The sequence below is a fragment of the Hippopotamus amphibius genome, chromosome 1 (genome assembly GCF_030028045.1).
Source record: "Hippopotamus amphibius kiboko isolate mHipAmp2 chromosome 1, mHipAmp2.hap2, whole genome shotgun sequence".
NCBI lineage: Eukaryota > Metazoa > Chordata > Mammalia > Artiodactyla > Hippopotamidae > Hippopotamus > Hippopotamus amphibius.
In genome coordinates, this window is record NC_080186.1 from 8573768 (window position 1) to 8644307 (window position 70540).

The 70540-nt window shown below is 51.9% G+C and overlaps 1 protein-coding gene across 1 annotated transcript; it reads left to right on the top strand.

The window, feature by feature from the left end:
• Positions 1-25094: 25094 nt before the first annotated feature.
• On the top strand, positions 25095-56781 carry DISP3 (dispatched RND transporter family member 3). Its single transcript, XM_057750810.1, has 20 exons — positions 25095-26193; positions 27125-27344; positions 36987-37123; positions 38020-38154; positions 38568-38728; positions 40186-40325; positions 42022-42173; positions 42382-42543; positions 43441-43602; positions 45705-45818; positions 46667-46803; positions 47970-48154; positions 50056-50186; positions 50263-50435; positions 51336-51462; positions 51985-52130; positions 54156-54315; positions 54862-54975; positions 55391-55557; positions 56419-56781. The coding sequence occupies exons 1-20, from the start codon at positions 25095-25097 to the stop codon at positions 56779-56781; spliced, it is 4185 nt and encodes a 1394-aa protein (XP_057606793.1).
• The last annotated feature ends 13759 nt before the right edge of the window (positions 56782-70540 follow it).

Below are 70540 nucleotides of genomic sequence, written 5' to 3' on the forward strand. Positions count from 1 at the left end.
AATAAGAATGTGGTAATGAACTTGAGCTATAGACTCTAACTGCCTAGGGTTGAATCCTCCATATTTACCTGCTGTGTGACCTAAAGGAGCTTACTCTCTGGGCCTCAATTTCCTCACCTGGAAATGAGGATGATAAGAGGACTCACCTCATGGGGTGAGTTTAAATGAAGTGATGCATGTATGGGGCCTGGTACTCAATAAATGGTAGCTATTCATTATTATTGGTGCTGATGTTGTTAGCAGAATCCCTTGGTGCCTAAAAGGTATTTTAACTGCCTGGGTACTGATGATCTGTCCACCAGCCCTTCATTCCAGCTCGAGGACCCTGGCCACAGAGTTCTCTGGCATGGGATGTTCCTCGTCCTGCCCACACTGGATGCGCTGGAACAGGAGCTGGAACTAGGGCAGCCCATCAGAGCTGAACAGATTCCTCACTGGGAAAATGCCAGAAGAGCTCTTTCTTGCTGTCACTGCAGAGGCCCAGATGGAGCCTGGTGGTCAGGATTGACGCTGGCCTGCCTCCTGGCGCCAGTAGGCCAGCCAGGCTGGGTGGGGGTGGGGGTGGGGGTGGGGAGAGGGAGTTGCTGGCCAACTTGTGCCAGGAAGTTGAGGCCAGGGGAACAAGGGGGCAGGGAAGGGTGGGAAGATGGGGCTGGCACTCCATGCTGAGTTAGGACAGAGCTCACACACAGGCAGGTGCATCAGGAGTCTTAGGTATTCCTGGTGCTGCCTGTACGTGACCCCACCCTCTAAGGCAGGGGCAGCCCCACTGAGCACTCAGAAACTCCCACCAGGTGTAACTGAGTTATTCTTGAGCCTCAGCATTGCCCCCACTGAGCCTCACACCACCTCCAAGTGGCCCAAATCTCCCTCATTCCTTTGCCCTTGCCTCGACGATGGCTCAGGTGTTTGGAAGATGGCATCAGCCACTGTCCGCGGTCCTGAAACATCCCCAAAGATGAGGACTGAGCTGGGGACTGAACTCTGAACCAGGCAATGACCTTCTGGTCTTGATCAAAGGTATGTGGTTTCTTTTACTGATGTAGAACCAGCAGAGTCTAGGCTTAACTACATAACTGTTTCATGTTCTTTTGGCAGTTCCATCACTTTTACCATTTCACCCTTCTGAAAAAGTGGGGATTCCATATTGCCCACAGCTTCCTACCCACTCTACACTCATTCCCTCTACCCACACTCTCCTGGAGATGACAGTTAGAGGGGCTCTGGAGCTCATCTAGCCTCATGACCTCATTCGTCAGCTTGGAACAAGAGGCCAGAGTGGAAAGGGTACCAAGACCACAGTGTAAGTTATAGCGAACCTGGGGTCAGGAGCCAGGTCTCCTAACTCCCCAACTACCTCCTTCCCCATTGCCCCACACTTCCACTCCCCTGCCAAGGGAAAGGGGACCACAAGAAGCATGGAATCTCTTTCTGGGGCTCTTTCCATATAGAACACAGTAGCTACCATTTATTTCCGGCTCACTCTGTGCCACTAGCTGTGCTACCATGTGCTTCTGCACAGCATCTCCCTACTTGGGGAGGTGTGGCCACTATCTCTAGTTTACAGGTAAGGAAATGAGCTCAGAGACATGAAAAGATTTCTCCAAAGCCACAATGCTAGTATGTGACTGAGCTGGGATTAAAACCAGAACTTTTGGGGGTATTTCTGACCTCTCCCTTTCAAGCCAGTTTTAACAATAAAACCACAGGGAATCTACTTAAAACCCTCAACCTGGAGGTTATACTTTCTCCCTCAAAATGAGAGAGTCTCTGGCTAATGCCACACTGCCCAGATCTTTGGCAGGGTCCTGCTCTTCCCTGCCAGTGCTTTAGCCCTGCTATGTGCAGTACCCCGCGGGGTCTAACCCCTCATTGACTTTCACTCTTGAAGGTCTCTACTTGGTCTTCTCCAGATGTTGAAGTCAAAGCAAAGGCCCCTAGAAACACAGATGGGGAATGAGGCGACCGTCGTGTTGGGAGAGGATTAGGGGCAGCATGAATACTGATGATTGCTGTAATTGGCTCCCTCTTCCAGAGCCGGGGTGTCTGCAGGCCCAGGCACTGGGGCTAATTGTTGCAAGCAATTAATAACTTGGATTGTATTCACTCTGGCACAGGCTGCCTGCTTCCTTGGAGGAGGCAGGCAAGGCTGGGAAAGGAGTGCTAAGCCCGCTGCTTGCAGAATTCTGGAGGAGGCAGGAGTTAAGGGCTGCCATCTGTCCAGCCTCCCCCAGGCCCGGTCTGCAGCGCCCCCCTCCCCCCACCCTAGTCGGGCCCTGTCACCTTTCCCCAGACCTCTTCTTCTCCTCTTGAGTTATTGGCCTCTCTACCCTCTTCCACCGTAAACTCACACTCACCTCCTGAACAGAACTTCAGGGAGAAGGAGACTGGGGAGAGGAAAGATGGTGTCTTGGGAGAAGCTTGAGACTGAAACCTGGGAGGCCTGGGTCCAACCTAAACTCTTCCACTGACTTGTAGTGGAATAATTGGAATGAATTTCTGACTCATGTAGAAATGACCTTGAGTCAGAAATTCATTCACCACGAACTTGGGCAAGGTTCCTAAGCACCTTCGTGCCCATTGCATCACATGGTGTGCAATCAACCTTGAAAGTCATGGAAATGGGGATTGTTCATTCTACTTAGCATATGGCATTCTAACTATATATAACTATATATATGACTAATTATCAAGTTGTTACCTATAAATCCGTGCTCCACCTCAGCTGAAAAAATAATTGCAGGCATATTATAGGCAGAGTTCATTATTACTCCCATTTTGCAGTTGAGGAAACTGAGTCTCAGAAAAATGAAGTGACCTGCCCAAGGTCATACAGTTAATAAAAGAGTGATAGAAAAGTCAAACTCAGTTTCCTAACTCTGGAACTCTTTACAGCACACCTCAGTTCGCTTGCCTCTACCCAGTAGCTTCCAGGAGAAGGTGAGATTAGAGGGAAATCTCTAATCTCTTTGGGTTGGGGCCATACTCTGTGTTAGCAGATTGAAGAGGGAAATACCTATAAATGTAGTTGCTCTATTCCCTGATGTGGGGACAATGGAGAAACTGCTTTAATCTACTGCATTTTAAAAAATAAACACCCCCATCCCTTCCCATACACTCTTCCCCTTAGCTGCTCAACCATCTAGTAGAAGGACTTAATCTGTACATGGTTCCCCTCACCAGGGGAGGGGTGAAGAAGTGAGAGGTATTATGGTCACCTTGAGGTCATCGGTTGCCCAACAGGGAAAGAGAAGAAGAAGAAGGAGAAGAAGAAAGAGAAGAAGAAGAAGGTGGAGGAGGAAGAGGAGGAGAAGGAGGAGAAGGAGAGGCAGCAGCTAATATTTATTGAGAGCTTGGTATGTGCTAGTTTTTCACTGAGGTTATCTCATTTAGTAAACTCTTTATGGCCACTGCTATGAGATAGGTACTTCTACTATCTCCATTTTATAGATGAGATGATTAAGGCTCAGCAAGGTGAAGTGACTTTCCCAATGTCACAAAGCTGGTAAGGGATGGAACAGAAATATGGCTTTATTGGGGGTAGTGGAATCAGAGGCTGAGTTCAGAGGCTCTGCTTCAGACACAGTTGGAGAGAAAAATAGAAATAAAAGGACAAGAGCTAAGGACAAAGCAGCCCTTTACAGCTCCAATTCCCTACAAAAGAAGGGTTTTCAATTAGTCGTGAAGACAGAGACTAGGAAGCAGCTTATCGGCACCAAGAGGCATTTAAATCAGATCCTGGAAGAACTTCCAACAGACAGCACTAGAGTAGGGGATCAGGGGAACGTAGAATCTCATTCTCTGCAGGCTTGCAGTTGGGTGGATCATTTGACTACCAGTCACCTTAATTAATACCTGGAGGGAAAGAAGGCTTCGGGGAGGTTCCCCAAGGTTGGGCAGGGATCTCTGAGCCCAGCATTCCCAGGTCCCTGTAAACAGGCATTCTCTCCTGCAGGCAAAACATGGAGTAGAGAGAAGGAAGTCTGAGGATGAGGCTCTAGGAGGGGGATTCTTGTGACTTTCCACACCTGCGCCAGCTCCCGCTGCCACCACCAGTTCCACTTTATGGCAGGCATATTTCAAAGGCCCGGTTCCATTTGCATTTTTAAAACCCCGCTGATGGCCTGAAAATACTGCATCCTTCCAGTGTTCCTGGGTACCACCCTCCCCACCTCCTCCTCCACTCCACTGGGCCTCTTCCTCTGTACCTTCTGTTCCCAGAAGATCCCCATCACAGGCTGAACAAACCCAGCCCCCACTGGAGATCGTCGGGAGGTCCAAGGAGGCCAGGGAGGACTCTGAAAAGAGTGTGGCTGAGGTGGCCACAATAATGACCTGCTAAACAGCATGAAGCTAGGACCCAAATCCACTAAAAATAGTTCCCAGGGAAGTGAGGGCTGTGTCCCCAGGCATGAGCTGCAGGTGGCACATGGGGTACATCAATGTCATTCCCTGTAGATTTGTCTGACTGGGAGGAACAGTGCAGGAGCCTTGGAGAACTCTGAGGAGGCCCCTGGAAGCAGCCCTCAAACCAACGGAAAAGAGTAAGCCGTTGGCCCCGCAAAGAAAATCCTATGCTCTCAGCTGGCCTTGGGAACATACTTTGTGTCTCCCCTATTGCTCCCTTAAAAACAAGTCTTTTCCTTGTTCTCCTTTCTCCCAGCCTCTCCCATGGTGCTACGTTCTCTGCCTTCCCTCTGGGATACGATGCGAGGGACTAGACATTTGCAGGGCCGTGCTGAGTCTGTTCCTCTGTGTGTATGTGCCCGACGTGCCTTCTCATCTGGGCGGTAGTCACACACACACACTCTCCACTTCTCGGGAGAGGTCTCCTGTCTCTCTCCCCACTCGCAGCTCAGGGTGGCACCCTTCACACAGGAGCTGTCCTAAACCCTAATGTCTTCGAGGCCAGACGGGATCACTGGGAGTTCCTTGATAGACTTGGCCAGCCTGGCAATGGCTCGCATGATGGTCCCGAGTACATAGGGAGTGAGTGTCGGGGTAGGGACACCAGCTCGGGCCATTTGCTTCTGCATAGATGAGCTCGCAGGGCATCCAGAATCATAAATACCAATGTGTCTGGTTGGCAGCCAGCCACTGGATACAGCTCCCAGAGGCTACTCACCAGAGAGACAGAGCAGAGGTGGCAGGTGAAGAACAAACAGAAGCTCCACTCAGGCTTTTAACAACAGAGGTGCTCCCAGCTCAATTTTCCTCTTTTAAAAAGAAGGGCTGGGGGAATGGCCATGGGTTGAGCATCAGTGTGTGGGTCTGGGGCCTGGTGTTTCATTTTAGAATTCAGCCTTCTTCCTGTCTGCCCCATAAGTGAGGAACTTCCCAGAAGCAGGGGTTGCATTTCGCCCACTTCTCCATTTCCTCTGTTCCACTCTCAGCATATACTCTGAGGATGTATGATAAACCCCTGGCTCACCCCTCACTCAACAGTAGCGATGGCCTCCCTTCTTCTGGCTTCTGTAAGTAAAACCTCTCCATCCTGCTGCTGTGGGCTGACAGCTGGTCCTCTTTTGAGGCATCTCCCTCGGCTCTCCCTGGGTGACACCAATGCCAATGTCCTATGAGTCTTTCTCTCCGGATGGAGAGAAATGAGCCAGGCAATAGCCTTGGCTCCCTGGCCCCTCCTCCCTGTGGCCCGCGAGCCAGAGGTATAGGCGGAGCGTGTACTAAAGCTGGAGGGATGCCCGGTCCCAGGAGCTGGCATGGCTCTGGGCTCCGGTGCCAGAGAGGTGAAGGGAGGAGGGAGGAAGGGACGACGCCAGGAGCCTGGGCTTGGCAGCACCTGGGGATGCCCTCGAGTGTCCAGGAGGCTGGAGACCTGCCAAGGCTGGGTGGGCGGGGAGAGGAGTGCAGGCGCGGAGAGAGAGGTGGGAATCTAGGAAAGGGGGCTGAGGGGCAGGGGGCCCTGTCGGGGCCTTGGCAGAGGCGAGGACTGACCCACAGGGGTCGCTGCGCCGCTCGCAGCCCCCGCCCGCCGGCTTGGCGAGCCCGGCTGTACCACCGCGCGGCCCTCGCGGGGGGAGCGGCGGCCGCGGCGGCGCCCGGCGGCGGACTTGGGAGACAGCGGCGCGCGGCGGAGCGCCCGCCCTCGCCCGCGACTGACGCAAAGGCCGGCGGCGCGGAGGCCGGCGGCGCCGGAGTCCGGGGGACGGTGCGGCGCCAGAGGCGGCCCTGCACACCCCCACGCCCCGTGGTAGGAGCCCGGACCCAAACAAAGGCGGGCGGCGAATAAAAGGCGGCGGCGGCGGAGCCGAGAGCTCGGGGTTGCGCGCTGGGGAGCGAGACGCACGCCGGGCGGTGCGCGGTCTGCGCGCTCTGGAGCGGAGCGGGGAACCCCGGCCTCCCGCGGCTCCGAAGAGCTTCTCCCTGCGACTCCCTCGAGGGGAGAAGTCCACACGGCGAGGTGGCCGCGGCCCTCGGCCCCTCCGGCGCGCCTCCCTCCTGCGCCCGCGGCTCAGCCAGCTCAGCTTGGCCAGCCGAGGTGAGTGCGACGGCCGCTGGGCGCCATCCGGGTCGGGGCTGGGGGATGCATTGCTCGGAGGAGGGGGCAAGTCCTCCGCGCCGCCCCCACCCCGGCCTACGCGGGTCTGTCTGTGAAGTTCTCCCGCTGTCCAGCCAGCCCGGGGTGCGGGCCTCAGACCCTCCCGGGAAGCCGGCTGGTGGGGGACAGAGCCCAGAGCTAGCCCCTCCGCGGCCGAGCTCCAGCTCCGCACCAACTCCCCGCGGGGCCCCAGCAGCCTGGGTCTGCACCATCCTGTTTGATGTCCACAAGCGGCGAGGCTTCGACCTCTAGTCCCTGCGGATGTATGACTGATTCCGTAAAAGTTGAGCATCAGTCTGAAGCCGCCCGGGATCAGGCTCTCACCCCAGCTGGAGCTCAGGGAGGGGACTGGAAAAGGTCAATGACCTCCTCTCCATCCACTTTCTACCTTAGCGTACGCATGCTTTCGGCGGGACATTCCCAGAGTCCTGGGACCCAATTAACCTGGCAACGGGTCCAACTGGGCGCGCGGGAGCTCTGGGGAAGGCCGGGCAGGCTTTGGAAGCTGACGCGAGAGGGTCTCCCGACGAGAACGCTAGTGAGGGTGGAGGTGGGGCGGGCAGCCGAGCCGTGGTGGCGCTGAGGGTCTGGGGAAGATTCTCGGCGCGAGAGGCGCCGACTCCTGTGAGCCAACCCCGCCGCTGGCAGAACTTTTCCCAACTCCCTGGGGGGCCCGCGGCTGGGCTGGGAGGGCGCCTCCTAGGAGGCATCCTTTCCTCGGCCCCTCCTAGCTCCACAGTTGGCCCCGGGTTCCTCTTGAGACTGGGCGCAGGTCCCTGCCCGTCCACGCCCGGGGTCAGTACCGCGGACAGAGCCTGGAGGCGGCCTTGGAGACCCCCGCGTGTGCGCGCGCCCACGGACCCAAGCACACACAGACCCACAATCCGGGCGCGCCCTCATGCAGATCTACCCGCAAACCACAGACCCGCGAACAATCCCCACACAGATTCATAGTCCACTCACGCAACATCGTCCACCCACACTCCGTACAATCCGCACAGAGGGAAGATCCACGCGCACGTGGGCAAACACAGATCTTCCCGCAAGCACCAGCAAGCCGAGCAATAGCCTCACTCAGGTCCTGCTGTCTCCGGACACCTGACTGAGCCTCAGACTCCAAAGCTCCCCTCCGGGTGCTCACAGGGATGCCCAGTGACTCACGGAGCCGCTCAGGCACAGCCCTCCCTCCCCCCTTCCCCACCTGCACACACACACCCTTTGGGGGAAGCAGCTGGTCACAAAGCAAACCCTCCCCCCACCCCAATGCAGACCTGGCCAGGAACCAGGGCATCTGCCGAATGGAGGCAGTAGCCTGGCCCAGGGGAAGCTGTGGGCAGAAGCCCAGGCTTACAGAATCTTGGTATTGGTCTCAGGATCCATTTTTCTCAGCTCACCACCCTCATGCCTGCTCCCCTTTCTTACTCCAGACAAAGCTCCTACAACCGAGGTCCACACCCCGAGGTTCACACCCCTTGCCTATGCATGATTCTTTGCTTGCACTTTCTGTCTCTTTGTTTCCCTGCTCGGTTCCCCTCCCCCATGTTTATCTTTCACACCCCCTCCTTTTGTCTTTCCCAGCTGCCTTCACTCTCCCCAACTTTCCTGCAGTCTGGGTCTGATCCAGTTAGTCTTTGCTCCAGTGCGGCCACAGCTGACCCTTAGGGGGAGCTGACTCCATTCTCCCAGCAGACCGCGTGCCTCCATACCTCTCCCTTTGGAAGTCTGACCTTCCTCCCCATGGGAAGCGTCTGCCCCCTCCCCGGGAAAATCTCCAGGGCCAGATGCCACAGATCCCTCACAGTCTCTCCAAGGGGCCAGCATTCCTCAGTTCTGGATTCTCAGCAAGCCCCTTAAAAGCCAGAAACTGAGCTGAGAGAGGAAGAGTCACAGAGTGATGTGGTGGAAGGAACATTGGAGGAGGGGTGGGAGGGCAGGTCCTAAACTCAGCTTGGCCATGGGCTCCCGGTGTGTCCATGAGCAAATTCCCTGTTCTGAGCCTTAGGCTTCCCCATCTGTACAAGGATAGGGCTGGTTGAGGTGACCTTCAAGTGTCCCTGTTTGGCCCTAATAATGTGGGATGCTGGCTTTCTCCTGAGTCTCTTGTGTGTGGGTGGGGTTGAAAATTGTGATTCTAACCCCAGAGTTTATGGTAACTGTCACCTTCCTCAGAGCACCCACCACTGGTGAAAGCATCCTGTCCCCTGAGCAACAGATATTCAGATGATTTCCTTTATAGGTCCAGAGATGTCAAGTAATTTTCTTGAGGTCACACCATTGAAGTGCCATCTCCATTGGGGCAGGCATTGATTCTACTGTCAGTATGTTCCCTTCATGGCTTGGTGAATGAGTTAAAGAATGAATAAATGAGTAGAAGAGTCAGGACTAAAACCTGGATCTCCTGACCCTCGGAATCTTGGATTTATGGTTTAAGCCCTTTTCTCTGGTAGTTTAGACATGCTTCCCTTGTCTCTTCGGTTCCCCGTCCACTCGCCTGGTCATTCAAAGGCAGATGGAATTGTCTGAGTCCCTTCCTACCTTCCAGCACACTCTGGGCTGGTTGCAGATAACCACAGAAAAGGGACTAGCTGTGAGCAGCTTTAGAGGTCAAGCCTGGTGGGGGAGAGTCTTGGCAACCAACTCTAAGTCCCGAAGAATCCACCAAGTAGGCTGTCCGTGGGCAATTGGCCAGGATCTGCAGTTTGGGAGGGAAGACAGTAATCGCTAATCTTTGAGCACCACTTCTCACAGCCCCATGAGCTGGGTGCCGCAGAAATCACCTTTACAGAGGAGCACAGCGAGATGCTGAAAGATGAGGTGGTTTCTCGAAGGGCAATCAGCCAGCCCACTCTCAGTCATAAAAATAGGCCCCCAAACAGTGGTGGTGGTGTTAGCAGCAGTGGTTGAAAATGATGTTATTTGTATTGATAGTGACATTAGCATCATGATGATTGGAGATGCAATGATTTGCCTCTTTGGTTCCCTTCCCCCTCTTTGAAATTGCTCCCCACCTGAACCTCTTATACTCCTCCCCCACCCACATTTGGAGAAACTGAGGACTCGGACAGTGAGGCAGGGGTGTCTGATGGTCTGTCACTCTTCGCCAAGGAAGAGGTCTTCTCATTTGAAATCTTCCTCCTCTTACCCACCCTCCCCCCACCTGAGCATGTCTCCTGCCAGAGAAGCCTGGAGCAGCATCAATGTCTGTCAAAACACCCTTCCAAGCTGGGTTCCAAACGCAAAGCCCAGGGAAAATAAATAAAGAGGGCAGTGTCGGCCCGAAATAGAAACACGCACCAACTCACAAATATGCATGTTTTCCAAAAGTCGCATTTCACGGGCAAGACAGTATGGCTCATGCTCCAGCTGCTCGGCTAAGGCTGGAGGCAGGGATGCTGCCAGGACTGGTCCAGGGAAGGTGGCAGAGCCTCCCCCAGTGAGCTCACTCCCTGCCTGGCCGTGGGGAGACCAGACGGCTGCTCCTGCTTCTCACTAGCTGGAAGGTACATGGGTGGGAGGACTGCGATTACTGTGTCTGCGGTAGTCAGAGCTCTTTGGAAATGGGCACCAGACAAGGCTGATGGCCTTGGTTCCCCTGCCTTACAATGAGAGCAGCAGGCTTGTAACTACAATCCTGATAATAACAGCTGCCATTTGTTGAGCACCTACTGTATGCCATGTACCAAAGATTTACACATGTTATCTCACTGAACCTCGCAACCGTCTTGTGGCACGTGGGTGGTATCCCCATTTAATAAGTGGGGAAACCAAGGTTCAGAGAAGTGAAGACGTTTGCCCAAGGCCACACAGCTAGAAAGGGCCAAGCTGGGGTCAGATTTTCATCTGAATGAAGCAAGAACCCCTATTTTGCCCAGTAATCCCCATTGTTTCTGCTATTCATTCATTCAACACATATTTTTTTTGTCAAGAAATCCACTTTTGTGATGGTTTTCAAAAGACTGTAAATTCCTCAGCCAGCTGGACCAGGGGTATTGGGCAAAGTTTAGCTCTGGCCATCCCAAGATTGGTACTTGAGGCTTCCACGTGGGGCTGGAACTGGGTGTCTTACCTCTGAATCTTAGGCTCTGTCCCCAACCATGAGAGCCCAGACCTGTCTGCCTAGGGGGATGGGCTCAGGTGGGAGTCCCACTGTGAAGCCTGGACTATGAAAAACAATTTAACTCCCATAAGAGGTTAGGGCTGCGAGAGGCCTCTGCAGATGGGGAAGTTACTTCAGAGAGGGCAAGTGAGTAGCCCAGCATCACACAGCATGTTGGTGGCAGAGCGTGAATCTCAGAATCCCATTCTGGCATGCCATGTGGCCAGGCTGGCCTCCTTGAATGTGTGGGAAGCGTCCAAATGGCCCCAGTGAAGGGGGTTGAACAGGTGCAGGCAGTAAACCTAACACTACCCTTCCAAGCACAGAGGTGAGATGCAGCTGGTTTTCACTGCCAAGTCCTCTCTTCCGCATCCCCCCTGATATCAACGGACCCTGCTGACCTGCCCCAGGTCCCCCTATTCATCACTGTGAAAACAGCACTAGCAGATACAGAACATCTGCCACGTGCCAGGCACTGTGCTAAAAGCTTGACGTGCACTAACTGATGTAATCCCCACAGCAACCCTGGAAGGTAGGTGTACTTACTCCACTTTGCAATGGAAGGACCCAGGCTTGAGAGGTTGAGTCACTTGCCCAAGGCCACACAACTAGGAAGGAGGCAGGTGGAGCCCTGCAGAGCTTCCGCCAGCAGGTTTACTCTGAGGTTGAGGAGGGAGAAGGTTTGGAACCAAAGCCAAGAGAAAGGAGGAGTTGATGGGCGGCAGCAGGTTCTGTATATTACACCTCCAGGCGTCGTCACGCTTGCTGGCATTGGTGCCGGCAGAAGCTGAGCCTCTGCCAAAACCTGGAAGGAAGAAGCTCAGCGCAGGGTCCTGGGACCAGCCCCCGGGGGGAGTTCTCAAAGCATAGGGTCTGAGTGTGTTTCTCCCTGACTCGGGAAAGAACCCACTAGGTGCGTTGTGGAACTCCTGTAGACAGCCTTAGTCCTGGCATCTTGCTTTCTCTCTTTGCTCCTCCCTCTGAGGGAACTAGACTGGGGACCTGGGCAATTTGGAAAGGGCCGTTGGGTGGATGATTAGGGTCTTGCTGTATCAGTGAGCTTGACCATTGGGAATGAGGAAGTGGTGGGGACAATGGGAAGGACTGACTTGGATTCAGATGCCAGCAGCTGCCATCCGGGCGTCTTACAGGGGGTGCTCCCTGGAACTAGGAAATGGTGTCCTGGGAGACAGTGTCCAGAGGCTTAAATCTCCTCTACCAGAAAAAGCCTTCTCCTAATCCCCCATCCCACAAGTGTCTGCTTCAGCACCCCACTGTGTGCCAGGCATGCAGAAGTGGAAAAGCCTCGGTCTCTGTCCTTGTAGAGCTCACCAGGGTCTCCCATCCCTGCCCCAGCACCCCCTGCCTGGACCAGAGGTGGTGGATGATAAGTGATAGCACACCCAGGTCCCTCACCAGAAGAAGAAGAGGGACCCAGGTGTCCTCTAGGGCTCAGAGAACATGATCCAGGCAAGTGGTAATTTCCCAGTGAGAAGGAAATTTCTATGGGCGGTGCCTGCAGTACACTTGGGTACCCTTCCCAGCTTCATGTCTTGGTGGGAGAGGGGGTGTGGTAGGGAAGGCTCATCCCCGCCTAGCCATCTGCTCGAGGCATTCAACACACGTACTGGCACCTGGACCCTGTGTCCTTTGCCAACCTTGTTAATAGAGGAGACATGACTGCCAACTGGAAGCCACTCCTATCATGAAGCAGAATGTGGTGATCTCGTCTCAGGGGAAGGCAGCTTAAATAGGGCTCGGAGTTGAAACGGTTGTGGCAAACTGGTGTTCCCGGGATGTTTGGGGAGGAGTATGTGTTTCACGCCCCCCCCTCCCCCACTGTATTGGCCTTTGCACGTCCTGGAGGAGTTCTCATGCTCTTAGTTGGGAGAGTTCTGCAGGGTGATCACCCCGATGATGGAGATGACTGTGGTAATGGCCAACATATTTTGACTGTTTACTACCTGCTGGGCACTGGGCTTAGGGCTTTAGAGGTATTATCGCATCCTCATACCTGCTCTGTGAAAGAGCTACCATTATTATTCCGTTTTAAGGATGAGAAATGTGAAACACAGGCTAAACCGCTTGCCAGTAAGCCACGAAGACAGGACTGAAACCCAGGCAAGCTGGCCTCAGTGCTACAGTCATGACCACCGTAGGATGATTGCGGCCCATGCTTTGGCCTTTGTGTTAACTCGATTTGGGTCCTTACTGATGAGTATGATGGAAATCAAACTACCTTTCGGATCCTTCAGTCACCTGGGTAATTTGTATACACAGGCTCGGGCTGCATCCTGGTTGACAGGGTGAGGTGAATTGACCATTTGCTTCTTGATGGCCAAGCCACTGAACAGATCACTTTTCAGATATCCAGATGTGGGCCACATCTGGCAGATTGGCAGGGCTTTTCGGGCTTTCATCCAGAAGTTTCCCCTTTTTATTCCATGTAGATACAGCTGGGACTTGCATCCCTCTGGACATAATCATATGTGTGAACTTTCCGTTTGAAATATTATTTGCTGGTTTTCAAACATCATCTTGTGACTTCACAAAGGCAGGATGTTGGTTTTGGTTCCTCTCTGCAGTCCAGGCCTGGGAGACCTTCAGCTAAGCTAGAGAGAAATGAGGCTTTGATTTCCCAGCAGCCAGAGGAAAAATAACCCCCTTCCCTTCTCCAACCAGAGAAGCTGGGAAGAGGCTGGCTGGCGAAGAGCATTGCAGGTTAGTAGCTGCTGCACTTTCTCTGCAAGGATTCCTGACTTGGTGACTTCGTCTTCCAGAGGCTTTGAGCGGATGATCCCAGAGTAACAGAGCCAGGAATTTGTGATGAACAGGGACGTGTCAGCCAAGAGGCACTCTTGGGCATTAATGAGCATGAGAACAGATCCGGGATGGGAAGGTTCACGCAGCCTTCAAGAGGAAAGGAGTTCAAGACATCACAAAGTTACGATAACGAGAATTTAACAGAAAGTCCTTATTTTATATGGTAAGCACCGACAAGTGAATGAATGAAGACAATGAATGAATGGATGAGTAAACGTAGAATTGGTGAATGGGGCTGATGGACTTTGACAGCCAGGGCCTGGATTTGGCAGGACCTGACCCCAAGTACTGGCAAGGCAAAGAATTCTGCTCTTGTCTACTGGGACAGCCTTCAGCTCAGGGTCAGGGAGAGAGAGTCGGAATCCTTGAAGCTTGCCCTCTCACTGCATATCCCACCCTGCCCCATTGTGCAGAACCCTCTGGTCACCGGGTTCCTCTGTCTCCCAGCCATAGCAGGGACTGGAACACAGGAGACTACAAAGCTGAGGGAGAGTACAGCCCCAGCATCCTGAAAAATGTGCAGCCCTCTTCACCTTCCCAGCTACTCCCCTGGCCCTAAGCCACCTCATCTTCTCTGTTATCACACTTCTGTGTCTTGGCTTTCTGAGGACTCCAAGTGACAGAACTGGGAAGTACCTAAAAGCTCGTTGAATCCAGCCCTCCCATTTTACGGAAGGGCAAACTAAGGCCCAGGAAGGAAGGAAGACTAGCCCAAGGTCACGAGCAAATAGGAGACCGAGCCCTATTATTGTGGGAGGATTTGAGGGAAGTTCCTAGGAAACCTCAGATAACACTGCATCACAGAGCAGGGTGGGGATGGGAAGGAAGGGGCCTGAAATTCTGGAGCCCAGGTGGCTTCATTGGGTCTTTCCTGGCCTCTGGAGCAGGGCCAAGGGAAGCAGTTCTGAGTTCCTGGGGCCCTCAATCTCCCAAGCATTTCATGGGAAAGGCAGCAGAGTTGGGGAGGGGTGTACTTGGGGGTCTGTTCAGCATCTTGGACCCACTGCTCCAGCAGCTGAGCTCTGACCCTCCATTCCTCTCTCTGTAGGCCGCTACATCATCATGGAGGGTGGGCTGCGGGCCAGCGTCAGACTGCCCGCCCTGCCAGGGGCCAGGGACCTCCGTGCTGGCCCGAGGCGTAGACAGGTTCTGAGGGCACCTCTTGGACTGACTCCCGCTCCCCGCTATATGCACCTGAGCTGTCAATCAGCAGAGTAACCAGGAAGCCCCTCCCCTGTGCAGGCACAGAAGGTGCATTTCCACCCAGATGCCCAAGATAATAAAGTTGGATGTCAACCCCTGGTGCTTTTTCTCTCCTCTCTTCCCTGGAGCCAGGGTTGTGCCTGTGGCCAGAATGACTCCTGGGGGCAGACACTGGGGTGGGGGGGACATATGTATGTACCAGTGGGGATTAGGAAGGCTGACTCTAGAACGCTGAGAGTTTCCAACGTGCGAAACTCAAACAAAACCTAATATAGCGAGCCGGGTACTGAGCTTATCAGAAATCAGTTTCAGATAAATCCCTTTACTTCTTTTAGCCTCAGTTTTCTTGTTTGCAAATTGGAAATAATTCCTAAGACTAGAAAACCTGTATGAAAATCATCTACGAGCTGTTAAGTTGCTAAAGAGATGCAGCGTCATTCAATCCCTCAGAATGAGAGGATCAAGGACAGGATCAAGGCTACGGCTTGGGGATGCGAGAGACCCAGCAGCTGCCAGCATCTCCTTGCTGTGCTGTTTTCATCTGGTGCTGGCCTCCTTGGCCTTCCATGAGCCCAGGCGTCAGGACCTGGGGAGCCCCAAGTTCTCAGAAGGGGAGATTTGTCTCAAGGTTTCTCACTTTCTTTCCAGGCAGCGAGGCTGGGGGTACAGCCTCTTCCTAGAGCTCCATCCCAAAACAGTCATGGTGGCCTCTTGGTGGGTTTGAGCACTTTGCATTGTCTGCTTTCTATCTTTCAGCTTCCAATTTGCCCTCAGGCTTCTCTTTTGTGGTATGGGGCCCAGAAGAGTTTTGCAATGTCCTGACCCACAGATGTGGTCTGGGTATGCAGAGGGAGAGAAGGGGTAGTGGTCTCTGAAACTTTCCTGAGAGCTAAGAACTGGCAGGTTACCACCTGCTATGCCCCAGCTAAGTTGATGGATCCGGCCAGCACACTTTATTTGGCTGTTCCTGCTTCTTGGCTTGAAGATACATCAGGACCCAGCCCAGGTGCCCCCACCCACCCAGTTATACAATAGCTTCTGAATAGGGATGAAGGGGAGCACCCTCCCCTTCCTCTGCCTCCCCCTCTTGGGCAGCAGCTAAGAATCAGAGGTGGAGAGTTTAGAGAGCATCTCTCCCTACCCACCATCTGACAGATGGGGGACCTCCCATCCAGAGATGTTAAGTGACTTGTTCTAGGTAACACAGCAGGCTGGTGACAGGGCAGGTCCCTACTCCCAGCCTCTGAGGACATAGCCCCAGGATCCATCCCCTGCTGACACCTCCTCCCTTGCCCCTGAGCTTGAGCTCACAGGAAGAGCTGGCTGGAGCCAGAGAGGAGATGCAAGGGGAATTGTTTACATGTTTGTTAATCAGGTCTCAGAGAGAGAAGGGCCCTGAGCTCATCAGCCAGGAAGGAATCCAATTTGGCTTTTATGGCCATGGTTACTGGTTGTATTTTGTGAGGATCTTTTTATTTTTTATTAATCCAGCAGTCTGGGGGCTAGGGAGCCGACTGGCTGCTGGGCCCCGTGGGCCCTCCTGCTTTGATGGAATTCCGGGCAGCAGCCAGGACTTGGGACTGAGGGTGGGGGAGAGGTAGTGGGACAGGGCAGCCTGGACAGGTTGACCAAGGCATGCAGTGAGGGTTTTCAGGAACCTTCTGATCCTTCGGGCGAGGGGTGTCTGGGGGCCTGGCTGTATTTCACAGTCTCTGTAAGTATTGCTGGGTTTATTAAGCTTTTATCGCTTTTTTCTCAGAGAGGCAAGACTGCTTGGCAGGCAGGCCTGATGGGTCTGGGCTTTGAGGCCTGAGGTGTGCAGGCAGAACGGGGTGGGGAGGGAGGGACAAGAGTGTGTCAGTGGGTGGAATTCCCTTGGGCAGTGGAGCACAGTGGCTAAAAGGATGGGCTCTGACTCAGTCCTACAGAGGTTCAGATCCCAGTCCCACTCCTGCGAACTGCCTTGTAGAGCTGAGGCTGCATCAGACAAGGTGGAAACAAGTAAAGCACCAGTGCCGGGCGCACAGCAGTGCTCGGTGGATGGGAAGCTCCCCACCCAAGCCCCTTGCATGGGGCCTTCTATTTTCTTTCACTGCCTAGCCCCACCAGGAAGAGCTGGATGGTAGATCTGGGCAGCCTGTGTGTGTCCTTTCTCTGGACATAAAGTAGGATTCCTGGCTCAAATGCCATTATTTCTTCCCTCCCCATGGCTGGAGGAAGGGGTGCTTGGAGGAGTGAGCCCTGGCCAGAGATCTAGGAGCCTGAGTCCACCTCCAGAGCCAGGGGATAGGACCAGCCTGAGGAGAGGCTCGTATGAGCCCCAACAGGGGGAAGGCCAGAGGCAAGGTCACCTGCTGGAGGAAGCCACTGGGAGCAGGGGAGGGTGGACAAGGCAGCAGGGTCTTTCACAGAATAGTCCTGGACCACCTGCAAAAGAATCACCTGGGGAGGTGGTGTAAGTACAGATTCCTGGGCCCCATTCCTGGAGCAAATGATTGATGGGATCTAGGGCCTGGCTCAGGAGTTTGCATTTTAACAAGTGCACCTGGTGACTGATTCATATTAAAGTCTGAGGGCTGATGTAGAGAGAATAATAGAGTCAGCTCCAGCCAATGTGTAGACCTGCCCACGAGCAGGGCCAGGTCTGGGACTCTTCCCATCTTTGAAGCTCATGAAGCAGTACTAGCTGCTGTGACTTAGCCACCAGGGTGTCATCATCCCATTTTACAGACCAGGAAACAGAGGCTTACCCAAAGTACCCAGCTAGTGGCAGAGCCAGGGTTTCAACCCAGGGCTGTCACTCCCCGTTCCCCCCAAAATCAGGCCCTGGTTTTCATAGTACCTGACATTCCTCTTAGTGTTAGGCGACCAGTTCTGTTCCACTGAGCTCACCAGAGAGAGAACACACAGAATGGGGGAAGCTGAGGCCGTTGTGACCATTAATGTCGGGTTCCTCTGGTGCCAGCTGGGACGTTTCCCCGGGTGATATATTGACGAGATCAAAGCTTGTTTGCCTGATATATATTGAGCTGTTGGGCTTACGAGTCAGTGCCCACAGTTTCCTCACCAGCTGTCAGCCTGGGGACGCCAGCCGTCCTTCATGTGCTGCGTCTCTGCAACCTGCCCTTCTCTGAGAAATGAGGGGCCTGGACAGGCTCACTGCGGAGCCCCCTCCCAACTCCCTCCCTCTCCCACCCTACCTGGGCTTCCAGTAAATAAGCCCAGACTTCCTTTGCGGGGAGAAGTGGTCGTGTACATCCCTCTGAATTTCCTGCGCTCTGCTGGCAAACTTAGCCACTGAGGATGGAATTTCTTGTTGGGGGTGGGGGTGGGGGTGGCAGGACGTCTGATGGGGAGTAGGTGCAGGTGTTTGCGTCAGCTGCAGCCGCAAAGCAGATGTCCTCAGGGCTGGGGCAGGGAGAATGGGGGTGATAGTTTAGGATCTTCTTGTCGGGGGAAGGGCTCAGACAAGTGCTGAAAGTCACACCACTGCACCCCTTCCTCTGTGGATTTCAAGGGCATTCCCTGGATGTGTTGCTTTTTCATTTGTAATTCTGGATAGGACTTGAGGTTTCCTGAGATAAGTCTCTGGGAAGGTCCTGAGATCCAGCTGCCAGGATGGGGCTCCCTGCTTCCTCCCCCTCCCCCCCCAAACTTCCCCCTTGGGAAATTGTGTTATTGAGGGCTCTTCAGAAGAACAGAAGCAACAGGATGTATGTTAAGTAGGTAGGTAGGTAGGTAGATAGACAGACAGACAGACAGACAGAAGGAGAGAGAAGCTGAGGCATCCCAACTTCTGCATTTGGCAAGCTGGGACCCAGGAGAGCTGATGGTGTAGTTCCAGTCGTGTCCAAAGGCCTGAGATCTGGGAGAGATGATGATGTAAGTTCCCATCTGAAAGCCAGCAGACTCGAGACCCAGGAAGAGCCAATGTCTCAGTCCGAGTCTGAAGGCTGGAAAAGTCCAACGTCCCAGCTTAGGCAGTCAGCAGACGGCCTTCCCTCTTACTCAGCCTTTTTATTCCATTCAGGTCTTCAACTGATTGGATAAGCCCTCCCCCCACTGCCCCCCACACACATTAGGGAGGCCCATCTGCTTTACTCAGTCTGCACATCCAGAATCATGTTTGGTCCAATGTCTGGCATCCCGTGGCCCAGTCAAGCTGACATATAAAATTAACTGTCACACCCATGCTTTCCTTGAAGGGAAGGCCAGGCTTCCAAGACTGGTGGAGACTTCCTTTGCATCATGCCCTGAGCTGCCTGTCACCTACTAAAAGTAGAATTGCTGAGATGAACATGCATGATTTCAGGTCTTATGGGGATGCTGCAGGCTTGATAAAGGGCAATGTATTTCTTCAGCGAATATTGATACCTCAGTTCTCAAGGAACTCAAATGTTGCTTGGAATGGATTGGTAGACCTGAGGTTCAAGTGCTAGTTCCACCCCTTATTAGCTGTGTGACCACAAGAGAGTCAGTTAACCTAGCTGACGATTCCTCTGTAAGATGGAGATGCTTGTAGAGACCCCCTTGCAGGGCTGATATATGAGAGAGGGCGCTTGCACATGGTAGATGCACAGCTCGTTGTTACGTTATGATTCTCTTCCTGGGTGTCCGTTTCTGCACTGAGCTAGTCAGGCTTTTGGCTTCACCCCATCTGTATGATTTTGACCCAGTTTTACCACCATGTCTCCAATATTTCTGCAGCCTTCTGGCATGAGAGGGAGTACCCAGGTCTCTGAGAAAACATTGGAATTCTGAATGGCAGGCACATAGCTGGGGCTCATGGAGGCTGGCAGACTCTCAGAAGATGGGGTATTAGGATGCAGGACAGTGACGCCTAGTAGGGACCAAGCCCTCCTCTTTCCTGTCCTCTCTTCTCCACCTCTGATGAGCTGAATTCACCAAAGGGGCAGATCCACAACCAGAGAGTGGAGAAGGGCACCATGTCCCCGCTTCAGCACATCAAGAGGACATGGAGCTGTTCGACTCAACATATCTCATTTTGAATTTCTGCCCAAATCTCTCAGCCTAAGAGTAGGAGAATCAAAGACCCCAAGATGTTTCCAAGCACCAGAGCTGAACTAGGGAGGCAAAACACCCCGAGACAGGAAGAAAAAGCTGATTAGCTCCTAATTGCCATTAAATTATATATACATATACGTGTTTTAAGCTGAATCTGCAAGGCTAATGTGATTTTCTGATTACATTTTAATAGTCTGTCTGGGATGGGGGAATGAAGAAGGAAGGGTTCTGTCACCCTTCGCCAGAAGGAGGGGAGCTGTAAACAGGGATACAGGCAGGCGCAGGGGTGGGGCCACATCCCTGGGAGCCTTTCTGGGAAACAGCAGGGCCCAGTGGGGGGCTGAGGGTGTCTTTGAGGCAACATCACCTCCCACCAAAGCCTCATTCTGTCCGGATGGGGAAGTCCATCTGGCTTGTGACTTGAAGAATGCCTCTTTGCTAGACCTTAAAAATAGCTTCCCTATGTTGGCTCTTTGGGTTCCCATGTCATCTTCCTCAGGCCTGGTTGTTCCCTGGGACTGTCAGAAACTCCACCCAGAATCCGGTGATGGAGCAGACAGAGCACTCCTTTGAGCCAAGGGTCCTGGCTCTGCCATTGAAACATGACCTTGGGTAAGACCCTTTGCTGGACTTGGTTTCTAAGCTGTGAAAAGAAGGAGTGGGACCACATGTGCTCTGATGCCCCTTCTGGGTCTGACGAGCCAGGACCTACTTCCTGGTCATTTTAAAGACCCCTCCGTCCATCTCAGGGGAATAGAAGATTCCACACTCACTCACTTGTTGGGCATTTGCCAGCTCCCACTCTCCCCAGGTCCTTCTGCTTTCTAACCAGGATCTCTCTTGCTGCAACTCTCCTTATTTCCTCTCCTTGAAGGACAGAACCCTCCATCCTCCCACACCTATTATAGTAACTCCTCAAAGAGTTGAAGGCTGTTAGCAAAATCCCTTCTACACACATACACACATGTTCTATTTTTAAATAACGTTTATTTCTGATTCTAAAAGTCAGGCTGTACCTGATCATTGTAGAAAAATTGGAAATAGACAAGTATAAAGAAGAACATAAAAATCACCCATACTCCTCCCACAGATAATCACTATTAATGGGTTTTTTAAATGCACATATATGTAGGTTTTTTCTATTATGAAATTGGGGTAATGCTGCAAGTGTGGCCTTGGGTTGCCCCAAGCCTGGCTCTTGAAACTGGGCCAGGTTCTTTCTTCCAAGCCTCCCCAGGGTCTGCTGTTCCCTTTTAGGCGGTTGCCTCACTTGCTTTTCCCAAGAGGAGGGAGACCGTGTTTCTACCTTGGTTCATGGGCTCCCAGGAGGCTCAGAGTTGGACTATCTCTGAGTGTGTGTGTGTGTGTGTGTGTGTGTGTGTGTGTGTGTGTGTGTGAGACAGAGGGAGAGAGACAAAGACAGATGGAGAGGGAGGGAGAGAGCACACACGTTGGTCACTGAGCAGGAGCGCCCGAATGGGAGATCATAAAGGCAGGATCACAGTCTCCCGTGATCACAGCCTACTCCGGGCTCTCTGTCTGAGCCAATGACAGGTATTGAAGGAACCATCCTTATCTCCTTTCCACGGAGCAGCTGGAGCTGTTCACTAAGCTAATTGGTTCTCATCATTTGAGAAAGGAAAACAAATTTGCGATTTGCTGCCCATCCTGGGAGGGGCCTCTGAGGACAGAGTTGCCGGCTGAGGCATTGGTGTCAGACTCCAGCTGCCAGCCAGGCCTCCCTTGGTGTGGTGGAATCTCTCAGATTGCACCCCCCCCCCCACCTTAGCCTGCAGACTAGGGCTTCTCAGAGAGTCTGGAGGTGTCACAGCTGGGGGGCACCTGGGCTTTTTCCATCCCACTGATGGATGGGAGAGACAGGGCACCAAGAGGGGACAGGACATGCCCCGGGCCACACAGAAAGTTGGAGGCTGAGCCAGGTCTGGAGCTGTGTGTGATTTTCCACCTGGCAGCTTTTCTTTTCAGGGGTAGACTGAGAAGGCGGGCGTGAGGTGGGGGCGGGGAGTGGGGTGATAGACAAAGACCTCATCAGGTCCACTTCCTGCTCATCCATCTCATCCTCTCCACGATACTTCCCATCCCAGGCAGGAGGAACTGGACTCTCTGCCCTATGCTTATATTGTTTGGTGTCTGACTGTCCTCTGTCCAGAGGGAAGGTCTATCAAACCCAGCTTCTTCAGAGATTCCCTCTCCTTCTTTCATTTAACAAATATCTGCTAAGTACTGACACACACACACACACACACACACACACACACACACACACACACACACACCACACACACACACACACACACACACACACACACACACACAGCCTGGAGTATTTTAGACCACGGGAACCCAGCAGGGAACATGACAGTCAAATCCCTGCTACCTTGGCGTTCTTGTCCATCAGGCTCTGGGGCTCTCACCAGGAGGCAGAATGTCTGTGGTCAGTTTTCTGGTCACTGAAATCTAGCAAGTGCAGTCTGCAGGACACAGAGTCACACATATGGGACAGGGATCCCTTGCAATTGTTCAGTTACTGTTGCTACGGAACAAACTATCCCAACACTTAGTGATGTATGACAGCCGATAGATTGTGTTCATGGATCCTGTGGGTCAGAACAGGGCACAGGAGAGGGTGGCTTAGCTCAACTCCACAGTACCTGGGCCTCCACTGGGATGACTAGAAGGCTGGGGGTTACTTGATGACCGGGGGCCCAGAATCACTGGCGGCATTTTCACTCATATGTCTCGTGGTTGATGCTGGCTGTCAGCCAGGTTGTCCGCAGGAGCGCCTACATGTGGTCTCTCTCCATGGGCTAGTTTGGGCTTCCTCACTGCATGGCGGCTGGGTTCCAAGGATGGGTGTCCCAAGAGAGCCAGGTGGAAGTGCATGTCCCTTTTTACCTAGCCTCAGAAGTCACAGAGCACCACTCTGCCGTGGTCACAGCCCACCCAGATTCAAGCGAAGGAAAACAGATGTTACTTCTCGATGGGAGAAGTCTTAAAGTCACATCATGAGAAGAACATGTGCGGTGGGAGGTATTGCTGTGGTCATCTTTGGCACATACAATGGGCCACACGGGTGTTTTAGAAGTTTATGGCCTTTGGGGAGAAGCAGAGTGTAAAAGAATAGTAGCTGTCATTTCCCAAGCACTTATACCTACCAGGCACTGTGGTCAGCCTGCTCTGCGTATCATCCAGCAGCCTCTGTGGTGAGTATTGTTAGCTCCGTTTTGCAGATGGAAAAACTGAGGCTCAGAAATGTTACACTGTCTGTCCTAAGTCATACAGCTGGGATTTGCATCCAAGTCCGTCTGCCTCCAAAACCATGGTTCTTAACACTCAGCTACACTGACCCTCCCTGTCCCTAAGTGGTTTTTACCCCCAAAGTGTGGTGAGAAGCTTAGACGAGTATCTTGGCATGGGGGCTGGGGGGTGTTCAGATCTGGGAAGGCTTCTTGGAAGAGGCGACACTCAAGCAAGGCCTTGAAAGATGTGTTAAACTTGGACACCCAGGGAAGGGAGCAGCATTCCTGGTGGAGTAGCAATGGGATAGAGGGATCACCCAGGGAGTGCTGACATGACTCAGAATCCTGGCCTTAGACCCACTCACACAACAACACGTTGTAAACTGTACACTGGGCGAGGCAGGCTGAGGCTGGGGGCCAGTGGATGGACTTAGTGCCCAGAAAAAAAAATGCAAAAGTGGCCCCTGTCCCTCTCCACCATATTACCATCAGCTTCCTCCTTCAGCAGCTGAGAATGGGGTGAAGGTTCCCCCATACCCCCACCTCCACATGCAGACTTGGGTTTGCCCTTTGGAGATGGGGTGAGTCTGAGCTGCTTCTGGTTTCTGCTAGTGCAAATTGGGCCTCAGAGCAGGTGGCATCCCCTCAGCAGCCTTGTGTTAGGGCATCAGAAATGGGAAGTTTAATGCATCCATAGGAGGCTTGCATATTACAGACGCAGCTCCTGCCCCTTTGAGGCCTCTCTCCCTTTCAAGTCTTCCTCTCCCATTCACCCCCGGCACCCCCTCCCTCACTCTTCTGTTTCTCTCTTCCTTTGTTTCCCTATTTGCGTCTGTCTCCAATCCCCGCCCCCTAACTCCACTCTCCTGTCTCCAGTTTTCATCAGTTCTCTGTCTCTCATCTCTCCCACGTCCTGTCTCTCTGTCCCTGTTTCCCTCCTTCCCCTCACCCTCTCTTCCTCACTTTCTTTGGGCTGACGGCAGCCCCCTCTCTTCCCGGACAGACCATCTAATTGAAATGGAGCATTCTAGAGAATGTTAATAGGAAAGGCAGCATTAATTAGCCAGCGCTGGCATAATTAGCTTCCTCTCTCACTGCCTGGCGTCTAACTGGATAATGAGTCTCTCTCCGTCCAAACAGAGGGCAGGCAGGACAAGGGGACAGGCCATGCCGGAAGGCCTCTTGCCTTTGGACCACCCTGCTGGAGTCCTCAGACTGCCCTCTCCTGCCAGGCCCTCCTGCTGCTTGTGCCCACGTCTTGGGGAGACAGATGCCCGGCCCCTGTCTGTACCCAAAGGTTTGCCGTCCCTGGAGCTGCATATTAAGTGGTCTGAGCCTGACAAACAGTGGCTGCAGCTGCAGCGTCCCAAAGAGGGGGTGGGGAGCTATTGAGAGTTCTCGAGGAGACCGGTGACAGGCATCTGGCCCTGGCAGAACTGCACGGGCAACGTCTGAGCACATTACAGTCCCCAGAGAGGAGCAAAGAAATCTGCTCATGTGACAGCTAATATACTACAGAGACTGCGGAGTGCGTCCACCCTTGACCCTCCCACAATCACATGAGCGAGGAATGGCCACCTCTGTTTTATAGACGAAGACCCTGTGGTGCAGAGAGGTTCACTGCCTTGCCAATGTTCATGCTACCAGGACCCAAACCAGGGTCTGACTTCAAAGAGCATGTTCTTTCCCTTCTACCCTGATACTTCTGGATGACTTTATAGTTGCTCGTTAAATAAAAGTGATTGTGGTGAAGTCACACCTCACGTTGGCTGTCAGTTCTAAAATCAGAGAATGCAGCAACAATTGGGAAATCAGTCAAAATTTTCCTCAAATATCCCTTACACCGGGAGGAATCTCTCTTCTGTTTGCAACTCGGCTGTGATTCTCCTTTTAATGTGGCCTTGAAAGCCCTGATCTACTTGGGAGATGCGATGGGCAAATAACTGGATTTTTCTTTCTGTTTTGTACATGTGGTTGAATTCAGTTAAGTGCCTGCTTGAAGCAATTCCATCGTAGCACTTGTCTTGGTTATGAGCGGGCAGGGCTAACACTCAGGGTGGGCGAGTGCTGCTACAGGGCACCATCCTCTCCTTCTCTGCAGCCTGCTGACCCTCTCCCTCTCCTGTAGGCTATGGACTCGGAAGATGACCCCTTGCTGCAGGATGTATGGCTAGAGGAGGAGCAGGAAGAGGAGGAGGAAGCAACGGGTGAGGCCTTTAGGAGGGCCCAGAAGCCGGGGCCCCAAGCCGGGGCAAGGGGGCAGTGTTGCTGGCGGCGCTGGACCCTGCCCTCCCGGCCCCCAGCCTCGGGCTTCTGGAGTACCCTGGGCTGGGCCTTCACCAATCCGTGCTGTGCGGGGCTGGTGCTCTTCCTGGGCTGCAGCATCCCCATGGCTCTGTCAGCCTTCATGTTCCTCTACTACCCGCCGCTGGACATTGACATCTCCTACAATGCCTTTGAGATCCGCAACCATGAGGCCTCCCAGCGTTTCGATGCCCTGGCGCTGGCTCTCAAATCCCAGTTTGGGTCCTGGGGGCGCAACCGACGCGACCTGGCCGACTTCACTTCTGAGACGCTCCAACGCCTCATCACAGAGCAGCTGCAGCAGCTACACTTAGGCAATCGCTCGCGGCCGGCCGCCCGGGGCCCGCACACGGTCCCCGCCGCCCCGCAGCTTGGCCCAGGCTTGTCTTGGGACGACTCCGCCGCTCAGAAGCCAGCAGCCAATCGGAGCAGGCGTTTTCGGCGCGAGACTCCACCCCTGGGGAGCCTGGCAGCCAACCAGAGTGAAGCCCGGGTGAACCGGAGGCGGGACAAGAATGGGCGGCGCCAACCTAGCGCCCCGCCACCCATGGTGGCCTCGGCCAATCAGAGCCGGGCCCGCCGCGGAGCCTCGCGTTGGGACTACTCGCGCTCCTACGTGAGCGCCAACACCCAGACGCACGCGCACTGGCGCATCGAGCTCATCTTCTTGGCGCGTGGCGATGCAGAGCGCAACATTTTCACGAGTGAGCGGCTGGTCACGATCCACGAGATTGAGCGCAAGATCATGGACCACCCGGGCTTCCGGGAGTTCTGCTGGAAGCCCCATGAAGTGCTCAAGGACCTGCCGCTCGGCTCCTACTCTTACTGCTCCCCGCCCAGCTCGCTCATGACCTACTTCTTCCCCACTGAGAGGGGTGGCAAGATTTACTATGATGGAATGGGCCAGGACCTGGCCGACATCCGGGGTGAGCAGCCCTGGGGGTGGTTGGGGCGGGGCCTGCGGGGACAGGGTCTGGAGGAGGCTGGAGGCGGGGCTTGTAAAGGGTGGAGACTGAGGGTAGGTGGGGCTTGTAGGGGAAGGAGGGTGGTTAATAAGGCCGGAAGCGGGGCTTGGAGCTTAAGGGAAGGCTTGATTCTTGATTCAGTACTTTACAGGCTGGTAGGAGGATGGGCTTGGGCTGTGAGGTGGAGTCAGGCTGCAGGTGAGTGCTGGGCAGGCCTGGGGGCCATCATGGAGGAAGGGCAGGGAGCCAGGTTGCGTGTGAGATGGGATCAGAGGGAGGCAAAGAAGGAGGTCTGTGCGCACACCTGGATTGAGGGAGATTGGGAGTTACTGCTATGGCCAGAGTTAGGCTTGTGGTGGGGCTTGAGCCCAAGGTTGATTAGAAGGAAGCTGGGGTGTAGTTACAGAGAACTGGGCATCTGGAGAGAGGCTGGGGTTGAAGGAAGATCAAGGTGTGTTAGTTTGAGGTACATTAAGGATGGGACTTGAGAAAGGATGGGTCGGGGCCAGAGGCTGGATGTGGAGGCGGGGCTTGGATGTGCCTTTTAAGGTGGACATGGACGGGGTTCTAAGCAGATGGAGGCGGGACTGGGATGGGAAGGAGGTACAGGACTACAGCCTTGGAATTAGGTGAGGTTCAAACTGAAATGAAGGTGAAAACTTAGTGGAAGCCACCTGAGCGGATCTGGGGGCTGCTTCTCTTGGGCAGCTGTGATTTGTCTAAACCATCCCTCTGTCCTATTAGAGACAGTTGGAGGCAGCCCAAGCTGGAACAGTTTTCCATTTCCTTAGAAAGGGGGTGAGGTGTTGAGGAGGGCAGGATGATCCTGACAGAGGGTTGCTGGGAGCTGACTCACTGAGCTCCTCGGACCCCTTGACCCCTGCCCCTGCAGGCTCCCTAGAGCTGGCCATGACTCACCCGGAGTTCTACTGGTACGTGGACGAGGGCCTCTCCGCAGAAAACCTCAAGAGCTCCCTCTTGCGCAGTGAGATCCTCTTTGGAGCACCCCTGCCCAACTACTACTCGGTGGATGATCGCTGGGAGGAGCAGCGGGCTAAGTTTCAGAGCTTTGTGGTCACCTACGTGGCCATGCTGGCCAAGCAATCCACTAGGTAGGCGGTCCAACTGCATCCGATGTGTGCCTGTCCCTGTTTGTACCAGGAAAGGGCTGTATTAGGGTAGGGAATTGGTTTCCAGGTGGTTTCCACATCCCCTTCCCTGCAACCTTTTCTCTAGGAAGTCTTTCTTTTCATATCAGGGGCAGAGCCAGATACATCCTCATCATCTCTATGACAGATGAAAGGACGCTTTTCCTGATCAGTGCTAATGGTTAGTGAACATGACAGCTTTGGAGGAACTTCTGCCCTGGAGGTCTTGGGTATTGATTTTCTCCTGAGGTGGTGCTAGAAGGCTTTCTGGAAAGAATATTGACCAGGGTGTAAGGAGTTCCTCTCTGCCTCTACTCTCCAGAGAGATAGTAGGCAAGTCACTTCACTTCTCTGGGCCTCTGCTACTGGTAAAATGGGGATGATGAGTCCTCCTACCCTTCTGCAGTCATTAGGAGGAGATGAACTAAGAGATGTGAAAGAGCTTTCGGCAGTGGGTGCTTTGATTGTCCTCCAATCCTTGTGATGTGTGTCTGAGAATACAACTGGGCCTCTCCCCACCAGGAAAGAGCATTGGATAGTTCATCTGTCAGTCCTGTGAGACAATAACTGCAGTGCCTCTCGGTCTTCTGCCCTGACAAGTCAGCCCCTGGCACAAGAGGAATCATTCTGTCTGAAATACCCTCGTTCCTTTATTAAGCAACTACTGTAATAATCAGAGCTAATATTTATTGAATGCTGACCCTGTGCTACACTCTGTTCTAAGCCCTTTATACACACCATCTAACTTAATTCTTACACCAATCCAGTGAGGGAGGTGCTGTTATGATTATCTCCATCCTACAGTTGAGGAAACTGAGGCACAGTACAATTAAGTAAGCTGTTCAGAATTTTAAGGCAAGTGGTGGAATGGGATTAAAATCCAGGCTTTCTAATGGAGAACCCTTGCCTTATGTGTTTTTACAGCAGTTTACAGCAGTTGCTGTGCCAAGAGTCTTCTCCCAGCCCTGTTTCATTACCAGACGAACCCCTGTTCACCTGCTAAGATCCATCCTGGACATCTTTTTCTTGAGGCTTCGTTAAATGACCACCCTACCTATTTCCACAGTCTCTTTCCTTCTCTATAGGGAGGCAGGAAAAGGCATACACAGGCTTTGAGTCAGATAGATCTGGGGTCGGATCCCAGTTACTCCACCTAATTGTGGGCATTTCAGTGAGCTATTTCATGTCTCCGAGCCACAATTTCATCATAGCATTTGTCACTCTGTATTTTAGTTGTTTAATTCCTTGTCACTCAAAGTGCAACTCTTGAATCAGCATCAGCATCACCTGGGGACTGGTTAGAAATTCAGAATATCAGGGTCTTTCCAAGATCTACAGGCTTTGCAGGTGACTGTTTGGATATTAAAGTCTGAGAAAGTTCTGGTTTAGTTGTTTCTCAGTAGAGTGTGAGTTTGTTGAGGACTGGGATTGCTCCTGCTTCCTTTCTGTAGACCTGACCCCTAGCACAGAACCAGGAATATCTTACTAGGGATTTGTCAGGGTAATGGATGGATGGATGGGTGGATGGATGGCCGGGTGGATGGATGGATGGATTTGAAGTATCTCAGGGAAGGGTACTTGGCTGGGTTGGTAATTGGGAGGGGTTGGGTGTAGAAGGATCTTCAAAGTTTTAGATACGAACAATCACCTCTGCTTATTATGTTCAGCTGCTGAGACAAAACCCCTATCCTGGGTGAAAAGAAAACTCTCCTCCCCTTACCATCGCCCCAGAGCTTCATAGGAGTGGTGACAACTCCCCTGTAGACTTGACTTTAGTGCCTTCTTTTGGATCAATAAAATCTTTTTTATTGGTCTGTTATTGGTTACCGAATAGATGGCAACATGCACCTTAACTTATTACAAAGATAATACAAATTATCACTTCCCCGATAATACCAGAATCTTAGAACTCATTCATTGCATTTATACCTCTTCAGCCTTCTGCATTTTTGTTGCATACATTTTAATTCTGTATATGTTTTAAACCTCAAGACATTACATTCTTATTTTACTGAGTCAGAATCTATTTATATTTATACACATATTTACATTTTCTGTTGCTGTTCATTGCTTTCTATAATTTCATGTTTCCTTCTGGGATCATTTTCCTTGTATCTAAAGAACTCTTTAGTATTTTTTTTTAGTGCAGGTTTGCTGGTGATAAATTCTCTATTTTGTTTGCCTAGAAGGCATCTTTATTTTACTTTCATTTTTGAAGTGTATTTCTGCTGGTATAGAGTTAGAAATTTGCAGTTGTTTTCTTTTAATACTTTAAAGATGTCAATCCATTGTGTTCTGACTTCCATCAGTTTTTGGAAAAAGTCAGCCGTAAATATTTTTGTTGTCCCTTTGAATGATTGTCTTCCTGCTCCCCTCTGGCTACTTTTAAGATTTCTCTTTGTTTTTGGTTTCAACAATGTTACTGTAATGTATGTCAACATGGTTTTTCTTTGTATTTGTTCTGCTTGAATGCACAGAGCTGCTTAAATCTGTGGGTTGATAACTTTCATCAGTTTTAGGAATTTCCTGGCCATTATGTCTTCAAATATTGCTTCTTCCTCATTCTCTGTTCCCTCTCCTTTAAGGATTCTAATTACACAAATGTTAGACATTTTCAGAGTCCCATTTTTTTTTAATGAATATGATAATAAGAGGTGGGAGCTGGAAAGGTAAGCTGAAGAGTCTGGGTAGTTGGCATGCTGCTTTCTTCATTTTTTAAGTTTAATTAAAAAAATTTTAATACAGTTTTAAAGGTTACACTCCATTTACAGTTATTGCAAAATATTGGCTATATTCCCTTTCTGGTACAGTATATCCCTATAGCCTATCTTACACAAGTCCCTTGTGTTTTCAAGGCTCTTTACCAGGTTTGTTTCTTTTCATATCTTTTCTTTCCATGTTTTGGTTTAGATATTCCAATTCACTGATCCTGTCTTCTGCTGTATCTAATCTGCCATTTAGTATCTAATGAGACTTCAATGTTAATGTTATGTTTTTCTGTTGAGAATTTCCAGTGATTCTTTATTATAGATTTAAATCTCTAGTGAAATTTTTCATTCTTTTATTTATTTTGTCCATATTCTCCTCTGTGTTCTTAAGCATATTAAGTTATTAGGTTATTATGGATAACTTGCGGATTTGTTTCTGTGGTCTGTTCTTTCACTTGGTTTTTGGTCATGTGGTCCTGACTGTGAGTATGCCTGGTAATTTTTACTGAGTGATGAATACTGTATATAAAAACATAGAGGTCCAAATGATGTTATTTCTTCCAGAGAAAGGTTATCCTTCCCTCCACTAGGCAGTTGGAGTTGTAGCTGATCACCTTAAACAGTCAGCAGTTACACAGAGTCGAGGCTGGTTTGCACTCCTGAAAAGTCTCAGCCTACCTCTAGTTTGCCCTTGGTTCTCTAGGATTTTCAACTGAGAGCCTCGTGTGTTCTGCAGAGCCCCTTCCCCTGACAGGTTCCAGACCCGAATCTTTGTCTCTCAAAACTGCTAAAAATATCTCTACTCTGCCTTTTCCAGAGGCTTTCTGCTTAGGTTTTTTAGCCTCCTACCCCATACAGCCCCAGAGTTTGGCAGAAGGGCTGAGGAAGAAACTGCAAGTCTCTACCCAAAGCTCTGCTCATTTTTCTGACTCCCTGCCTAGATTTTCAGCCTCCTGCCTGTGTTCAGAATCAGCAAATACCTCCAGGGTAAACACAGTTGTAGAAAGAAAACTTACCTTTTTTAGGTTCTTCCCTTTCTGGAGTCTTAGTCCTCTAGTTCTCATTGCTTCTCTAATGTCATCAAACAGATGATTTCTCAATTTTATCTGATTTTTTGTAGTTCTAGGCAAGAATATTAGTCTTGTGTGAGCTATTCCTTTCTGCTTGAGAGTAAAAATTTGGGCCTGTGTCTTTTTTATAGCCAGTAACTAAGACAGGATCTGGAACCTAGAAGGCATTCTATAACAGCTATATGAATGAATGAATGAATGAACAATTGATTGAACTTTCAGTTTTCAACTCTAATGAAAGATCAATTAGCCCATTTAATTCAACAAAGTAGATAATCCAAAGATCTTTTTTACTTGGTTTTTAAATGTCTTGTTTGGTTTTTTAAACAGCTTTATTGAGGTATAATTGGCATACAACCAACTGGATATACTTAAAAGTTTACAATTTGATTAGTTTTGACCTATGTATACACCATGAAAGTTCACCACAATCAACATAGTGAACAGACCCATCACCTCAGAATTTTATTCATGGTCCCTTGATAATCACTCCATGCTGACTCACCTTGCCTTCTCACTACCACCCAGGACCACTTTCTATTTTCTATCACTCTATATTGCTTTTCATTTTCTAGACTTTTATATACATGGCATCATATAGTATGCACAATTTTGATTGACCTCTTTCATTCAGCTCAAATTATTTTGAATTGTATTCATGTTGTTGCATGTGTTGATAGTTTACTCTTTCTAAATGCTGAGTAGTATCCATTGTGTGGAGATGCCACCTTTTGTTCATTCACTCACTTGTTTATGGATATTTGGGTTGTTTCTAGGTTTGGTTCTTACAGACAGAGATGCTATGAAGCCTTTGTGTGAACAAATGCTTTCATTTATCTTAAATAAATACCTGGGAGTGAAATAACTGGATCATATGATAGGTGTGTGTTTAACTTTATAAGAAACTGCCAAGCTGTTTTCCAAATTGGTTGTACCATTTTACATTCCCACCCAGTGTATAAGAATTCCAGTTCCTCCACAACCTCTCTAACACTTGGTATGGTCAATGTAAAATATTTTAGCCTTTCTACTAGGTGTGTAGTGATATCTCATTGTGATTTGAATTTGAATTTCCCTAATTCCTAGTGACATTCACAGGCTTATTTGACATCCATTTATCCTCATTGGTGAACGATCTATTAAGATCTTTTGACCATATTAAAACTGGTTTTACATTTACTTCTGTGATATTCCATTTTTAATTAATCTTTGTATATGGTGCAAGGCATACACTATATGTACTTTGTATATAGCATAAGGTGCTGATATTTATTTATTATTTTTATATGGATATCCAGTTATTCCAGCATCGTTTGTTGAAAAGATCATTATTTCTCCACTGAATTGCTTTTGCATCTTGGGCAAAAATCTTTTGTCCATATATATGTGGGTCTCTTTCTGGACTCTCTGTTCTGTTCCACTGATCTATTTTTTTATTTGCATACCAGTACTACACTGTGTTGATTATGGTAGCTTTATACCGTGTCTTGTCCAAGTGTTAGTCCTCCAACTTTGTTGTTCTTTTTCAAATTTGTTTTAGTTATTCTAGGTCCTTTGCATTTCCCTATGAATTTTAGAATCAGCTTGTCCATGTCTCCAAATAAAAGCCTGCTAGGATCGTGATTATGGTTGTATCAAATACATGAATCAGTTTGAGGAGAACTGACATCTTAACAATATTGAGTCTTATGACCAATAAACATAGTGGATCTGATGTCTTTTGTCAGATTTATCCCTATTTCATATTCTTATGCTATTGTAAGTGGTATTTTTTTTAAAAAGTTCTCTGCCAATTGTTAGTTGCTAGTATATAGAAACATAATTGACTTTGGGTCCTGCAACCTTTCTAAGCTCCCATATAAGTCTAGAAGTTTTTTGGTAGATTTTATTTGATTTTCTACATAGTTAATTATGTCTTTTGCTAATAAAGACAGTTTTACTTCTTCCTTTCCAATTTGGATACCCTTTACTTCTTTCTCTTGCCTGAATGCACTGACTAGAACCTCCAGTACAGTGTTGAATTAAGTGATGAGAATGGACAACCTTGTATTATCCCTGACCAAAGTATGTACAAGGGTAAGTCAAAAATTATCCACACTCCAATTATATTAAAACTTCTGTAAATTCTACAGCCAGAGTGTGGATAATTTTTGACACACCCTTGTAAGTTTTTTGTAGATGTCCTTTATCAGATTAAGGAGGTTCCTGTCTGTACCTAATTTGTTGATGGTTTTTTTTAAATCAGTAATGAATATTGGATTTTCTCAAATGTTTTTCCTGCATGTAGAGAGAGATCATACAGTTTCTTTTTTAGTTTAATATAGTGAATTATACTGACCGAATTTTTAATTTTGAACTATTCTTGCATTCCTAGGGTAAATCCCCCTTGGTCATGATATATCATCCTTTTTATATAGTGTTAGATTTTATTGTTATTCTTTGTTCATTGGTATATGCTCATGTTGGATACTGGGCTGTAGTTTTCTTGTAATATCTTTGATTTTGGTGTCAAAGTGTCTTACAGAATGAAGTGGGAAGTATTCTCTCAGAGAGTTTGTATAGAACTGATATTCTTCCTTAAATGTTTGATATAATTCACCAGTGAAACTGCCTAGGACGGTTTTAACTACAAATTCAATTTTTTAAATACAAATTCAATTTTTTAAATATACATATAGGGCTATTAAAGTTATTTCTATATTCTCACGCAAGCTTTGGTAATGTATTTCATGAAATTTGTCCATTTCATTTATTTTGTTTTTATTGGAGTATTATTGCTTTACATTGCTTTACCAATTTCTGCTGTACAACAAAGTGAATCAGCTGTATTTATACATATGTCCCCATATCCCCTCCCTCTTGAGTCTCCCTCCCACCCTCCCTATCCCACTCCATTTCATTTAAATTGTCAAATCTGTTGGTACAAAGTGATTCATGATATTCCCATATTTGAATATTTATTAAAAACTATAGTGTTGTCACCTCTTTCATATGTGTCTTACCTCCTTTATTCCTGATCAGTCGGGCTAGAAGTTTATCAATCTTATTGATCTTTTTAAGGAACTAGCTTTTGCTTTCATTGATTTTTCTTTATTGTCCTTCTGTTTATTTATGCTCTGATCTTCGTTATTTCCTTTCTTCCATTTACTTTATATGTAATTTTTTCTTGTTCTACTTCTTGCAGTAGAACCGAGGTCATTGATTCGAAAGCTTTCTTCTTTTCTAATATAGGTGTTTATTGCTATAAAATTCCCCTTAAGCATTATTTTAGCACATCTCACACATTTTGGCATGCTGTGCTTTCATTTTCATTCAATCCAAAATACTTTCAATTTTCTCTTTTGATCTCTTCTAGAACCCTTGTGTTATTTTAAAGTGTGTTAGTCTACAAATATTTAGGAATTTCCCAGATGGTGTTTTGTTGCTAATTTTTAATTTAATTCTGTTGTGGTCAGAGAACATACTTTATATGATTTAAGTTATTCTAAATTTATTGAGTCTTGTTTTATGGTCCAGAGTGTAGTCTGTCTTGCTAAATGTTCCCTGTGCACCTGAAAAGAATGTGTATTCTGCTATTTTTGGGTGGGGTATTCTATAAATGTCAATTAAGTCGTTAGTTGATTGTGTTGTTCAAGTCTTCTGTATCCTTACTGATCTTCTGTCATATTGTTCTGGCAGTTATGGAGAAAGGGGTTTTGAATGCCCACTTATAATTCCAGGTCTGTCTGTTTCTTTTTTCATTTCTATCAGTTTTTGCTTCATGTATTTTACTTTTTTTTTTTTCTTTTTTTTTTCTTTTGGCACATGGGCTTAGTTGCTCCGCGGCATGTGGGATCTTCCTGGAGCTGGGATCGAACCCATGACCTCTACATTGGCAGGCGGATTCTTAACCACTGCGCCACCTAGGAAGCCCTGCTTCATGTATTTTAAAGCTCTGTTATGAGGTCCAAAGCATTTAGTATTGTATTCTTTTAGTGAACTGAGCCCTTTGTCATTTTTAAATTACTGTCTTTATCCCTAGTAATATTCTTTGCTCTGAAATTTGCTTCATTTGTTATTGTTACCACTCCAGCTTTCTTTTGATTCATGTCAGCATGGTATATCATTTTCTGTACTTTTGTTTTTAACCTATTTGTGTCTATATTTAAAGTGAATTTCTTGTAGGCAGCTGGATCTTGATGTTTTTCAATCTAATCTGACTTTCTTTGCCATTTAATTGTGGTGTTTAGACCATTTACAGTTAATGCATTGTTAATACGGTTATACTTAAGACTACTTTGTTTAATTGTATTTGTTGTGTATATTCTTAGTTACCTTTTTCCTCTCTTTGCCTTCTTTTGGACTGAAAATTTTTTGTTATTCCACTTTATTTCCTTTGTTAGTTTTTTAGCTATAACTATTTAGTTTAGTGGTTGCTTTGGGGTTTATAGTATATATCCTTAAATTGTGTATACTACTGTACCTTCAAATGATGTTAAATCACTTCATGTATAGTGTATACTATATATGAATAGTATACCACCTTTATGCTGGCCTTTATGCTGTTGTTGTCACATATTTTATTTTCATATATGTTATAAACCCCACACTACATTATTATTATTTCTGTTTAAATGGTCAGTTGTCTTTTTTAAAGATTTATATAAGTAATAAGAAAATTTTATACATTTACTCATGTTATTACCATTTCCAGTACTTTTTATTCCTTTGTGTAGATGTATGTTTCCACCTGTTACCATTTTCCTTCTGCCTAAAGGACTTCCTTTAACATCTCTTGTAGTGAAGGTAACCTTGAGATAAATTCTTTCAGCTTTTGTATACTGAGAATTCTTTATTTTGCCTTTGTTTTTGAAATATATTTTTTCTGGGTATGGAATTCTGGGTTGACTTTTTTCCCAGTAGGTAAAGGATCATGCCCCATTGTCCTCTCACTTGCATTGTTTCTGAAGAGAAATCTACTGTCATCCTTATTGTTGTTCCTCTGTGTGTAGTGCATCTTTTGCCTCAGGCTGCTTTTAAGATTTTGTCTTGGCCACTGATTTTGAGCAAGTTGATTATGATATGCATTGTTGTAGTTTTATTCATGGTTTTTTTTTTTGTGCTTGGGGTCCATTGCTCGAACCTTTCAATGAATGGGTTTATAGTTTTCATCAAATTTGGAAAATTTTTAACCTCTTTTAAGAAGTCCACTAATCCATATATTAGGCTGCACTGAAGCCTGGCAACTCTTTCAAGCCAGTAAGTCAGAGTAAGTTTAGAGCCCATTCTGTTTTTCGTCTCTCAGAGATCATCGTTCTTTGTTTTCTCATGTCCAGGGGCTTGTTTCATATATTTTCTCATTTTTTTGTTAGTTTCACTGGTAGGGTAAATCTCTCATCTTGTTACTCCATCTTGGCCAGAAGAAGATCTCACTCCTGTTTGTATTTAAAACTCAATTTGACCAGCTTGGTTAAGTTTTTCTTATTAAGAATAACTTCTGTTAAATGCACACTGACTAGCAGTGTAAAACTGAGTATCTGGAAGCTGGTTTGAATTTAGAATTTTGCTGTGCATAATTGAGAATTGGAAGATGACATAGAATTTGGCTATAATTGATTATTATCTGTGTAGAACACTGGTCTCAACGTCACTGATAATTCAGTCCCACCCCAGACATTCTGATTTCATTTGTCTAGAGTATGGCCTGGACATCAGGATTTTTGGAAATCCCACAAGTAATCATAATGTACAGCCAAGGTAAAGAGCCACTGGTGATGTGGATGTCCCCTGGTCTTCCTCCATCTCTGATCCATTCTGTTTTTCCTCTCTCTGCATCCTCCCTCCTTCAGCAAAGTCCAGGTTCTGTATGGGGGCACGGACCTCTTTGATTATGAGGTTCGCAGAACCTTCAACAACGACATGCTGCTGGCCTTCATCAGTAGCAGCTGCATCGCCGCCCTCGTCTACATTCTCACCTCCTGCTCAGGTAAGGCTTCGCCAGAGGCCCTACGTGGAGTCAGCCCCTTCTCTCCTCCCACTGTGCTTCTCTTTGGACAAAGCCTTCCTGCTCAGGAGTGCCAGAAGTGATCTTGAATCTGCTGTGTTAGAGCTGGCAGGGGGAGGGTGCTCAGACATCACTTTCTAACCCTAGGCAGGTAGACTGAGGTACAGAGGCAGTTTGGGCCATGCCCGAGGGCCCCCACCCCTAGAACCTCCCAGAGTTGAACCTTTTGCCCTTTGGCCATCTTTTTCTTGCCAGTAGCCTTGCTGATAAGTTTTGGGGAGTCTAGAGTATTGGACACTTTATGGATTATGCCATACCCCGTTTTATAGTCCCTGCCCTTAGTCCCCCAGTTCACTTTTCCACCACCACCTTCCCGCGTACCCTGGCTGCTTCTTTCTGCATATACAGTAGGTACTCTCTGTTGTTCAAGTAAGTGAGAGATTGGTCATAGCTTCAAAAATGGAAAAGACACTCATGTATCCACGTAACAAATACTAATTGGACACCAACTATATGCTAGATGCTTGAAGCTGCCAGGGATCCAGACACGAGGTGAACGTCACAGACACACTTCCTACCCCCATGGAGCCTCTAGGCTACTGGGGCGACAGATGCAAATATATAATAATTCCCTACTAGCACTTGAGACAAGTTCTGCAAAGATGAGGGCCCATGAACAGCTTGACTTACTCAGAAAGGGCTTCATCTGCCACTCAGGCCTCCTGCCTGGCCCCTTCTCTGGGTAGAAAACCACGCTGGGCTGCTGGAGGTGCTCCCTGGGGTGGGGGTGTGTGAGGCAGGGCCCGGCAGGGGCCAGGGACACAGAACGGGTGTGTTCTGCTGGGCACCCACTCTGTCCATCCTCTTGCCCTGCCCAGTGTTCCTGTCCTTCTTCGGGATTGCCAGCATTGGCCTCAGCTGCCTGGTGGCACTCTTCCTGTACCACGTGGTCTTTGGGATCCAGTACTTGGGCATCCTGAATGGCGTGGCTGCCTTCGTGATAGTGGGCATTGGTGAGTTGCCTCTGTTGCCGTGGTAATGGGCCTCCCACTTGAGACCTCTGTCCCCAAAAGGGCCTTCTCCCAGGATGCAAAGCCTGGCTTTCATGGGGGCTCCAAAAAGTCCCCTCTCAGACCTCAAAGCCTTGGAGATGGGGTGGTTAGAATATGAGTGGGGTGATCCTTGGCATATGGTGGGTGGAGCCCCCAAGGGAGTAGAAGGAGCAGGTGGGTATGCTGGGTGGAGGTGAAGAATGGTGGGGAAGTGGGACAGGGACTACGGTTTGGAGGACGGGGCCTCGTTCTGGGGAGGGGGTGGGGCCAAGGATCATGGAGGGTGGCGCTTGGGTTCTGGGCCCAGGCTGGCTCTGAGCCTGGAGCCAGCAGAGAGATCCTGAGCCCTGCTGGCCCGGGACTCCCTCCCGCAGGCGTGGACGACGTCTTCGTGTTCATCAACACCTACCGCCAGGCCACCCACCTGGAAGACCCGCAGCTGCGGATGACCCACACCATCCAGACGGCGGGCAAGGCCACCTTCTTCACCTCCCTGACCACGGCCGCCGCCTACGCAGCTAACGTCTTCTCGCAGGTGCGAGCCCGCGCTGCGCCCCGCCCTGACCTCCCCGTGCCTCCCGTGCACACGGGCCCCCGCCTCTGCCCTTCCCACACGCCTTTTCTCTTGGGGCCACGCAGCCTCTGCCTCAAGGTTCTTGCCATGTCCCTAGGGTCCATTTTTTTCTTTTTTTAAAAAAATTTTTTATTGGAATATAGTTGATTTACCGTGTTGTGTTAGTTTCAGGTGTACAGCAAAGTGAATCAGTTATACATTTACATACGTCTGCTGTTTTTTAGATTCTTTTCCCATACAGGCCATTACAGAGTATTAATTAGAGTTCCCTGTGCTGTGCAGTAGGTCCTTGTTAGTTATCTGCTTTATATGTAGTGGTGTGTATATGCCAAGCCCAATCTTCCAACTTATCTCCCCCACCACCTTAGAGTCCATTTTTGTTACTAATCCTCATTACCAGAATTCAACAAATGGGAAGATTATAATAATACAGCTAGTGTTTCTTATTGATGCTCGTGAATGATAATCCAGCCTCTGCCCTGAAGGGCATTTGGCAGTTTCCCAAAGTTCCCCAGCTGGTAAGGGGGGAACCTGCCCACATCTTCTGACCCGGGTCCAGGGTCCTCTCCACCCACGGGCTTCACGCAGCATCATCACCCTCGCTCACTTTCCTCCCGCTGGCCCCACGCTCCTTCACGTCAGAGTTGGGCTCAGGCTCAGGCTCTTAGGCCAGGTACTTGGTGCCGACAGAGCCTGTCAGGCAGTGAGCCTACCTGAGTCTAGAGGTTTTATGACCTGGGCCGAGGATCCTGTCTAGAAACCACTAGATGCTTTGAGATTCTCCAGGCCTTCCTAGAGAACCACATCCAGAAAACAGGCAGAGCTGGGGGTCACATCCCACCTCTGCCGTTTTCTGGCTGTGTGACCTTTGGCAGGTTGTTTAACCTCTCTGAGCCTCACTTTCTTCACGTGTACCTTGTCAGGGACTGACCTGAGATGATTATGAAAGTGTTTCACAAACAGCGAAGGCCTCTGCTTATTGACTATAGTTTCCTCCTGATCGCCACACTGTGTGCAGGTCCCCACGACACTTCTGGAGCTCACCCAGCCTCCCTGTTCCCATCACGCAGCTTTCCCTGCCCCCTCGCTGACACATGGCCTGCTCTGACAGGGCGTGACTTCCTCTGTCCTTCATGTAATGACAGTTACAGAGCACTTGCTCCATGCCGGGCACTGTTCCAGGCAGAGGGCTGCAGTGTGGACCAGAGGTGGGACTCTTTCTCCCCTGCCGTGCCCCTGGCAGCAGCCCGGTCCCCTAATGTCCTCCTAGGCCAGTGCTTCCATTCTGGCGGCCCCAGCTTCCTCATCCTGCCTCAGTCTGGGGATGAGTGGGGTCCTGAGTGCCTCGCTGCAGAGTCCCCAGGTTCCCTGGGCTCCAGGCCCGATAGCCCACATCCCCCCCACCTCTCCATTGCCAGATCCCGGCCGTCCACGACTTTGGCCTGTTCATGTCTCTCATCGTGTCCTGCTGCTGGCTGGCTGTGCTCTTCACCATGCCTGCCGCCCTGGGCATCTGGAGCCTTTATGTGGCACCGCTGGAGAGCGCCTGCCAGACCAGGTGAGCTGGGCAGGCTGGCGGGGCGGGGGGGGGAGGGGGACGGGACAGGGGGCGTGTCCTCCTTTCACGGAATAGCCATAACAGGCCCTTCGGGGGGCCATTCAGCACACCATCCTCTCTCCCCAAAGCCTCGTGATTCACCATTGAGCACCTTCTGTATGCCCAGTCCTATGCTAGGCACGACTGGGAGAGCAGAGGGAGAAGATAATCCTGTCCAGTTGCTACATTTGTGATCACCTACTGTGTGCCGGGAAGTGGGCAGAGCACTTCTATACGAGATCTTATTGCCGCCGCCCCTGCCCCAAGGGCCCTGGGAGCTGGGTCCTCTTATTTCACCCATTTTATAGATGAGGAAACACAGGCTTGGAGAGGATGGGCAACTTTCTCAAGGTCACCCATTTAATAGGCAGCAGAGCCGAGATTTAGACCCATAATCTGACTCTGGGTTCCATGCTCTCAACCTCCACGTTAAATGTCCTCGGGGTTCTCATCTTGGGGGAGGAACAATATTTAGATGCAGTGAGCCATGTGCAGAGCTGATTGGATCAGCCCAGAGATGCTGCTGCTGAAGGTTGAGGGGTTGGGGTCTCGTGGGCCAGGGGGTTGGGGGAGGGGTGGACAAATGGAATCCTGCCTGGGTGGCTGCCTGGGTTGGGAGTCCTGAGGAATGGTGGAGGGTCTGCGCTTGGGGCAGGACATACAAGGGTAGGACTGTCAGGGGTCCGTGACAGTGTCCACCTAACCGTGGTGAGCCAAGGAGGGACAGCGAGGAGATGAGAGGCCAGCAAGGAGCTCAGACTTGGGCCCCGGATGGGCTCCTCTGCTCTCCCACGCACACCCCCCCTTCAGGGCCACCATGTGTGGCGGTATGGGTTGGGCACTGCACAAGGGCACTCTGGCTGAGGCACGGCCCTCTGCACTGTGGACATTCAGATGTGACCATTTCTATGACAGTTTTGTGACACAGAAGCAAAGTGTCTTAGGTACAGGGCTCCTTGTTTCTCATCTCTACAGAGACACCAGCTAAGCCCACCGCATCCTGCCCCCCAGTCTGGGGCAGTGGATGCATCAGTCTTCCCAGTCCTGGGCTCCAGCCTCAGCCTCTTTCCTTGGCAGCTGGAGAACCTTGGGCGTGTTACTTAACCTCTCTGCATCTCACTTCCTGTTCTGTAAAATGGGTGCATATAGCCCTGTGAGGATCAACGAGAGACTCCGCGTGGGGCTGCCGCTCACTGCCTGGCATGTAGTGCTCCTGGCATGCTCACCGTGTGCATTATTCTTGTCCGCAGTCCCTAGGGCAAGGCTCGTCTCCCCCGCATTCACTCCAGCCGAGACCTCAGCTCACCCTCAGCCCAGCCCCGCTTCCCTGTCCTCTTGGTGCCAGGGCCCCGGGGCACACGACAGCAGGGGTATGCTTCCCCTGCTTTGGTCACCTTGATGCTTGGGCAGCTGCAAGCCATCATCCCCTGTCCCTGGGTAATGGCTGCTGTCACCATTTGTGTCCTTAGAGCAAGAGAGGCCCCCTAGGGCCCCGGGGAGATGGTGCTGAGAAAACTCAGGTGCAGGCTCCTGGAGCCAGTGACGCGTGTCCTGTGTGAGTTGTTGGCAGCGGTGTGAACCTGGGCTCCCATGCAGCTGGGGCCTTCCCCACCCTCCCCGGACACCCAGGACTCACCCCTCCCCCACTCTCTCCCAGCTGCCACCAGACATGTGGCCGCAAGAGCTCCCTGCACTTCCCCGGGGACGTGTTTGCTGCTGCTCCTGAGCGGGCTGGGGGCAGCCCTGCACAGGGCCCCATGCCCTACCTGGATGACGACATCCCCTTGCTGAACGTGGAAGAGGAACCGGGTGAGAGCTGGTGGGGACCCAGGGGCTGCCTCCACCCAGGGGAAGCAGCCCTTGACGAGCTGGTGGGAGGACAGGCTGGTCCTGAGGCGGGGGCGGGACGAGAGCCCCATCAGGCGTTTTTGGGCTTCCCTGGAGAGGGCGGGGACAGGGTGGGCTTTGACCCGCTTCTGGGCCAGCCCTCTGACGGGCCACCGCTCTGCCCTAGCAGTGTCGCTGGAGCTGGGAGACGTGTCCCTCGTGTCTGTGCCCCCCGAGGGCCTGCAGCTGGCCCCCGGTGGGGGCAGCCGGGGGCAGCTCATTGCGCAGCTGCAGGAGCTGCTGCACCACTGGGTCCTGTGGTCGGCCGTCAAGAGCCGTTGGGTGATTGTGGGTAAGTGGGCTCTCCACGCTCCTTGCCCCATCTTGCGGCTTCTCCCAGCACCAGAGGTGTGGGGGACAGACCCCCCCCAAAGAACATGAAGGCATTGAGAGCCCGCCCCATTCCCCCAAATGAGCTAGAGGTCAGAGACCTGGACAGGTGTCCCTCACTCTCTGGGAGCCTCACCCCCTTCCCACGTAGAATAAAGCTGGTCCGTGATAGCTGTTGCTTATTGAGCACCTACTATGTGCCAGCCATGGTGCTGGGCAGCAGAGCAGAGCGCCCGATGCTTGGCTCTGCAGTGAGACCAGCTCGGCTAAGCTGGGGTCCTAATTCTGCCACATACTGGTGGCGCCCCCTTGCCTGGGCCAGGTAACCTGAGCCTCAGTTTCCTGTCCTACAAGTGAGGGTGAGAATAGTGTCTGGTACGGAGGTTGTGGGGAAAGCCACAGTGTATGTAAAGGACTTAGCCCCGTGCGAGGCATGCAGTAAGCGCTCAGTGAAAGTTAAGCGCTATTATTATCATCATTGACTGTATTCAGGTCTGTGTGAGACCAAGTGAATATGCCGCCTCTTTATAAACTGTTAAGGGCTCTAAGATGGTGGCTGGTTCTTGTCCCGGAATGTGAGCTTGTGGCTTATAGTGTGACCACCAATGACACGCAGAACAACCGACCCTGCCTCCAGGGAACAGATTCCCAGCAGCCTCACTCACAGGCAGGCACGCTGGGCCTTTGCCTGCTCCCTTGGGATACCTGGCCCCGCTTCCCCTTCCCATCCCCACAGAGGGCGCGGCTCTTTCCCAGGGCTCTGGAGGCCCCAGCTGTGCACGTGCTGCCCTCGCCGCAGCCCACCCCCACCCCCACCCCTAGCCCCAGCCCTGCCTAGTGCAGTGTCCTTTCCTCGCAGGGCTCTTTGTCTCCATCCTCATCCTGTCCCTGGTGTTCGCCAGCCGGCTCCGTCCCGCCAGCCGGGCCCCACTGCTCTTCCGGCCCGATACCAACATCCAGGTGCTGCTGGACCTCAAGTACAACCTGAGTGCCGAGGGCATCTCCTGCATCACCTGTTCAGGTGAGGGTTTCCTGCCAGGGTGTCCCCTATGGGCCCCTGCCCCCTTTGGAGTCCAGATCTCAGAGACGAGAGGTGCGAGATCTGGGCTCCCCATCGCTGCGTGACCTCAGGCAAATCAGTCCACCTCTAAGCCTTAGTGTTTCCACATTTCATTAAACAAATATTTATTAGGTGCCAGCTGTGCTGGTGCTGGGAAGGCCACAGAGGGCAGGACAGGCTTCCTGAGCTCAGGGAGTTCATTCTGCTGCTGGGGCAGGCCGTGGAATAGTAGATCTGAGCTGTGGTGGACAAAAAGCAAGGTGCCTGGAAAGCTCAGCATCATGGAAGGCTTCCTGGAGGAGGGAATGTCTAAGCTAAGCTGTGTAGACTGGAAAGGACTTAGCCTGGCTGGGAAGAGAGAGGAGGGCAGGAGTTGGCCTGGCTGGGAAGGGAGAGGAGGAAAGTGGTCTAGGCAGGGGGGCACCAGAGGTGGGAAAAACCAGGGCCAAGTTTGAGGCCGGTATTTGGAGGAGCTAAAGCTAACCAGATGGGCTGGGTCAGGGCCTGCTGGGCTACAGTGAGGAGTCTGGATTGTATTATAATTGGCACTGGAAGCTAGTGGAGGGCTTTAAGCAGAGAGGGGCCAGGCTCTGTGATCAGAGGGCCAGCGTGGAGCGTGGCTGGGAGCCCAGGTAGGAGGCTGGTGTAGTCATCTAGTCAAGAGACAGTGGGGGCTGGGGCCAGCGTGGCTGATGGTGGCAGTGAAGTGGAGAGATTTTTAGGAGGTGAAATCCGCAGGACTTGGTGATGGAGTACGTGCTGGGGATGAGCAAAGAGGTAAGATGAAGATGTCTGCTGGCCTTAGAGCCAGCCTGATCCAGGCCCTCGTCTTAGACAGGGGAGCCTGAGGTTGGGGCTGGGGAGGAGGAAGTCGACCCAAGGTCATCTAGCTTTGCCGGGTGGTTAGAAACCAAATGAGAAGATGCTTGGGCAAGTGCTTCCAGCTCCTGGGGGAAGACCCGCTGACTGCTGTAATTGCCTTCATGTAATGAGGGTGGTGTTCAGATTAACCTGGCCTTCCCCTTGGTAATGGCATTAGCCAAATGCATGATAATCGGCTGCAGCTCAGAGAGGTGCCCGAGGAGCCCCTCCTAAACTGGAGGCAGCCCAGCCACGTCCCCTGCTCCTCCCCCTCCTGCCTGGGCATCAAATTCCGCTCCATTCTCACTGCTGCTGCAAGGCCTCCCATCATCCCTCTGTGCCTGGAAGCAAAAAGTGTGTCTGCTCCCACTTCACAGATGGACAAACACTGGGGTGATCCAGAAGTTCCTGGAAATATCTGGAGAAGGGCCAGGACCCCAGCCCGAGTCCAGCCCCGGCCCTGTATCTCAGCCTCTGAACCGCCTCTTAAAGGGGCCCTTCATGTTGTAGCAAAAAGAGCTTCGGCTTTAGGGGCAGACGAGACAGGTCCTGCTGGGGCTCTGCCTCTCACTTCCCTGCAGGTCATGTAACCTCCCTGAACCTCTCTTTGCTTCTCTGTCAAATGGGGTTAATTAATAACAACCCCCTAGCATCACTGTGAGGATTACATTTTTGAAGGTGTAAAATTGCTCTCAGTAAAAAACAAAAACAAACAAACTCATCCTCAGTGCTTGGGGCAAAACAGGAGGTCTCCCCTCATCTCTGCTAGTTGAAAACGTGACATTTCTAATTATTCCTATTTATTGAGCAGTTATCTCGAGCCAGACACGTTGCTAAGCCCATGAGGTACAGCATCCCCTTTGGTCCCTCAGCCACTCTCTGGTGGTGCCCTCTGGGGTGTCATCCCATTTGACAGAGGAGGGAAGTGAGGTGAGGATGAATAGGGAAAGCTTCAGTGTCTTTCTCCGGGTGGGGGTGGCAGGTGCCTCTTTTGACTTAAGATTCTTGTAAATTCAGCATTTGGTGTTTCTTCAGTTCCCTCTAGTTTCTTTTAGAAAAAACCCTTTCCTCTGATGCCCTGACATCACCCCCTTTCCTGAAGGCCCCAGGCCTGTGTCCCTGGGTTGTCACTGTCCCAGCTTCGGCTGGGCCCAACCAGCGAGGCCCTGCTGTCCCTGACACGGTGCGGGGGGGCGGGGTAGGTCTCTTCCAGGAGAAGCCCCACAGCCTGCAGAACAACATCCGGACATCCCTGGAGAAGAAGAAGAGGGGCTCAGGGCTGTCCTGGACCGGCCGGCCTGAGGCCACCCTTCAGGGTCAGTGGGGAGTATGGACTGGCTGGGTAGGGGTGTCGGAAGGTCCTGGTACAAGCGTGCAGGGGCCCTGCAGGGAGAGTGGATTACATCCATTCTTCGATTCTCCTTGGAGAATGAGAACCTGTGTTCTTGAGTCACTGTGGGAGGGTGGCCCCAGGGGAGGGGGTGAACTTGAGGCCCCCGCCCATCATCCCACCAGCTCTCCTCAGCCATAACAGGGCCATCCCCTCCTGCCACCACCCCAGCCTGACCTGTGGTTCCCTGTGAACCTGCCTCATGTGCCAAGTCCATCCTGAGTGTCTTGGGGAGGGCAGGGACATCCTGAACGCTGGAGACTGGCTCATCCCTGCTGGGGTCTCCGTCAGAGGTGGAATACTGGGAGGCATGTGGGAATTAACCCCCCACATGGGGCAGTTCTGTGTGTCCTTGTCACCCACGGCTATTGCCACCACTCTGTGCCCACCATCCTCGTCACCAGCACAGCCCCACCATTCACACCGGGCATGTGGCGTCACCATTGGCATCACTGCCAAGACCTACTCCATACTGCCACATCTTCCACCATCACTGTCACTCTCTCCACCCGTGCTGCCACCCCATCCCAGTGACCACCACCACCTCCCCCTCCATCTGTGCCACCAGCCCCTCCCAGTGTCCACCCCCAACAACTGCTCCCCCATCATTGCTGTGGGCTCGGTCCAGTAGAGAGGAACAGAGCCAGCATTCGAAGATGAGCCCAAGGTCAGGCTCAGTTCCTCAGTCGACGGAGAAGAGGCTGGGTTGCTGCAGGCTTGGGGAAGCCAGTCGAGGTGATTGTCCCCCCTCCTCCACCCTTCGTTTGTCCCTAGACTCCCCGGGCACCGTGTATGTCTCCAAGGTGAAGAGCAGAGGCCACCCGGCTGTCTACAGGTTCTCCCTCAACGCCAGCCTGCCTACCCCTTGGCAGACTGTGTCCGCCGGGGACGGGGAGGTGTTCTCCTTCCAGGTGAGCCTGGGCTGTCATGAAGTGAGACGCCACGGCCAGGGGAGGGGGCCCTTGATGCTGCACTGGTGGGCACTGGCCACGTAGGGGTGGGGGCAGGGTCTCCAAGGATGGAGCTGCACCAGGCAAGTGAGGGCCCTCTCCCACTCTCAGCCAGGTGTGCGGCAGGGGCCTGCAGAGTGGTCAGGGCACGGGCTGCTGAGTCAGCCAGGGCTGGGTTCGAGTCCTGGCTCTGCCACGTACAACCTGTGTGTCTTGGGGAAGATTACTTAATCTCTCTGAGCCTCAGTTTCCTCCTCTGTGAAATGGGGGTATGAAATGTACCAGCCAGGAACGTTGGAGGTACATGAGGCAAGGCCTGGGTGTTCTGTAACAACTGGAATGTAGTAAGTGCTCAGCACAATGGGAGCCATTAGTTAGATGGTTGTTCTCGGCCTCTGTTCCAGCACCCCCAGGAAAGGGCCTCCGGGGCCAACCCAGGCCTCTGATTTTTCCTTTTCGAGAATCATTTGTGTTTCTTTAACCTGTTACACCTCCAGGTGACAATTATACATGTCAACTCATTTGTTCAGGGTTGATAGTTCCACTTGAAAGATGGGGTGTGTGAGGCATTCCCTGGCTCTGACCTTTGCACTGCGGTTCCCACTGCCTGGAAGGCTTTCCTTCCAGCTTCGTGTGTGGCTGGCTCCCTGTTCAGGTCTCAGCGTAAATGTCACCTCCTCCTAGGGCCCTATCCTGGCTGTTCTTCTCAGTGTGCCCTCCTCTTCCACTGCCCCATTCATCCTGTGTCATATCATCCTAATATTTAAGTCAGAGCCCTTAAAAGAATCTGAAGCCATCGTGATTGGCAGCTCCAGGAGGGCAGGGACCAAGCCCATCTGGCCCCCGGCCGTATCCTCAGAGCCCAGCTCAGGGTCTGGCTTGGAGTAAACCCTCAGGTGAAGGAAGGACTGAGGCTCAGAGAGAAAGGGACCGATTTGCCCCATCTTTAAACTCAAACCCAGGCCTCCTGAGCCTCTGCCCAGGGCTCTGTCCCCCACTCTGGGGGCTGGAACGGGGGCGGGGGTGGGCAGCACTCCAGGGAGGGAGGGGACCGAGCCTGAGGCTGGGCCCAGGCCGAGGCAGCCTCCCGGAGTCACCTGTCTTGTCTCTGTCAATCCACTGCTTAGGTGTATAGAGCGCCTTTTGGTAACTTCACCAAGAAGCTGACCGCTTGTATGTCTACAGTAGGGCTGCTCCAGGCGGCGAGCCCCGCCCGCAAGTGGATGGTGACGACCTTGGCCTGCGACAGCAAGCGGGGCTGGAAGTTTGACTTCAGCTTCTACGTGGCCGCCAAGGAGCAGCAGCACACCCGGTAACAGAGCCTTGCAGATAAGCCGCTTTCCACCAGCCCGGCCCAGCTCTTTGCCCCTCTCACGAGAAGTGTCCGCAGGCACCTTTAAGACACCCTTGTCCATTTCCACACATCTGTTCAGACGGTTCTCTGCCCAGGACTGGGGAGTGGGAAACACCAGGCCTGCGGTTTGCTCCGCTATCTGTCGCCTCCATCTGGGTGGCTCTGCAGGAGGCGTGGTGGCCGTCTAGCTACCCCTCCGCACGCCAGGCAGGTCCCAGCTCAGAGCTTTTGCATTTGCTGTTCCCTGGGCCTCGAATGCTCTTCCCCAGCTCCTCCTGGGATCGATTTCTTCTCAAGATTCAGGTCCTTACCCAGATGCCCACCCCACCCAAGGCTGCCCCTGACCGGACTGCCCTCCCCCCGGCTGAAATGGCCACGCCCCATCCCTCTTCTGCATGCATCACCCCGCTGCTCTCGTTCTGGCTCCCACCAGCACCTGGAATCATACTGACTGTTGGTTTATCACCTGTCTTTGCCCAGGAGCACGCAGGCACCCTGCCGTGAGCAGCTTAGGGTTCTGTGCTGATCCCCTCACCTAGCACAGGGCCGGGCACGTAGCAGGTGCTCAGGAAACACTTACTGAGCGAGTGAATAAATGAAAGAATGAACGAGTACACTGCATTCCCCTCTGAGGCACTACCCACACCCTCAATACATGCAATTAATTCAGAAAGTGTTTGTTCCGTGTTGCCTCTCCCTCAGACTGGGAGGTGACAGGAGGGAGCCCGTGTCTGGTGTCTTTACCTAGTGCATACCCACGCCCTAGGTGCCTGGCATGAAGTAAGTGCCCGTGAATACTTAATGAGCAACTGCATCCTGTGCCTCGGGGGTCTCTGGGCCAGCTGGGGGCATCTTTTCCCAAGTTTCCTCCCCCACGTCCTGACCGTTGAGGCTGTGTTAGTTAGGGCCTTACTCTCTCTCATCCGTTCATTCATTTAATAAACCTTGAGCACCGACTGTGCGTGGGCGCGGGGCTAGCGCTGGGGATGGAAAACAAGACAGATGTGACTCCTGCCCTCGGGCCAACTCGCGGGAGACAGCAGCTAACAAGTCAAGCGCAATGTCATTACAAATTACAGTACGTGCTCTGAAAGGAAGAGCCCGCTGCTGCCGTGGTCCAGAGAACAGCAGTGCGGGGCCTGCGCTGGTGACACCAGGGGCCATGGTCTCTGACAGCCTGGCCTTGGGGAATTGAGCTCCCACACAAGGCTGATGCCTGGGGCAGGGGGATGACCAACGTGGACTCACTGGGCCCTTCTGGCCTGGCAGACCTGGGCTCAGCGGGTGGGGAGGGCGAGGGGTCCCTCTGCCTGCTCTCCAGGGCTGGGCTCACTCTGCACGTATACAGTAGCCACTGGGGTCAGGCTGCCTGGATGAGCTTAGAAGATTCTAGAAACAGCCTTGAGCTACATTAAGTCTAGTGGTGAATAAGCTAACCTTGGAATCCTTTCTTCAAACAGAATCTTGAGGCTCTGTAACTGTTCAGTTTAAGGTGGGGCAGGGGGCTTCTGAGCAGCGACCCCCAAGACTGGCCCTGGGACCCCTCTGAATTCTTGCACCCCCTGGAGGACCGTTTGGAAACGGCTGGTCTCCTTCACCCCTCCTGCCACAGGCAAGGAGACAGGCACAGAGAGGGGAAGGGCCTTGCGCAGGACCACAGGGTGGGTCTCAGTAGGGGTGGGACTTGAACAGGTGTCCAAGTTCCAGCCGTGAACCTAAGGTTGAATCTGCGTTGGGGGAGCCCAAGTCCGGCCCCTGTGCTCTTCCAGCCCCTGCACACTGCCGCCTTTGCCTCTCCTCCCCAGCTCCTCCTGGCCTCCCTGACCTCAGTCCTGGCCTCGTCTCCTTTGCCCCCACAGGAAGCTGTACTTTGCCCAGTCCCACAAGCCCCCTTTCCACGGGCGCGTGTGCACAGCACCTCCCGGCTGCCTGCTCAGCTCCAGTCCCGATGGGCCAACCAAAGGCTTCTTCTACGTGCCCAGCGAGAAAGGTACCTGTGGGGAGGCTGCAGTGGGGCCTCGGGGGGCTGGGCCCCCCTCCGCGTACAGCTGTGACTCCTTTCGCAGCACCCAAGGCCCGCCTCTCCGCCACCTTCGGCTTCAACCCCTGCGTGAACACGGGCTGCGGGAAACCGGCGGTGCGGCCGCTGGTGGACACGGGGGCCATGGTCTTCGTGGTCTTTGGCATCACTGGCATCAACCGCACGCGGCAAGTAGACAACCATGTCATCGGAGATCCGGTACGTGCGCCCACGTTGGGCAGATGCCAAAGGGCCCAGCCACACCAGGCTTGCAAACACGTACCCGCCCGGGGGCCACCAGCCCAGCTCCCCACACTCCCTCTTGGCTCCTTGACGGCTCTCCCGGCCCAGGCAGGCCCCTCACAGGGCACCATTTCTCTTGAGAACTGAGTGGGGTTGAGCTCTTAGCATCGTCCAGGAATCTGGGTACAGTGGGGCCTGAGCCAGCTGCCCCGAGGGAAATACAGGTGTGTGACGCCTCCCTGCCCTCCTCCTCCTGCAGGAGGCCCTTGCTGCGTGCCTTGGCCGTCGTGCCCTCCCTCGGGGTGGTCTCCCCCCGTACATGCTTGTGCCCAGTGCTGGGCTCTTGGGCGTTGGAGGGGAGAGGAGCTGATGGAGGTGTGACTAGGTGTGTGCCTGGCATGTGAGGGCTGCTAAGACAGTGCATGTGGGTGTGGTTGGTTGTAATCCCTGCCCTGGGAAGTCAACCCGGCAGTAATTCGGGAGCCAGGTAGGGTCAGAGGAGATCTGTCCAGCCTGGATGGTGAGTCCGCAGGTATTCAGCGGAGGGGTGGGGAGGCAGGGAGGAGAGGAGGTGGCTGCCAGAGGACAGGTGGCACTTGGCTGTGCGGAGGGAGAGGGGAAATCAGGGAGCCCAGGTGAGTGCGTTGTGAGTAACATCAAGGAGGCAAGACTGAGGGGGCCCGTGGGGTGGCAGTGATGGGAGCAGAGGTGCTGCTGGGGGTGGGGCAGAGCGGGCTCGGGCAGAACCAGGCAAAGGGTTCCGAGCACTGGCCACGAGTAGCGGGAGCTGCTGGAGGTTCCTCCCCGCGGGTGGGGCCCAGGACCCAGTTCCCGACTCACTGAGCAGCTGCACTGGCTTGTGTCTCCTTGGGAAAGGGCAGCGTCGTCTATGACAGCAGCTTTGACCTCTTCAAAGAGATTGGGCACCTGTGTCGCCTCTGCAAGGCCATCGCAGGGAACTCCGAGCTGGTGAAGCCTGGTGGGGCCCAGTGTCTGCCCTCAGGTGCGTGGTGGGGATCCAAGGGTGGACAGCCCTGAGGACACATGTGCCTGGCTTGGGGGTGTCTGCAGACACGTCTGAGCTTGCGTGTCTCCACACTGGGGTGGGAGGTGTGTGAACCTTCTGGATGAGAGCAGGCTTGTGCCTGAAGGTGAGTTGGTGCAGAGCCGCACGGGCTTGGGGAGGTCTGTGGTGTGTAGGGGCGCACCTGCAGGAGTAGCTTTTCCAAAATTGGAGGTGAGGCAGGGGCCCGGCCCCCCGATAATACCCTGGGTCCAGCCAGGGCTCTTCCTGAGAAGGTACAAGATGTTAATTTCTGCTGCGTCGGCAAATGGGTGTTGTAAGTTTCCCAGTGGCATTGCCGGTGCTTCCAGACACTTTTTAAACTGGGAGGTTAGGGGAAGGGCATGTGCCCCTTGCACACACACCCAGTTGGGTGAGTACACGTATGTGGGCGGGATGCAGGGGAAGAGGTGCTCCCTTCTCAGGTCCCCAGCCCAACCCACCTCTCCCCTCTCCCCACAGGCTACAGCATCTCCTCCTTCCTGCAGATGTTGCACCCCGAGTGCAAGGAGCTTCCCGAGCCCCACCTGCTCCCGGGGCAGCTGTCGCACGGGGCCGTGGGTGTCAAGGACGGCCGCGTTCAGTGGATCTCCATGGCCTTCGAGTCGGTGAGCCCTGGGCGGACCGCCGGGCGCAGGGCAGCGGGCTGACCTCACAGAGTGCAGCGTCACCACTGATCCCCAGCCCTCATCCTAGAGCAGAGCAGAGGGGTTGCTCTTCAGAGGGGAGACTGAGGCCGAGGGGGTGAGATGGCTTGCGGTGGGTCACGGGCTTAGTGAGCGTCGGCATCAGGTGCTAAAGCAGGCTGTCTGACCGCCAAGCTCGGCAGTTCTGCCACACAGGATGCCAGCCACCTCCCACCACCCTCCTTCCCCGACAGCCCGGGGTCCACATCGTTTTGCGGGGGCAGGTGACAGTCCAGGACGCTCCCCTATGCCACTTTGAGGGCCCAGGTTTGGGGCCACAGAGCCCCTGTGCTGGGTGCCCCCAGGAGAGAGTGAAAGACAGGACTGGCCATTCAACACTTCACTGCTTCATCTCTCACCCCTGACATTCCCTGGGCTCCACCAGGGAGGCACCCGTGCACATACATGTACACACACGCCCATGCACACACACGTGGACACACGCCCATCCCCGACCTGGGCACTGCGGGCCTGGCCCTGGTGCTGGCTGCTGTGAGACGCGCCAGGTCTGCCCCTGCTGCCTCTGTGCTGAGCCCCGGGGTCCAGGCCTGGCTCTGCTCCTGCTGTGTGTGCTCTTTGTCCCTGAGCAAGACACTCGTCCCCTCCAGCCTCCAGTTCCTCCTCTAAAGATTAGGGTTACAGCTCCCTGCCCGCCCCTGGCAGTCACCGAGAAGCTAGGGTAGATCCGTCACGTGACGGCGTTGGGGAACGAGAATAAGGTGACAAGGTGACAAGTGGGCGATTCATGTTCTCTGGCCCCAGCCCTGCTTTCCGTCCCACCACCTGTGCCAGTCACTGCACGCACAGCCAAACCGCCGGCCACCACGAGGAGGACGCAGACCCCCTCCAAGCCCTCAGCAAGCCCCAGGCTAATGCAGACACCACGTCAAAGCCCCAGGCAGTTTTTTTTTTAATTGTGGTAAAATATACATAATAAAATTGACCATCTTAAACATTTTTAGGTGTATAGTTCAGTGATATTAAGCATAGTCACACCGTTGTGCCGCTGTCACCACCGTCCATCTCTAAAAGTTTTCATCTTGCAAAACTGAAACTGTCCCCGTTAAACACGGACCCCCCCCCCCGCCCCCAGGCCCCGCTCCAGCCACCACTCCGCTTTCTCTCCCCCACAGATTTGACTACAAGGTGGAATCACACAGCACTGCTTTTTTTTGTGATTGGTTCATTTCACTTCGCACAATATTCTTCAGGTTCATCTGTGCTGTAGCCTGTGTCAGAATTTCTTTCCTTTTTAAGGCTGAAGCCACCAACAGTTTGAAGAATCCCTGCTCAGGCTCCTCCACACGGCAGGACATCACTTCCCAGCTGACCCCCACCCGCACGCAGACACACACATGCACACAGACTCACTGTGAGCTGGTTTGTGCTCAGGGAGAGCAGAATTGGACCAATGGGGTAATGTACATGAAAGTTCCAGAGCTGGTGGACACCTGCCCTCCTGGACGCACAGTCTAGCCAGGAGAGGAGGGGCAGCTTGCCGGGCAGTGACGAGAACTGTTACAGGGAAGCACCGAGGACTTGCAGAGCCCAGAGGATGCCTTTCTTAGGGCATCAAGGAAGGCTGCCTAGAGGAGCCGGAACCCGCGTGAGGCGGAGGGGTGGGAGCTGGCTGTGCGGGCAGAGGGAACAACGTGGGCCGAGGGTGGGACACGGAGCTGGGGGGCTCTGGAAGTTGAAAGTGGTTCTGTTGGGAAGGGATAGGGACTTTGGTTGCTTTGGGCCCTGCCACTGGTGGGAGGGTCACACAAGCACCCAGAGGCTGGTGGGAGGTGATCTCAGATGGGCTCACCCTTCACCCCCACACAGCACACTCCGTTTCAAGTGCCCAAGGGCCAGATGCAGCTGTCACAGCATAGATCAGCCGTCACCAGGGCAGCGCGATGGGCCACAGCCGCCCGCCCATCTCTCTGGCTTATGTCCCTACAGACCACCTACAAGGGCAAGTCCTCCTTCCAGACCTACTCGGACTACCTGCGCTGGGAGAGCTTCCTGCAGCAGCAGCTGAAGACGCTTCCCGAGGGCTCAGCCCTGCACCGCGGCTTCCAGACCTGCGAGCACTGGAAGCAGATCTTCATGGAGATCATAGGTGAGCAGCAGCCCCTCCCCCCAGGGTCCCGGCAGGGCCGGCAGGGACACAGGGAGGTGACCAGGAGCAGGGAGGGCACGGCCTGGCCTGTCTGAGCCCCGCTTGTCTTCTCAATTCTGGCCAAGAGCCCTGGAGAAGCTGGGATGGACACAGTGTCCGGGAACACCACTCAGAGACCAGAGTTTGGGTTCCCTCCTGCTCGGGGGTGTCTGGCCACATTCTCTGATCCTGAATCTAGCCACCTAAAAGTGGCCATCACAGCCACAGTCTGTCATCAGGAGCCCTTGATGCCAGGCCCTGGCTGAGGCCTGACCTGTGTTCTCTCTCTAAACTCCAAACAAGGCCTAAGGAGTAGGTACTGTTGTTACCCATTTTACAGATGAAGAAATGGGGGCTCAGAGAGGTCAAGTGGCTCACCCAGCATGACACAGCTGGCTGTGACAGTGCCCATCTGTGTAACCCCAGTACCTCTGAACCATGAGGGTGAGGGGGTTGCGGGTGTCCTGCGGTGCAGCCCAGCCGAGGGCCCTCTCCTCTCCCTTCCAGGGGTGCAGAGCGCCCTGCACGGCCTGGCCCTCTCCTTGCTCATCTGCGTGGCTGCGGTGGCTGTGTTCACCACCCACGTGCTGCTCCTGCTGCCAGTGCTCCTGAGCATCCTGGGTAAGTGGCCGGGGTCCCGCTGGTGGCCTCAGGTCAGCAGGTTTCTCTCCACCCTTAACCATCCCATCTCTTCAGGGAAGGTTTCCCGCCCCCCCACCCCACCCCAAGCAAAAAGAGCCCCTGTGACAGTCGTTCACAGGACCGTGTGCCCCCGAGGGGAGCCAGGTGTCACCAGGTGTCACCAGCTGGCAGCTCTCATCCTAGGGACATGTTGCTGCCCCTGTCCCCTCTTTCAGGCCCCCCAGCTCTCTCTGGCCCTGTCCCTCCTCATCCCACCTGTCACCAGAGCTGGGGACTCCACCATAGACGTCACCACCTTCCCCAGGGGCCCTTAGAATTCGCCCACCACCCCTCTGGGACTGTATGGGTGGAGCCGGGTGCAAGCTGCCTCCGTGCCGCCCCCCGCCCCCCGCAGGCATCGTCTGCCTCGTGGTGACCATCATGTACTGGAGCGGATGGGAGATGGGCGCTGTGGAAGCCATCTCCCTGTCCATCCTCGTCGGCTCCTCCGTGGATTACTGCGTCCATCTGGTCGAGGGCTACCTGCTGGCCGGAGAGAACCTGCCCCCCCACCAGGCCGAGGTGACCACCCCACCTGCCCCACCTCTCCCCAGGGAATCTTCTACCTCCCCAGCGCCACTGAGGACCCCCAAAGGTAGCTGTACACCCCTGGTACCTGATGCCCAACCAGGATGTGTTCAGCCTCAGTTTCCAGGGCCTCAAGTTCAAAGACAGGGAACTCAACACCCAGGGGACTCAAGTTCTAAGGCAGCTCCACCCAAACACTGCTGTGGACCGTGGGTGGGCCCACTCCCCCCAGCCTCTGCCGCCCTAAGTGAGCATGAGGGGTTGGACTAGGTGACGTCCAAGGGCCCTTCTCCTTCTTGGTTCCCTGAGTCCAAGTCTCATTCTCTAGTCCGGGGGGCAGGTCTGAGCCTTTCTAGTGGTGACCCTGAGACCACCACCCCCCTTTCCCCACTGGACCTTGTGGTTTAGGGAGGACATGCCTGTGTATTCAGAGCGAAAACCAGCATTGGGTCTCATGAAGTTTTTGTTTTTTCTCAGTGTGGAATTGTATTGGTGTGAAACATTCATACGAATGTAAATTAAATCGGTTATACATTTAGCTACTCTTCGTCAAAAGAAGGAAATCAGTTCCAATCAGGGCTTTCATTTTTGAGGATCTACTATGCAGATCATCAATATTCTGGTTGTCATAGCAACGCTTAATACGCCCCCCACTGTGTGCCGTGCACCGTGAGCCTCTGCAGGGGAACCGTGAGCAGGTGCTGTTATTACCCCTGTTTACGGAGGTGGAATCAGGAGCCTGTGAGGGCAAGTCTGGCCTCGGACAGTGCTGCTGTTTACCCAGGCTCCAAGCCTCAGGCAGGGAGGCGGCCCCTCCCGCTCCCGGGGCCCCAGCTTTCTCTCACCCACACCCAGGACGCCCACGCGCAGCGCCAGTGGCGGACGTTGGAGGCCGTGCGGCACGTGGGCGTGGCCATTGTCTCCAGCGCCCTCACCACGGTCATCGCCACGGTGCCCCTCTTCTTCTGCATCATCGCCCCGTTTGCCAAGTTCGGCAAGATCGTCGCGCTCAACACGGGCGTCTCCATCCTCTACACGCTCACGGTCAGCACAGCCCTGCTCGGCGTCATGGCGCCCGGGTCCTTCACCCGGACCAGGACTTCCTTCCTCAAAGCCCTGGGCGCGGTGCTCCTGGCGGGGGCCCTGGGGCTGGGCGCCTGCCTCCTGCTCCTCCGGAGTGGCTATAAGATCCCCCTGCCCAACGGGACCTCCCTGTAGCCCTGGCACTGCGTCCGGACTTGCACACCTTTGGTCCAGTGGGTGGGGGACGAGATGCCCATTCTCTGACCCCAGGGGCACCTTGTTCCCAGTTTGGCTACAACTGGTTATGTTTCCAGGTCACCCACCTGTGTGACCCACACTGCCTTCATCCCAGTGCCAGCCACCGCTGGGTGGTGAAGCTGGCAGCCACCCTGAACTATCCCTGGTGGTGTAAGAGACCAGCCTTCCTCCTGTGCCTGGTCACCACGGGGGTCAGGTGATTTTTGCAGGGGGTTTCCCTCTCACACTGCCGCACTGCTCACAAGACCTTTCTGATGTGGGTGTTACAGTTCCCCCCTTCTACAGATGTGAACACCGAGGCATCAGGAGGCAAAGTGACTGACCTGTAACTGGGTCAGTGGCACAACCAGCGCTGCCTGCCTCGGGGACTTTGCAGGAAGAGCACAGTGGGTTCAAGGGCAGGGCCTCGCACACCCTGCCGCCTCCTCCCCATCCGTTTTACGGTGGCCGGTGCTGGGTGGTCCTGTGGTCCTCCCCCGGCCTTTTGGTCCTGGCCAGGGGGCACCGAGGGACTGGCCTGGGGTACTGCATGTCCCACCCCCAGCCCCAGCCTCAAGGGGCTCCTGCTCCCTGGGAGCCGTGGGGCCCCAGCACAGCCTTCCTCACAGATCTGAGCCCCCACCTCCCCCACCCGACTCTGGGGGTGGAATCCGGGGGAGGGGGCAGCCCCCGGGAGGGGGAGCTGGCCGTGCCTGCCGCCTGCTCGCAGCAGATGGTTCTTATTAAAGAGAAATGAAACTGCAGACCGCCGCCATTAACACGAGCATTTGAAGCGTCGCTGGCTCCATTGTCTTCTTAACATTGAAATAACTAAGTGTTTGCAAGCTGCCCGGCCAGAACCTGGCACGAGGAGTGGGGCCGGGCCTGGAAGGAGATGGAGGTGGGGTGGAAGGTGCCGGACCCTCCGGGGAGCACGGTCCCAGAGTGCCCTGTGGGTCCAGGATGAGGTTGGGGGCCGCTGGGGGAGCACTGTGGGAGCACTGTGGGAGTGGGGCTCTTCTGGCTCCCCACCAGGACATTTATCCGCCTTCAGTGTGCCTGGTATTGTGCTGTGACCTTCTTCCTTGGGACAGACAGTGGCCCCTGGGCTTTAGGACGCTGGACACAGACTGAGCTGGGACTAAACTCTTAGAGCGGAAAAGATGTTCTAGAGGGTAGTCTGCAGGTCAGCTCACCTGGTCGTCTGTAAATATTAACCGGGGGCGGGGGTGGGTGCTGGGAGTGCATGACAGACGTGTAACACCGTGTCCCCACCCAGTGCGTGCCTGGTGCCCAACAAGTGCTCAGTATTTGCTGAGAGAGCATCAGATCTTTGGACCCACTGTCTACAGTGAAGACAGACACCCAATATACAATTAAAGGTTCAGGTTGACGCCTAGCACTTACTGTGCCAGACACTCTTCTCAGGGTTTGTATCAGTCTGCCCTGGCTGCTGTAACAAAGTGCCCTAAACTGGGTGGCTGTTAACAGGAATATATTCTCTCACAGTTCTGGAGCCTGGAATTCCAAAGCAAGGTGTTGGCAGGGTGGGTCCTTCTGGAGGTTGACGGGGACTCTCTTCTGTGCCTCTCTCCTGGCCATGTCTTTTGGGGGACACTATTCAACCCATAACAGGGCTCAACATGCATCAGCGCATTTGTTAACCTTAGGGAGGGGGTGCTCAGACCCATTTTACACATGGGGAAACCAAGGCTCCAAGAGATTGTCTTGCCTGGGTCACACAGCTGCTGGTGGTAGAGCCAGAGTTTGACCTCAGCCAGCCTGTCTCAGGGTGTGTGCTCATCCATGAGGATGTACAGCTTCTCGGGGAGCTGTAACAAAGGGTGATGATGGTACAGGGCTGTTTGATCAAGAGGTCTGTTGTTAGAGAATCTGGAATGGAAACCCTTGAATTTGTACAATACTTCACGCTTAAGAATTTCCTCATCAGGGACTTCCCTGGTGGCCCAGTGGGTAACTCTGTGCTCCCACTGCAGGGAGCCCGGGTTTGATCCCTGGTTGGGGAATTAGATCCCATATGCATGCCGAATCTAAGAAGTCCACATGCTGCAACTAAAGATCCCATATGCTGCAATGAAGACCCACTGCAGCCGAAATAAATATTAAAAAAGAAAAAATTTCCCCATTAGCCTGTGTGAAACCTGAGCCCTCAGAGGTACAGCAAAGAGCACTGTGGCTGAAGGGGCTGATCGGGGATTCAGGCAAGTCAACCGGGGCTCCAGCAGCCCTTGTGGAGGGTGGGGGATGACTGCAGGGTTGCACCTCTTCCAGTGCCCCGCCCCCAACTGCAGTAGGAACAGGCAAGCTTACAGGAGAAAGCCAGGGACGGGGAGGGAGCTGGCAAGTTGACAAGACGTCCCGGAAGGTGCTCAGAGAAAGGACTGCCATCTCCAGGTCCTTGTCCTGAGACCTTCCCAATAACCTAATTTTAACATGGAGGCAGGGTCATTTGCATGTCATTTGCATGCAGTCCAAATAATGCCCATTTGTCTAGAAACCCTCACTCAGCCCATTTCCTTGACTTTAAGAGAGAGTTCCTTTTCCTTCCCCTTGGCTCCTATCTTTTCAGAGTGCTGTGGGGGTGTTGGGCAGGCAGGTCAAGGGTGGAGGAGGCCAGCCTGGTGTCAGTCTCCTCCCCCGCCAGATGACTAGGGCTCCCCTACATCAGTACAACTCTCTCGTGACCCTCATAATGGTCCTGCGAGCTGGGTTCCCGTCTTACAGGTGAACACCCTGGGGCCTGGAGAGGGGAGGCAATGGCACAGAGCACACCACCAGCTGCTTCTCCTGACCCAGATCTCTGCCTTCCTGCCAGGTCCACCCTCTGTGGATGGTATTCTCAACTTTAGATCCTTATCTCCTCATCAAAACTCACCTATCCTGGTCGGCTCAGACCCAGTGTGGTCACTGCTCTGTTCAGCTCTGGGCCAGTACTGCTCTCCCTCCCAGGGACAGGGCAAGGCTGGGTAAGACTCTGCTTACCCAGGATGCAGTGACCATTTGGGAACTCCAAGGAATTCTGGCCACACCCTTGGCTGCCTACTTGCCCACAAATAATTCCCCCTTCATCTTGTTTGCGAATATTGGCACCACAGGGTCCCAGAGGCACTAACGCCCGTGGAAAGAACCTTGACCTTCCTTTGCCACTGATGCACAGCTCTTGGTCTTAATGAGCTTTTGCCGAGCATTAATGAGATGCTGTCTTTAGCTCGGGCACAGCAGTTAGCCTGGGCTCTGCAACGATGTACAGGCATTTGGCTGACCAAGGAGGGGCAGAGGGGCTGAGGGGAGCCCATGGAGGGGGACCCCTGTCACCTACAAAGGCTCCCTGAGCCTCTGCTTCTCTCTCCTTCCCTTGGAAACCAGGAAATCAATGAGTCAGCTGCTGTGAAGTGCTGGCCGAGTCCTAGGTCCCATCCGTGCATTCTCAGGAATTCTTGCAGCATTCCTCAGAATGGAGTGTTTCTGTCCCATTTCACTGCTAAGAAAACGGAAGCCCAGAGACGTGAAGTAACTGGCCTGAGGTCACACAGCTTGTGAGTGATAGAGCTGGAATTCCTGCCCAGGGCTAACAGCTCCTTGAGTATATGCTTGCTCTATGATACAGCCTCTCCTGTGACCAGATTTGACTTCCAGAAGCAGCCAGTCCTGGGCCAGCTGGGTAGCCAGGGTCCTCTCCCCTTCACAGTCACCCACCTGCAGACCTAGACATGACCTCATGGACCTTACAGTCAAGGTGGGGAAAATCACTTTAATAAAAGAACCCCTCAAACATAACCACAAACGAGAGGGCTGTGAGGGAGAAGAGTGGGGTAGGGGCGCCAAGCCCTGTGGCTGGGGCTGCCAGAGGGGTCCCTGGGGAAGTGGCTTCTGCGGTGAGATTTAAAGGAGGAGGACCAGTTCCCTTGCCTCTGGGAGTTGGTCCCACCAGACACAGGCCTTCTTGAGCCGCAGGACAGCCTACCAGAGGCTGATGCTGAGGTGTAAAAGGAGGGATTCGTTGTATCTTAGAGGAAAAGGCTGGAGCTTCTGGGGCAGCGGACAGGGAAGGTGGTGACACACTGGGTCAGGAGAGAACATCTGACTATTCTAGAAGCTCAGGGTCACACACACACCCCACCCAGTGACCCGAGAGAGGCATGGAGTGGCCCCTGCACACGGTCCTCAGACCCGCCTTGGTCACTGCAGAGAAAGTTGCCCAGGTAGAACCGAGCCTCCTTTTCCTCCTGGGGCCTCCACAGGAGTTCAGAGTGGCATTCGTGCCCGCTCCAGCAGGCTAAATACCATTGCCTCTGGCATTCAAGGCTCAGTGGAGTCCTCTGAAAAGCCAGCGCCTCCAAAAGGACTTAAAATATGAGCCCGGCAGCTGGAGGCCGTGGGTCCACACACCCCCGTGCCTGACAGGGGTGGGGGCGGGGGTCTTAGGCTGGAATAGGACCTGTTGTCTTTGCCTAGCCCTGCCCTCCAAGGTTGCCTGGCTTTGCCTGAGACTAGCTCTGTGGTTTTCACCCCGGGACCAGGATGCAGCAGCAGGTGGGGTCCACCTCCTGGCCACAAGGAGGTGCTCAGGCCCCCACACTGTGCCCTCAAGGGAGGGGCTCAAAGGGACCCTCTTCTAGTTCTCTCATCCTCTCCCCAAATTTTACAGCCTCCTCTTGGGTTGCCCGACCTTTAATTGTCTCCCATACAAGCCCAACCCTCCCTCTTCTGGTCACTGAACCTTGATTTTTCTTTGAGGATCCTACCCCAACCCAGACTTCGTGATGCAGGTGAAACTGAGGCCACCCTCCCCCACACACACTCCCCCCCCATCATCCCTTATGTTACCCCTACTCCCCCTTCCACCAGGTGAGTAGCCATGTGACCCAGACCTGGCCAGTCAGTGCATTCCATCTTCCTGGCCATACTGATTGGTTGAGGAATCGACACCTGACCCAAATCGGTCCCGTGAACGTCTTCTTGGGAACTTGCCAGAATTATTGGGAAGATACACTCTCTTTTGACCAACACTTCTAGGCTATGGGAAGAAAGACTGCAGCCTGCCTGGTAATGAGGCAACACAGAGAAAAAGCAGAGCCAAGGGTGAAAGACATATTTCTAATGACATCACTTAAGCCCTGGATCCAGCCATGCCTGAAGCTAATGTACCCCTAGGTTTTTTTTTTTCACAAATAAGCCAATAATTTCCCCGTCTCTTCAAGACACTTTGAGTAAGGTTTTCTTTGACTTTAAATCAAAAGTCCTAACTAAACAGTCCCCCCATCCATCCATTTCACGCACCTTCTCAAAAGCCTTCATTGTGCCTCTATCACTTACAGGTTAAATCCCCCACTTTCTCTCATGTGACATTCAAGGTCCATTGTGACCTGGTCCCAACTCCTCTCCAGGCTCGTCTCCTCCTGGGTCCTCCAGCCATCCTGGGCTCTTCATCCTCCTCAGACATCCCCCATCTCCCATGTGGTCTATATCCACATGTTCCCCTTTTTTTCCCCCATTAACACCTGTCAAAATCTGGCCTGTCCCTAAAGGCTCAGCTTAGATACCACCTCCTCCATGAAGCCTCCCTCTTCTTTCTTATGGCTCTTTGCTGGAACACCGAGTTCCATACTATGGTTGATCTGTGTCTACACCCATCTCCATGGCTGGGAAAGAGCCTTGAGAAATGACACGGCTGTGCCCACCCACACGACTGCCCAAGGAAGCTGGACTCCATGAAAGGGGAATGGGGATACAATGAAGGGTTTTTTTTTTTAAACAGAAGACCACTATATGCCTGTCCAATAGGTAAAAATCTAAATGTTTGACAACATGCTCTGTGGATAAGTCTACACTGCAAACAGGCTCTCATATGCATTGCTGGAGGGAGGGTAGACTGGTTCAACCATCGTGGAGGGGAATTTGGCAGTAAATCAAAATCACAATGACATGATCTTTTTGATTCAGCAATCCCACTTCTGAGAATTTATCCTGCAGATAAAATTACACTGGGCAAGTTCCTCACTGAAGCCTTGACTGGTATATCAAAGGACTGGGGGCTCCGAAACGTCCTTCAGCGCAGCGACCAATGAAATAAGTTACGGTCAGTCCATTCAGACAATAGGATACTTTGTGGCCTTAAACAGAGAATGAGGAAGCTTTCCAAGAGCCAATATGTGAAAAACCACCAAGCTATACTACATGAGAGGAAAGGTGCAAAACATATGTGTAAAATATGTTGAAAAAATGGGTAGGAGAACGTATGCTCATTTGGCTTGTATATGCATAAAGAAACGGAAGGAAACAAGAGAAACTAAGGCAGTGATTACCTGTGGAAATTGGGGGTCGGGAAGACGCGGCAGACAGCCACGGGAAGAAGGCTTTTATTGCAAATGTTTTCACACTCTTGGGTTTTTTGACTGTAGGAATATATTATCTGAATTATTTTTTTTTTAAGCAGAGGAGGGACATGGTTTTCATTTGCTCCTTAGAAAGCTCACTCGGGCTGCGGGGCAGAGGATGCCCTGAGGAGGGTGGAGGTGGGGCAGGGACAGCAGTGAGGAAGGAAGAAAGGGGTGCCCCCCACCCCGAGAAGGCATCAACAGACATTACCTGAAAAGCTCTAAACCCAGGCTCTGCCAGGATCTGGTGGGGCCAGCAACAGCCTCCCTGCCACTTTCTCTGAGTAGGGGTGTGGACTGGCACCCACTCTGGAGCCAAAGAAACCAAGCAGAGCCCTTGGGGTGATGAGGAGGTGGCATTGCCCGATACCACTCCCTCGCCTCCTCGTGGTTGAGCAGGCACGGGGAGTGCTTGGATGAGGGCAGTGCAGGGTAATAGAAAGAGGCTGGAGCTTGGCTCTGTGGCCCTCCTGGTGTGGAGTTCCAGAAATTAGGGCTTAGCATCCATTAACTGTGTGAGTTAGAGCAAGTCATTTCCTCTATTTTAACCTGTTTCCTCAACCATTAAATAGAATGACAATATCTATCATGCATGGTTGTTGTGGGGGTTTTTTTCGTTAGCTTTTGTTTGTTTGGTTTGGTTTGGTTTTTTTTTTTTTTTTTTCTTTGTTTGTTTTTTGGCTGCACTGCACAGCATGCAGGATCTTAGTTCCCTGACCAGGATTCCTGCTTTTATTAATAAATGAGATAATATATGCCAAGGGCTTGGCCATAGCAATAGCTGCTAAACCCTCATCATTTCCATTATCACTGTTATTAAAACAGCATTCTCCTAACTCATGATAGCATTTACGTGCTTGGAGTAGCAAAGCACTTCAATAAATAGGAACTATTCCCCCTCTGGCTAGTTTCTCTCTGACTATGGATGGAATACGTCGTCTTGTCCCATTGGGTCTGCCCATGTGTCTTGTCCCATTGGGTCTGCCCTTGTGACTTGCATTGTCTTTTGGGAGGTTGGCAAGAGTGGAGCAAGCAAAGGCTTGGAATGTGCCTGTCCAAGGGGACTTGCCCTCTGAGCTTCTGCTCTCCATGGGAAGCGTGTGCCCCAGGGAGCCCACTGGTTCCAGGAGGTTGAGAGACACATGGAGCAGACTTGACCCAAACGGTAGCCTGGAGCCAAGAACAGGTAGTCCTGGAATGGCTCGCCGGACTGTCAATTGACACCAGTTAATGATTGTTTTAAGCCACAGAGTTGGGGATGTTTGTTAGGCAGCATTATTGCAGCAATAGCTGATGGAAGCTTTGTTCATTATATCCATAATGAAGTTGGAGATTCTTCATACAGCCTTCATGGTCCTTTCAGACCTTGTCGACAATTTCCCTGTTGTTATCTCATGCCACTGCCTCCACTTTGTACTTTGAGCCTCAGCCAAACCAAACTTCCTTCAGTTCCTGATAATGCAGTGCTGTGGCTCACCTCTGGGTCTTTGCACAGGCTGTTCTCCCTGCCTGGACACTCCTCCTCTCCCTAATGCACCTTCATAGCTCCTCCTAATCCTTCAGGCCTCAGCTTCCACTGGAAAGCCTTGACTAGTGCCTCAAGTTTGGGTCAGTTGTCCTGGGATGTGACCTCACAGCACCTTGTACTTCCTGCACCTTGTATCTTTAATGACCTCCTACTTGTCTTTCTCCCATGAGGGCACAGCCCATGAAAGCAAAGCCTGGGTATCCCCAGTACCTGGCACATAGTGTGTTCACTGTAAATGCTTATTGACTGAATGAATTTCCTACCCCTTCAAGTCTCAATCTGCCCACCTGTTAAATGGGAATGATCACATCAAAACTGGGGCAGAGTGATGCCTGTGCCTTGCTTCACTGCAGGGGGAGGAGTTAGTGGGTACCTTGTACTCTCCAGCAACTTGCATCCCCTCCTTGCTTTCAGCTTCCTCCCCTGCCTCTTCTCAAAAGGACTTGAGGTGAAAGACACTGATTGTCAGCAGAAGATCAATGGAGACTTTGTTCTGCACAAGTCTAACTACCTAACAGAGATGCTGCTTCTTACTTGGCTTGCTCGGGGAGAGAAGAGGGCTTCTGACTGGGTTGTCCCCAAACACTCACTCCACTCTGCCTGCTGGAGCACTTTCAGGGGACTGACCTGCCTTGTCCTGGTGAGAACAGGCAGAAACAGGGCAGGTGAATGAGGGATGGAGAGAAGGAAGCTGAGATGTAACTGGGTCTCTTCCACATACCTTCTCTCCACCCATGAGCTCACTTCAAGCCCACCACTCACCTTGGAAGAAAGGTATATCCCCATTTCTCAGACGAGAAAGTAACTCACCCACCTTCCCGCAGCAGTGGGAGACTAACCCAGGCTGGCTGACTCCAAGGTTAGTTTCTACTACATGCAACTGCCCCCACAGGGAGTAATGATCCGAAGCATCTTGGTGTTGCAGGTAGTATCAAAGGAGACAGAGAGCATTGATGACATTATTACAGTAAAAAGAGAGACTCCCTAAAATGTGTACAGCCCTATGCAATTCATAAAAGTCTGTCCCATTCAGAATCCCATGGGTCCCTCCTAACTTTCAAAACAGGCTTATTACCACCCCATTTTACAGAGGAGAAAACTGAGGCTCAGCAGGGTGAAGTGACTTCTCCCAGGGTCTCAAAGCAAATGGCGAAGGTGATATAAGACTTCTCCCACCTTGTCCCCTGGATCACTGAGTTCCAGAGGTCCCACCTAGTGGGGCCCTTGTTCCAGGGAGACATGGAGGAATCTGACACCCTGGGACACATCCTTTCCCTGTGGTGTGGTAATCAGACCATCAGGCTGCCTGGGTGCCACCCACAGCTGCATGACCTTGTGTAAGCCACACAATCTCTCCGAGCCTCAATATAACCAGTTATTTATTGCCAGCTAATAAACCACTTCAAAATCTAGTGGCTTAAAACAACAACTATTTATTTAACTCATGAGTCTCTGAGCTAATTAAATTAAGCTGGGCTCATCTGGGTGGTCCTTCTGAGCCTAGAGGCTGCTACAGGTGTGTGCGGTCAGCTGCGGGTTAGCTGAGTGGTTTTTCTTTGGGGGTTTGGTTGGCTGTCGGGCTGGGGGAACAAGGGTCACAGGGCCACGTGTCACTCACTGAGCTTGTTCACAAGGCAGTGTCAGCTTCCTGGAGAATGAGTGGCTGTGCACAAGGCCTCTTGTTATGGCTTGAATTGTGTTCATTGCTCCTGTTATGGGTCAAATCCCAGAAGACAGGATTATCAAGCTTTGTTTTAGAGAAAGAGAGAAAGCAAGGGGGGGAGGGAGGAGGAAGGATACACACATTTGCCAACCCCAAAATGCAATTTATAAAATGAAAATCTGGTGTGACATTCAACTAAATTAACAATTTATAGATAATTCACAATGCTCATACCATTAAGCAAATGCACTTTAAATTGATTTCATATTAGTAGGCTAATGATTTCCCCCAGGTCCAGTCTCTGCCAGCCCCCGGTGCAGTGTTTTTAATAAGAGGTAGGTGTGCAGTAACAGCCTCTTTATTCCATAATTGAAGCCATAATTGAACTTGAGGTCATATTCAAAGGCCCTATTGATCCACGTAGAGAAGGAAAGTGCTGACAGTGACCATCTTCAGGCCAGAGGGATGGGGCGGGCCATGGCAGAATCCTGCAGCTGTGGCAGATTTTGAGATCACTTCCTGTATGACCTGCAGGTAACCTTGATGGCCGATGGGGACATTAAATAAACTTGAGATAGGCAGAGCTCTCAATCCCAGTCCTGCAGGGACTCCCTAAAGTCATGTCAAGATCTATGTGACCCTCCAAGATTCCCAGGGCTCTAGGGTGAACACTGCACCTTCTCTCATCCCACCGTGCCTATCTGACCCCCAGCTCTCCAGGCCAAGGGAATTCAAGCCAAAGTACAATCACAAATATGCTATACCCTCCCTCTTCATTCTAAGTGTCAAGTCCTTTAACCCTCAGCCCAACCAAGAGCTCCCCGACCCCAACTCAGAAAGGCAGGGTGGAAGGTCTCCAACTCTTGTTGGCATAGCCTCGACTGCTCTCATTTCATGAGGCACAGACCATTATCCATCTCTACTGCTGTCTCTAAAGGGGCCATGAGCAGCTTTGACTGCATCTCAAAAGAACATTAGAGCCTCATTTTATTGTTCACCAGCCATTTTGGCTGTTCTGAATCCAGAGATCTTTTCTCCAAAGAGTGTGCCAGACAAGTGGAAGTTGGAGGAGAAGGAGACAGAGAGAGTGAGAAAGCGCCAGAGTGAGAGCAAGAGAGAGAGAAATTGATTTTACAGAGGAGTCGGTGTGTATTGGGAAGTCTCATGACCCCGAAGTCAGAAAGAACAGTCAGAAGCGTGAGCAGACTGTGCACACTTAGTCTACTAATGAATGGACCAATGTTTAGGACAATCTGTAAAGTGCTCCATGTGTGCCCTTGAGATTGTTGAGCTATCTATGATACAGTCCAAACTTGAACCCTAAGTTATCTAAGCACTAGGTATTAGCAGTAGATATAATGCTCCAGAATCTCATAAAAAGTCAAAAAGTTGGGAAAAGGCAAGAGGGGAGAAGAACAAAGAATAAGGAACTTGTTCTTTTCCCTGCTACCTGCCCCCTTCCCTTTCTTGGAGCACAAAGCTCCTTGCAGATTTTCAACTGGACTTTGAATGTGTGGAGCTCCCAGGATTCCTCCACGGGCACTGGAGGTAAATACCATGCTCCTAGCTCTCCTTGGCCAGAGTCTTCTCTCAGACATGTTGCAGCCTGGGCTGTGGAGGAAGATGGGAAGATTGCTCATTCTAAACTCTGCATTATCTCATTCAGACACCATTACAGGAATCAGTCATGTGATAACCAGAAAGAAGAAACGTCTGAGGGAAGAATGTCTCTAGTTTCTAGAAAGAGATTAGTAGGGAATAGTCATCTAATCAATATTGATCAATAAAGTGTCCCAGAAAAATCTAAAGCCACATTACTTAAACAGACCTTCCCCAGAACATCTCTGTTGATCCAGAGAATGCAGAAAAGGCAAAATCAGAAAGGAGGAATTAATTTTTTTCAAAAAAAAATGACTGTAAAGTGAAACAACCACTTTGGAAACATGTGCATACATTATGGCCAGGAATTCCACTCCTGGGTACATACCCAACATATATGAGTGCTTTGTCCTCAAAGGACATGCACAAGAATAGTCATGGCTCTATTCATAACAGCCTCAAACTGGAAACAATCCAAATGTCCATCAGCAGTAGAATGGCTCAATATGCAGTGCTTTATTCACACAAAAGAGTATATACAGCAATAAGGAAGAAGGAACTGACATGCATCAACATGGATGAATCCCAAGACAACATGCTGAAGGAAAGAAGCCAGACACAGTAGACTGCCTATTGAATGATTCCATTTACATGAAGTTCAAGAACAAGAAAAACAGGTCTATACTGACAGATGTCAGAAAAGTGGTTACCTTTGGTGGGAGGTGGCACAAGGAGGTGGTGCTGGAAATGTTACGTATTTTCACCTGGATGGTGGTTTTACAAACACACACACACACACACACACACACACACACACACACACACACACTTTTAAGTTGTATACTTAAGATTTGTGTACATTATGTTATATCTCAAAAAATATTTAAGCTCTTTATTGGAATATAATTGCTTTACACTCTTGTACCAGTTTTTGAGATACATCAAAGTGAATCAGCTATATTTGTACATATACCCCCATATCCCCTCCCTCCCACGACTCCCTCCCGCTCTCCCTGTCCTGGCCCTCTAAGGCATCACCCATCATCGAGTTGATCTCCATTTGTTATACAGAAACTTCCCACTAGCTATCTATTTTACAGTTGGTAGTGTATCTATGTCTATGCTACTCTTTCACTTTGTCCCAGCTTCCCCTTCACCCACCCCCACCCCCCCCCAACCCCACATCCTCCAGTCCCTTCTCTGCATCTGCATCCTTATTCTTGCCTTGTTGCTGGGTTCATCATTACCTTTTTTTTTTAGATTCCGTATATATGAGTTAGCCTACAGTATTTGTTTTTCTCTTTCTGACTTACTTCACTCTGTATGACAGACTCTAGGTCTATCCACCTCATTACATATAGCTCCATTTCATTCTTTTTATGGCTGAGTAATATTCCATTGTACATAGGTGCCACATCTTTATCCATTCATCTGTTGATGGGCATTTAGGTTGCTTCCATGTCCTGGCTACTGTAAATAGTGCTGCAATGAACATTATGGTACATGTTTCTTTTTGGATTATGGTTTTCTCTGGGTATATGCCCAGGAGTGGGATTACTGGATCATATGGTAGTTCTATTTTTAGTTTTTTAAGGAACCTCCAAACTGTTTTCCATAGTGGCTGTACCAACTTACATTCCCATCAACAGTGCAGGAGAGTTCCCTTTTCTCCATACCCTCTTCAATATTTATTGTTTCTAGATGTTTTGATGATGGCCATTCTGACCGGTGTGAGGTGATACCTCATTGTGGCTTTGACTTGCATTTCTCTAATGATTAGTGATGTTGAGCATCTTTTCATGTATTTGTTAGCCATCTGCATGTCTTCTTTGGAGACCTCAAAATTTTTAACAAACATTTAAAAATGATCACTCCATCACTCCAAAATTTAGATCATAATTTGTCATTTTTGAGAGCCACAATATTCACAGAACTTGTGCTTTACTTTCTCTCTTGAGGACCTGCCCATAGCACAGATGAGGATACTGAGGCATGGAATGTCTGCGTAGAGGCACCATTATAGACCATGCAGTCTAAGGCTGGACAGTGAGTGCACACTGTGATCCATGATCTGTGGCACCTCTGTCCTTTCTCATGACATTATTGATGTGGTTCACAATGCCTGAGGCTGGACATGCCCCTCTGAGTTACCAAAGGGCTCATCATCCCATAGACCTGCCACCCTCTCTAAAGCAGATTAGGATGGCTATTGCAGCAGCTCCAGGATGAACTTCAAGAGATGCCAAATGAAAATTGAATTAGAGCCCAGCCTTGTGGTTTCCAGCAGCTATCATTGCAATGTGACCCCACTATGGCAGGGCATGGTGACCACATGCTGCCAGACAGCTCCCAGAGGCTGTTTCAACACCTCGGATAGAGGTGCCCCTGCGTGAAGCTCAGGCTCTCGGCTGAGTCTATTGTTTCAGCACCAGGGACAGCGGCTCATGCATTAAATCGATATGGAAATAGACTGGGAGGGCAAAACGTATTTGCGGAAAGCAACCTTCCCACGGTTTGCTATTTACACAC

Bases quoted from the DNA above. Each gene is read 5' to 3' on its own strand.
- DISP3 (XM_057750810.1), top strand. From the start codon at position 25,095: ATGGACTCGGAAGATGACCCCTTGCTGCAGGATGTATGGCTAGAGGAG. The intron at 38,729-40,185 runs GTGCGAGCCCGC...CTCCATTGCCAG, and splicing joins CAGCTAACGTCTTCTCGCAG to ATCCCGGCCGTCCACGACTT. The intron at 43,603-45,704 runs GTGAGGGTTTCC...GGGGCGGGGTAG, and splicing joins CTCCTGCATCACCTGTTCAG to GTCTCTTCCAGGAGAAGCCC.